The sequence below is a fragment of the Hibiscus syriacus genome, unplaced genomic scaffold (assembly GCF_006381635.1).
Source record: "Hibiscus syriacus cultivar Baekdansim isolate YM2019G1 unplaced genomic scaffold, ASM638163v2 tig00111193_pilon, whole genome shotgun sequence".
Lineage (NCBI taxonomy): Eukaryota > Viridiplantae > Streptophyta > Magnoliopsida > Malvales > Malvaceae > Hibiscus > Hibiscus syriacus.
In genome coordinates this window covers 89,058-161,146 of record NW_024063012.1, presented here as the reverse complement: position 1 = coordinate 161,146, position 72,089 = coordinate 89,058, and the positions used below count along the sequence as shown (strand labels likewise).

At 34.4% G+C, this 72,089-nt stretch overlaps 3 protein-coding genes and 2 pseudogenes across 5 annotated transcripts; 3 read left to right on the top strand and 2 right to left on the bottom strand.

Annotated features, from left to right (window-relative positions):
• Positions 1 to 5,062: 5,062 nt before the first annotated feature.
• On the top strand, positions 5,063 to 6,148 carry LOC120155536 (LOB domain-containing protein 1-like). Its single transcript, XM_039167072.1, has 2 exons — positions 5,063 to 5,385; positions 5,706 to 6,148. The coding sequence occupies exons 1-2, from the start codon at positions 5,122 to 5,124 to the stop codon at positions 6,036 to 6,038; spliced, it is 597 nt and encodes a 198-aa protein (XP_039023003.1). The 5' UTR covers positions 5,063 to 5,121; the 3' UTR covers positions 6,039 to 6,148.
• A 12,445-nt stretch (positions 6,149 to 18,593) lies between these two features.
• LOC120155535 (general transcription factor IIH subunit 2-like) lies at positions 18,594 to 21,766 on the bottom strand. Of its 3 annotated transcripts, none has more exons than XM_039167070.1 (5): positions 21,658 to 21,766; positions 20,828 to 21,107; positions 19,870 to 20,331; positions 19,111 to 19,486; positions 18,594 to 18,913 (listed from the first exon to the last, which is right to left on the bottom strand). In XM_039167070.1, exons 2-5 carry the CDS (start codon positions 21,104 to 21,106, stop codon positions 18,765 to 18,767), a joined length of 1,266 nt encoding a protein of 421 aa, XP_039023001.1. In that variant the 5' UTR covers position 21,107; positions 21,658 to 21,766; the 3' UTR covers positions 18,594 to 18,764. The 3 variants fall into 3 exon arrangements, with proteins under 3 accessions (XP_039023001.1, XP_039023000.1, XP_039023002.1); XM_039167069.1 differs by having other exon boundaries at positions 20,828 to 21,110; positions 21,635 to 21,765; XM_039167071.1 differs by lacking the exon at positions 21,658 to 21,766 and having other exon boundaries at positions 20,828 to 21,123.
• A 25,217-nt stretch (positions 21,767 to 46,983) lies between these two features.
• On the top strand, positions 46,984 to 50,379 carry LOC120155512 (annotated as a pseudogene).
• Positions 50,290 to 51,447, top strand: LOC120155521 (isovaleryl-CoA dehydrogenase, mitochondrial-like). The gene is made up of 5 exons (XM_039167058.1): positions 50,290 to 50,430; positions 50,511 to 50,551; positions 50,918 to 51,030; positions 51,144 to 51,196; positions 51,301 to 51,447. The coding sequence occupies exons 1-5, from the start codon at positions 50,290 to 50,292 to the stop codon at positions 51,445 to 51,447; spliced, it is 495 nt and encodes a 164-aa protein (XP_039022989.1).
• A 1,889-nt stretch (positions 51,448 to 53,336) lies between these two features.
• LOC120155519 lies at positions 53,337 to 57,963 on the bottom strand (annotated as a pseudogene).
• Between the last annotated feature and the right edge of the window lie 14,126 nt (positions 57,964 to 72,089).

Sequence of the window (72,089 nt, the reverse complement as noted above, 5' to 3'; positions counted from 1 at the left end):
TGGATGAAATTCCTATCTGCTCCTATATATAAGCAATCAAAACTGTTCAAACTAAAACACCATAACAGGAAAATGTTTGCTTTCATTCCTGCATCATTTAGTTCAATATTCTAAAAATTAAACCATTACCATAATTGTAAACACTAATGCTATGTTTGGTGACATAAGTAAGAATACAAGGAAAAACTTAACTATTTCATGAGTTGTTAAAATAGTTTGTCATAACATGGAGAAGAATTAGTACAAATCTAAACTCGAAATTGGAAAGATGAGTAAAAGGAAAGATCAAATGTACCTCCATCACACAACGTTGATACCTCAAATTAACAAATCAGACACCTTCAAAAGAAACAATATGTTGTTCTTTATTTGCTACAGCTCTAGAAAACTATAGGAGACCTAATATTCAATACTTGAAAAAGAACATCTCACATTCATTTGAATTCCAGTTTTCAGTAATTACCTCGGAAAGGGCTCATACGGTTCCAAATTCTCAAACAATTTAATAAAGCACGGCAATGAAGAAATCACAAAATAGCATAAAAACCATAAAATATCTTGAATTTAGATTCCAACACACCCTAATAACATTGGGTACGACGGCGGTTGACGAACGGAAGAGTACGACGGCGGCGAGATGCTACGCTAATGGTGGATTTTGGGCTATGGTGGTTGTGCGGGGCTATGGTTTGGAGATTTAGGTAAAATGAGAGCTGAATGAACGAGATGCTATACTGATGGTCGAGGCTTGCGTGTTGCGTTTTGGGTAAAGCAGAAGGTAAGAACAAAAGTTCCCAAAACACAGCGTTTTGAATGGATCAAGACGACCTTTAGCGGCGTTTTTTAAAAATGCCACAAAAGTACGTGTAATTAGTGGCGTTTGTGCTTGCAACACCACTAAAGTACAGTATTTCTCGGCGTTTATATAAAATGCAACTAGAGTACGTGTAATTAGCGGTGTTTGTGTATAAAACGCCACTAAAGAACATGTAATTAGCAGTGTTTGTGCTTAAAACGCCACTAAAGTACGACCTTTAGCGGCGTTTGTATAAAAATGCCACTAAAGTACAGTATTTCTTGGCGTTTATATAAAAACGCCACTATAGTGCGTGTAATTAGCAACGTTTATGCGTAAAAAGCCACTAAAGTACGTTTAATTAGCGGCGTTAGTGCTTAAAATGCCACTAAAGTACATTATTTTCCGGCGTTTTCTCATAAAACGCCGCTAAATATGCCGCTAAAACCCTATTTTTTCTATAGTATGTCATCGAACTCATAGGAGAAGTATTTGGAGACATGGTTTCAGAACCTCGAATCGAATATGAAGTTAGATCAACTATAACGAGCAAGAAGCGAACTAGCAGCGGAAGAAACAACCACCAGGATTGGCTCTGATACCATGTCAAGGTTCATTAACACAACTTAATGAACAAGAGAAGAGATATGAGAGAAGAAGCTCTCAAAACCTTATTGATGAATCAAATTCAAGAAGATGTATATCTAGTTACAACAAAGCTTACTTATAGCTTTATGAGCATACACAACTGAATTGAAAACAGAAGCATAACAACTTCATAACAGAAACTCAACTACCTATCACTAACTAACTCATAACCACTTGAAAACTCATAGAAACCTATTACATTCACCCATCTTCTGCACTTCTATAACGCCAACATTTCTCACCTCTAAATTCGCTCTGCATTGCCATTTTCCTTCAAAAAAAATCATAGTCTTACTATATAACATCCTTAATTCCTCTGAAACCATATATTTTACTTTTGGTGTATCTTTTCTGTCTTTGTTTAAACAAATACTAAAGTATGAGGACTAACTCAAATTTGAATAAAGGGATAAAACCATAATTTGACCCGAAATAGAGAAAAACAGTAGAAGTAGCAGAGAGAAAAGTAGTTTTGGTTATCACCGCATGGTCAAGTGGTGCCAACTTAGTTGTCTAAATGTGACACATCGAATTTCTGTGACTCTGAAATCGAACATAAACGATGGAGTGATTGATTTATTACAAAATGATAATATTGATAACAATTTTAGTATTTTTGAAACTTTATTATTAAAATAAAAAATTTACACATACTTTAGTGACTATTTATGTAGTTTAACACAATATATATATATATACACACAATAAACACGTAGTCATATTTATGTAGGATTTAGGAAGGTGGTACTTTTTCATAGCGAAGCCAGGTAAACACAGACTCAGAGTTCTGCGCTTTGCTCACATTTTCAAAGTCCAAGTTGTTTCACTACACACTTAGCCTACCGTGCCCCGCGAATTCAACGCATTTCATTATCATCACTTAAGATAAATATGACGCTATGGAAAACATATTCATGACCGTAATTTAAATCTCAATACTTTTTCAGACTTGGGGTCTTCAACTGATGTGAATTTTCCCTGCTCTGCAGAAATTACAGTGGTTTGGGTCAGTATTCCGGTGAACAAATACTGCTAGCGGTCTGAATGGAAAATTTGGGTCAATGTAACAAGATACACTTGAAGTGACTATTTTGTAAAAGTAGAAAACATCTCGAAGATGTGTGTACATAGAAAAAATACGTGTGAGAAGGTGAACATTCTCGGTTTGGTTCAACTTCCACTATCATCAAGACCATTTATTTGGTAGCTCAAAACTTAGGTTGATAATCAATGTGTAAAGGGATAGTTGGTCAAGCCTAAAGGAATGGATTGGTTTAGCATTAATAATTACGCAAATTTCGGGGCATCTCTCGGGAGCCACACGTAGCCAAAAAAAATTATGGATAAGGATTTAATAACTTGCGATTCAATTCAAGAGGCTGCTATATTTAACCATGCATCAATGTTGTTTCAGTGAAGCACCAATGCCGTATAACATAAGTACACTACTTAGTCACAACGAATTATTACTTCATTCTTCTCTGACTGCGATGCTTTGTTTTTTCAAATAAGGGATACTATTTAATGTGACTATATTATGGGGCTGTAAAGCTAAGGTGTTAAGGATTACAGATGTGTATAATTTTCGTGGATTTTACATTGTATTTGTTCCAATTGAGATGGAAATGTGTGTAAGTTTAATTGATAATAGGCGGGTGTAGATGTAAAAAGTCATACATGTTGTGAGTAATGGGTAGGTAATGGGTTTGAGATCTTACTCGCCCGGCATCCACCCGCTCACTAACTATCCACCATATAAATTTTGGATTATTATGAATTTATGTATAATTTCAGAGACTATTATGTAAATTTTAAGATTTTATACATGAATTATAATTTAACCAAATGTTAGGTATAAAAATTTTAGAATTGAAGACCGTGTTTATGTAATTTGTGAGATTATTGTCAGCAGGTATGGTCTGGTATAGATGGATACAGGATGATGGTGGGTATCCCATTGGGTAGTGGGTGTGGGTTGTATTTAAGAATGTATATGAATAGATGAGTGTGAATTTAAAATTTTTATCTGTCGTGTGTAATAGGTATGTGATGGATATGAAAATATTAAGTGAGCATGAGGATGAGGTATCCGCACCCGTCCCACCCATTTATCATCCCTATTTGTGAGTGATAAACAAGTGGTGAATACGAAAATATTAAGCATACATAAAGACTAGAGAAAAGATATTCTCACCCGCGCCGTCCATTTTCTATCATGTAGGTATGTCTTATACAATTCATCAATCAAAATTTCAATTATTTGTCCAAATAACTATATATCATTAAAAATGTTTGAGTGAAATCTATTTGATTTTACTTTAATTCTGTGTTGTCATTTTATTCATTAATAATATAAGAAAATTATTTATTATTAATACAGAAAACATAAATACTCTGATTAATAATTTATTTTCGTTCCCTAAGATTTTATAAGTTGGTCGTCTCTTAATATTTTAGGATTTTGTAACGTTAACATAAATCCATGCCTTTGTCACGGGTAAAATGGAACCTTTAACAATATGCAGAAAAATAAATAGAACCTTATGCGTAGGGGTATTTTTATTAATTAGCTTTGAAATTCCACCCTTTTGATAATTTTTTTATCTACTGATAAAAATGATTAAAATTCAAGTTTATTAACACAATTTGACAATTTTGTTCATTCTAAGTATAGTTTTCCTCACGTATGCCAAAGAAGACGAGAAAAGAATTGGCTTACGTTTCTAAAACTTTCCTAGTAAAATAATATAAAAAGTAACTGAATTTTACTTCATAAATTGAGTCTTTATTTCCAAAAATTATAATTAATTAAGATTTTTTAATTATAAAAATTATTTAACCTTTTGACGTCCATTTACATTGATGCGTCGGAACTTGTATACTTGGAAGTTAGAAGATACTAATTTTTTTGGAAAAAAACATATAAAAATATATTTAAAATAATTATTTAAAATTATTTATATATTCTTACATTTTTAAATTTTTTGAATTTTTATTATTTGAAGTAAAAGTAAATCTGAATTATACGTTAATTTCTTTAATAAAAACGGAAATAAAGATTTTCCAGCATATATATGTGATTACGAAATGACCTTTTTTTTTTTCTTTGCGTTTGGTTTGAAATTAACGAATGACTCCAGGAAAATAGGATAGCAACTTAGAAATTTTATTTTCTTTCTAGAAATTTACTCTTGAGTTAGGCGGGTCGGTATAGAATTTTTATACCAACAAAATTTTCATTAATTTTTGTTCTGTGGAAGACAGAAGAAATAAGAAATAATATTTCGTATAAAGTCTAAGGTATTTTTTTAAAGAAATATAATTAGTAAAGCAACGACTACATTTTGTAATTACAAGGAATTATATATATTTAGTTGATAATGTATAAGTATATATTAGTAGAGAAATTAGGAAAGAGACAATAAATTAGTGACTGATGGTGTAATTTACCCAACAAAATATTTTTAATGGGTCTAATTAAAATACGGCAAAGCGAATGTTAAATTACGTCATGTTCCATGTAAAATGACATCATCGATTTGCCTAATTTCCACTATAAATAATACCATACACTTTGTATCGGAGAATAAAGTCATAAACCCTCCAAAAGCTCCCAATAATATTAATTGATATCCCCCAAGTCTCTCTATTCATTACCTAAAAGCCTTAAAACCCTCATGTTTAAGATGGAATATGAAATAACTCCTACATCTTCTCCTGGATCACTGTCTCCGAATTCTTCGATTTCACCGTCATCATCTCCGTCCCCTCCTCCTCTTCCGACGCAGGTTGTTATCAGCCCCTGCGCCGCCTGCAAGATTTTGAGGAGAAGGTGTGCTGATAAATGTGTGTTGGCACCTTATTTTCCTCCCACTGAACCAGCCAAATTCACCATTGCTCATCGTGTGTTCGGCGCTAGCAACATTACCAAGTTATTGCAGGTACTCTTTCTTTCTTTTTCACATAAAAGTGTGAAAAATGCTAAGAGGGTATCTTATGGTTAATGCGTTGACAAATGCGGCAAAAGATATACCAATGAAAAAAGTGACTAATAACATGTTTAAATTTAAATAATTTCTTTCTCGAATTTAAATTTCGATATTTGTAGCTTTTCTTTCCCACCTACAACCTCATTACTTTGGGACAGCAATTTGAAAAGAAAGTTGCATGTGGGGATGACCCTACTCTCGGGGTATAGTCAATATGATCATTCTGCTCAAATATGCTAAACGAACGGTCTTTGTTTGGGAAAATTTTTCAGGAACTTCCCGAGTCTCAGAGAGCCCATGCGGTAAGCAGCATGGTATACGAGGCAAATGCGAGGATCCGAGACCCGGTTTACGGTTGCGCGGGGGCGATTTGCCAACTGCAGAAGCAGATCAATGAGCTCCAAGCACAGCTAGCCAAAGCTCGGGCCGAAGTAACCAATATGCAATTGCAACAAGCAAACCTCGCCGCTGTGCTCTGCATGGAGATGGCGCAATCCACTTCTCCTCAACCAAGTTCCCAGCAATCCATGGACATTTCCCTCAACCCTAGCCTCATGGAAGACAACAACAACTTTGGATCGTTATGGGAACCACTTTGGGCATGAGTTTCTGCTTCAAATTCTAAGGTCCCATGAAAACTCTCCCAAAGAGAAGTTGAAGGATTAATAATTTTAACTTAGTATTAGGGTTAAATGAAGATGTAACTATGGGGAAATTAATGTAAGTTTAGGGATCTAAATACCAAGTAGAGTTAGGAGGTGAAATTATGTACTTCAATTCTATTTCATTCCAAATTCAACATCTTTAATCCACTCAAAAGATCCCTTAGAGGATAACAATTTAAGTAGTTGTGTCTGTAGTATATGGGTACGTTATCAATTAATTAATAAAAACTCTAAATAAATTTTATATTATAATCACTCCAAATTACTAAAAAAATACTACAATTCGTATCTTTATTGATGTTAATTTTTAGTATATGTTTTAAATGACTGAAAACAAGAATAGAAATGTACGAATTAAATCGATTGATTTAACATTTAATTGGGGCAAATATTAATCCATTTCTTTCTTTTGATTAATTTTCAGTATATATTTTGAATGAGTAAAAGCAGGGATAGAAAATGCGCGAATTAAATTGATTGATTAACGTTCAATTAGGAGCAATATTAGTAATATTCTAATATCATCTTGGCCTTTTCGATACTATTTTAAGACTAAAGAAAGGAATTGTCGTGGTCAAGATATCGTATTTCTAAACACCTTTTTCCCCCCAAGTATATGTTTTAAATGACTGAAAACAAGAATAGAAATGTACGAATTAAATCGATTGATTTAACATTTAATTGGGGCAAATATTAATCCATTTCTTTCTTTTGATTAATTTTCAGTATATATTTTGAATGAGTAAAAGCAGGGATAGAAAATGCGCGAATTAAAATTGATTGATTAACGTTCAATTAGGAGCATATTAGTAATATTCTAATATCATCTTGGCCTTTTCGATACTATTTTAAGACTAAAGAAAGGAATTGTCGTGGTCAAGATATCGTATTTCTAAACACCTTTTTCCCCCCAAATATTTTAATTGGAAATCGACCTTGACTGATATTAAATTATTTTATTTAATTGTAGGAATATATGATAAGTGATTATATAAATATAATATTCTCTAGATCCCTATCAATTAGGGGATGTCTCATCCTAATATAAAATTAAGAAAAGATGATACTGAAAATATTAATATTTTTAATATTTTTGGTATAGCGTTACCTAAAATATTATTTTTTTACCGGAAATATTAATATCGGCGCTACCTAAAATGTTATTTTTTCTACTGAAAATGTTAATATCGGAAATATTCATTTTAGGTAACGAAATTAATATTTTCTGTAGAAAAAATAACATTTTAGGTAGCACTCTACTAAAAATATTAAAAAGTATTAACATTTCCGGTAACGCATTTTCTTAGTCTTATATTAGGTTGTCGTACAACAGAACTACCCATTAATTATATTTACAACTTATCATTCTATAAGAAAATGATATAATCTATGTATATCTTAAAAATGAAAAAAAAATATGATTAGACCATTTTAACATGGATCAAGTGGAATGGTTGTTATTGTTATAGATATTCGGTTCTAGCTAGCATGATATTTTTAAGATTGTTTTATCGTTGAATATTAAATGATTGATAACCTTTCGAGCATATACTAATTTGTAATTACTTCAAATTAATAAAAAATATTATAAATGAAAAAATATCTTTTAAAACATAAAAAAAATTAAACAAATTATTGATATAGTACAAGAACTATTAATAGACTTTAATATGAGATTACCCAATTTAAACTCTATTTTTAATAGAACAAGATGATACAATACATTATATGTTTATAATCTTTATTAGCCAATGAAAATATACATGCATCTTATAGACGCAACTACTCAAACTCACGACTAAAAAATAATATTTTTAAATTACGGAATTCTCTTAATAAGTTGTTGTTTAAACTCTCTAAACTATTTACATATGCATCTTCAAAAACCATTACATATAGAAGTCATTAATATTAATAGCGCGTTTTAATCATGATTAGATGTGCATTATGTTTTAAACAATTTTTAACCTTCATAAAGGGAAAATGGACAGAGAGGCACATAACAACTCACGTGCTAATGCTTTTGATTTTGCATTTTTCCCCTATATATGTACAAAGAAGTACATAACGACACACGTGCTAATGTTTTATCTTTGATTCTTTGTTTCAAAATTAATGTTCTTTTTAGATGTATATGTTTTCCAAATAACACTAGAGACCTACACTTATTTTTAAATTTTAACTCGATCAATATGTACGAATAAATTTTCAAAAAAAGTTTATGTTCTAAGTCTCTTCTAGTTTCTATACATCTGGTTTTGGTGAGTGAATCTCCCAACGGAGATTTTCTGCATATATAAAGACCTCGAACCTGAGATGTTAATTAAGCGATATCAAGATGCTTAGCACATGAATCAATCCGTTGATATCAAACTAATATTTTTATTTCAAAATATCACATTAAAGAATTTAATAAAAGAATTCTAACAATACAATTTGGATTGAAATATTTAAATATAAAAAGTAGATAAAAGAATTTAAAACATATTGTATCCTTAATTAATGCACATTTCCTTGTCAATAAAAATAAAATAAAAAACCCAAAATTCCATTTAAAAAGGGGTAGTAATTGACTTCCTAAACGCGTTTTTGGAATGATAATCCAAAACCAAATCATGTGCTTCCCACATGGGGCGATACTGGTCAAGGCTACACCACATTTTGTGTGCAACAAAGGGGAAAATAAAGAGCTTCATTTTTCACCCCCAACATGCCATTATTTCAAGGAAACATAAAGTGTTCCTTTTGACTAAAAATCTCCTCTTTTGTTTCAAAATCTAACACTTTTCTTTTCAAATAAGATGGGAGTTTTATGTCAAAGCATGTACCTACAAATTCCATGAGAACAACTCTTCAACATGACTAGTTGTTTTTGTTCCTATACCAACTAATTCCACAAGATTACATGTAGGAAAATACCAAGGTTTTTGGACCTTTTGTGCTTGTTAGACCCTTTCTACAATAAGCAATTGATGTGCTTCCAATCTTTGTTAAATTGGGGTTTTGATTACGTTACTCAATTTTGGAATATAGTTCATACTTTAATTTGATATAACATGATCTCTTTATTTCTAGGGTAAACTACTTATTTTGTCCACTCACCTATTACTTTGTTTTAGTTTATTTCGATTTTGTTCCTCATTTCCTATGGTTATTTGTACTTTACCTCTCATTTTCTATGGTTAATTATACTTTATCCTCTTGAATTGATATTCTCTGGTTTCGTTACCGTAAAGACCCAATCTCCAATTTGAGTTTAGTGAAGGTACCGAAACCATAAATTAACTAAAGAAGAAGGGGTGGAAAAGTTGGACCTTGTTTTTTCATATATATATTTGCCAACACAAATATAACATGCACGTTTCAAAAGCATGAATGATGCTGCATGTGATGGAATTTAGAGATTAATTATAGGATGAATGGTCTGCCGAATTTAAGGGCACTTGACCAATGCCCATTACATAAAAAAGCACATACACACAAAGTTCCAAAGTGATGGATAGCATATTATTGTGGTTGGTAATGAGTCATTGGGTTAATTCAATGGGATAATGCCATATGTATTTTGACAAGCTTCATGTATAGTTTTCTCCGCTGTTGGTGAACTACCCCCCGGCCGCAGCACCGGCAAGCCAGCATATGTTTCGGCTATATAGCCTTGCCTCGTTATGTAATACGACAAAAAGTAGGTTAGTTATTGGGCGTGCGGCGTGAGCACTGCTGTGCCTACAAAAAGGACCAATTTGAATTTTTATTGGTACTAAAGTTAATCTTTAGGCTACTTCAAAGAACCTTTTTCTTATGATCTTATATATAACTTTTTACTTATAGAGACAACTACCCCTAGATATCAACATAAATGAAATTATCTTAGTATGTTCAAATTGAACTTTAAATTCAAATGAAGAAAAAAACTAAAATTATAATTGATCTTTAGGGTATTGTACACAAATGATCCTCCGATTATATGGTGTTACTTTGTTGAGTCCCCCAATTATTTAAAGTTACAAAATGGTCCCATGATTATAGGACACTACTTGGTTGAGTTCATCAACTATTAAAAGCTACAAAATTGTAACATGATTATTCATATGTTCCAAAAAATCATCTTTTTTTTAAAAAAAAAATGGTAGTAACATGAGCTGGGCTATTTGAGCTGTTTGAGTTGAGATATGATAAAATCTGATCTCATAACTGTTTGACTTGTATTTAATGGATCAACTCTTCGTTTATATTATATCATCGAGTCAGTGCTTGAAAGCAACAATAGTGCCCGTAGACGTCATTAGAATTTGATTTTATCATGTCCTAGTCAACATGTTAACGTTTAGCTCAAACGACCATCATATTTTAACAGAAGATGACGAGTTTAGAACATATGAATAGTCAAGTGATCATTGTGTAACTTTTAATAATCAATGAGTCATTTTATAACTTTTAATAGTTAGGGTACTCAAAAAATTAGTACCCTATAATCGAAAGATCATTTGTATATTTTAGCCTAATCGTTATGATCTATTTGATTTAAATCAATTAATCGTTGCAAATTGGGCTGTTGAATTTGTTTATTGCATGTGAGCCGCAAAGAAGACTCACATTTCTGGTTCTTTCTGGCTCAATAGGACATGCGCCAGAATTAGTTGTTCCTATAAGTTATAATAGAATTTATTTTGTAAACCACGGTAAAAGCTACGGTGCATGGCAAATTCATCTTGTCGACAAGTTTACCCAAAAAGTTAATGAACATAGGTGAGTGAGTTTCATGTGGGTCAATATTATAATATATTTCTAAAGCCTCATCGCGACGAGTCTAGTGAAAAGTAATTTTATTAAATTCAATAATTAATTTAAAAATTAACAAATAAAACTTTATAACTCATCACGTCAAGGTGATGAATTCCTCTAGAATTTAAAATAAACTAGTTGTTGGGCAACGAGCAGCTTTTGAATTTTAAAAAATACAATCGTTGAAACTCGTTACATAGACGTGATGAGTTTCGTCGTATTTATTTTAAAAATATAATTTTAAAAACGATTCAATAAAAATAATTTATTACAAAATAACAATAAAAGTTATTAAAAACTAATACAATCCATAAAAAATTATTTATATTTTTTTTATTTCTTAACGATGTCAAGGAGTGGTTGAATGATAATGGTGTGGGGCTCGTCGATTTCGTCTTGGTCGTCCGCCTTGATCGTTTTCATCTTGGTTTTCTTCTTCAACATGAGGTGTACTGAACATCACTCCACTTTGAGACCGTTTGGAATACGGTGATGGAGTACTTAAGATATTTGACGTCATCATTGACTGGAATTGGCCATCGAATTTAGTACCTTGTTAACCATATATAATATGATCCCATACACCTGCATGTTCTGTCGAAGATGCCTGAGTTCTTTGTATTTCATCCCATAAACCTCCAACCCAATTTGATCGACTCTCCATTGAAGCATGATATGGAGGATAAAAACCAAAACTGATCTGAGATGCAAAATATTCGGCAGACAGAAGCAGAAGCAGAAGACAAATATGTCGATGATGATGATTTCTTCCTTTGTGAATTTGGCCTTCATTTCTTCCCATTGTTCTCTCTCTCCCGGTGTTATTAAATATGTTTCCCATTTATTTCATAATTTCGGAGATAGGAGAAATGTCAAAATCAAGGTCCCACACATATTGATTCTATAAAGCACATCCATATAAAAAATTTACGTAGGAATTGGTTGATGGGACGTAAATGGCGCAACACTCTATCTACATCGTGCATCTCAACAATCACAAAATAAAGAAAAATGCGTAATGGCACACACAACCTCGAGCCTTAAAAAAATCTCGGTGATAGTAACCGTAGATCTCATTGTCATAATACAAAATCCAAGAAAACTGTAAACATTAATTATAAAAGTTATTATATATAATTTTTTAAGTAATTTACTAAAATAATATTTACCACATGTCGGTCAATGATATCGATCCTCATTCGTATATCATTTTCATTTGCACCCGATAACTTGATCTCGGTAATTTTATGTCGTCATCTAAATAATATAATAAATAAAAATTTAAAAATAATGACAAAAATTAAAAAATTACTAAAAATAAAATTATGAAATTACCTTCCAACCAGAGGAGACTCAACCGGGACTACTGCATTACCTTCCTGTTTCTTCATTTTTTTTTGCATTATAATTAGAATAAAATCTTTCAAATGGTTTGTATATTTTTGCTCAGATCGATTTTGCTTGTTTCTATTTTTGTTAAATATATATTTCTGCTCAGATCGATTTTGCTTGTTAAATATATTTTAAATGGCTGGTATATCCAAATGATTTGTGTTAAATTGATCTTTACTTGTCTCATCCCAAAATTTCCCAGAAGACCAACTACATAATGTTCGTTAATAGTTTTCTTTTTTGCCCTTCGTTGTAGCAGGTCTGTTTGTCATGCTACTTTAGATGTTGCAATCTTGAGGTTTATGGTGGAGGTCTGTTGGGGACCCATGCTGGCTGCATTAGTGTCACACATGACCAGAGTGATGATAGACTTACTACCTCTCAGTGTATATTGGGCTTTCGATATGCTGTGCATAAAACTGCAGTAATGGGCATGCAGATACAAAGAGACGCTTTTGTCACATCCGTGGCGAAGTTTACTTTTCTCCATTGTGCTGCAGATATGAAACAAAAGAACGTTGATGCTGTAAAGGTAAATAATATTTTTTTGCACATAATAATAAAGAATGGGACTGTCCCCTTGGCTTTCTCATGTGTTATGTCACAGGAAGAATTAGAATTGTTTCATCTGAATTCTTGCACTTAAATTTTAATGCCTTTTGATTCCTTTTTATTGTAATTTGCTTTGTAATATATAGTAAAGGTTTCTTGCTGTGATGTGCTCTTTATATCTCATTTGTTCAAACATTTACTTTTATACAGGCAATAATATCTATATCCATTGAAGATGGTAACCATCTTCAGGAAGCCTGGGAGGATATATTGACATGCCTGTCCAGAATTGAGCATTTGCAACTGTTGGGAGAAGGTGCAGCGACTGATGCATCCTTTTTATCTGTGCCCAACACTGAAACAGATGAAAAGATGGAATAATCTGTCAGTCTTCAATATCTGATGAAAAAAGGAACTCTCCAGAATCCAATTGTAATAGCAGTCGTCCGAGGGGGTTCATATGATAGCACCACTATCGGAGTTAATAGTTCAGGACTGGTAACTTCAGAACAGATTAACCACTTCATTGCAAACTTGAATTTATTGGACCAGATAGAAAATTTCGAGTTGAACCATGTTTTTGTACATAGCTAAAGGTTAAACAAGGAAGCAATAGAGGCATTTGTCAAGCCCTTTGCAAAGTTTCTATGTCAGAGTTGCAGTTTCCAACAGACCCTCGTGTTTTTAGCCTCATAAAACTAGTTGAAATTGCGTAAGATTCTTATCTTTTTCTTTTAGAAAGTTTCCTGTATTGCGATCTCCAACAGATCCTCAAGTTTTTAGCCTCATAGATCATTGTCGTTGCTCTCTCCAGCGCATCTATCTCCCTGCTTCGTGTTCCTATAGAAAGTACTTATTCGGGAATGTTATATTGCAGGTATTACAATATGAACCGCTAGTTTAGTTACAATATTGATGATCACGAATCATATTGGCTTCCTTTGCTAACAGGTAACCTGCTAGTTTAGTTGCTTACAAATCCTATAGCCATGTTGTCACTGTTTTGCAATATGGATGAATAATTGGCTATTTGTGCGGTCAGTCCTAAGCAATCGAAGCAAGCTGATTATGTTGTGAATATAAAAAAAAAGTGATTGACGAGTGAGAACATGTCACATCATCTTCTTTGTATGATTTCACTTGCTTTCCACCACATTTTTGTGGATCTCTATCAGCTATGTAATGTGAACCAAGGCGTCGTGTGCATTATGGTGACTCCTGATATAAATGTTCTAAATACCAGTTTAGGTTTCGACGCTTATTTTACATGTTTATCGGGGACATGATTTATGCTCAGATCGATTCTGGGAAATAATTTGGAGAATCTATATTTAACAAGGGCAGCATGCTAATTATTTGTCTTTGTATATTTTTCCTTGTTATATTGATGCAGAATCCAACTTTGTGGATTTAACTACACCAGTATCTGGATCTGCTTTTAACCAAGGTGCTAAATATCCTAAACAAATATGTAAATCCAATAACCTTATACCTTCAAGTGCATCATCTTCAGTCACAGTGATGAATGATGATTCTCCAGATAATCGAGGGGTAACTGCTATATGGGAGTGCAAATCAAGTGTTTTATACATCAATATCACTTTGTTCATATATGTTGCTTATAAAGGGATATCATATTGTTTAACATATATGCTCAGCTTGTTTTCTATTGAATTTTATGTGCTGAAACATTTTGGGCATGTCTCGCTTGCTGTATGATCTTTATTCTGTGTGGCATTCGACCCATTTATATTATACTTTTCTCTTTGATTGTTCTTAATAATCATGAATTGAAGCTTGTTGAGCAATCTTAATACCCATAGGCCATGATATACTTAATGTTGGCATGGACCATGTTTTTCAGTGAGATTCATTGTGTTACTTCTTTGCATCTTGAACTGGAGAAATATATGCTTTTTTCTTCCTTTTTTTGGTTTTATTTTCCCTCATAGAAACTTGCTTTGCACATCCTTGATGTTAAAACGTTGCAGACATTAGCCCCAATATGCGAGCTTTGCTTTATTGAAAGGCACAGAGATATCGGCACCAAGTACAAATTTTGGTCTTGCAAGTTTTGCACCTTGGAAAACCCTGTGAAACTGGATAAATGCTCAGCATGTGACCAATGGAGATATTCACATGGCCCTCCTATATCGACTCCAGCTCCCAATCGCGGTACATGAGAATTAACATCCCATGAATGCTAGTTGATGAAAAAATTGCTCAAATGAAAGTCGAAGCTGAAGCGAGAGAAACAGAGAGAGCAGTGAGAGCAGCGAGAGTAGCAACATTTCATAAAAAATATGAAGGTCTTCAAAATCAAATTGAAGCTATGAAGCAGATAATGCAGCAGAAGCAGATAATGCAGCAAAATCAAACGAAGAATTCATCATCCTAGGTGTTTTCTTAGGTTAATGCTTTGTTTATGTTATTGAAAAATGTTGAACTATATTATATTTAACTTGGATGTTTGTAAACTTTGATTTATTTATGTTTTTATGTATTATTATAATTCGAATCATAATTAAATTTAAGACGATTATTAGATATTGTTACAGGTTAAATTTGGATAATACAAAATAAGAAGATATTTGGAAAATCAGTTTCGTTTTTCCTAAAAACGCCGCTAAATGACCAACCTATTGTGGCGTTTGTGCCCGAAACGCCGCTAAATATCAAATATACATTTGTGACTAAAAACACCGCTAAATAGCGAACCTGTTGCAGAAAACACTTATAAATATCAAACCTATTGCGGCGTTTGTGTCCAAAAATGTCGCTATATGGCGAACCTATTGTGACATTTGTATACTAAAACGCCGCTATATAACCTGACCTTTAGCAGCGTTTTAGTATACAAACACCGCTACATAACCTGACTTTTAGCGACGTTTATTACATAACCTGATTTTTGTATTAGCGGCATTTTTTGCGGCGCTTTTTTTTTTTGCGCCATTAGCATTTTTAGCGCAAAATCTGCTATAAGACAAAAAACGCCGCTATAGACCAGTTTTGTTGTAGAGCTTGTTGCATTGCGTTTATCCTAAAGGTCCTAATATGGTATAACTTTGGTATATCACTTGTTACATTGCTTTTATTGTATACGTCCTGATATGGTATATCACTTGTTACATTGCTTTTATCGTATATGTCCTGATATGGTATAGGTTTGGTATATTCACTTGTTCCATTGCTTTTATTGTATGGGTCTTGATACGGTGCAGCTTTGGTATATCACTTGTTGCAATGCTTTTATCGTATGGGTCTTAATACGGTACAGCTTTGGCATATCACTTGTTGCACTGCTTTGATCGTATGGGTCTTAATACGGTATAGCTTTGGTATATCACTTGTTGCACTGCTTTTATCGTATGGGTCTTAATATGGTACAGCATTGGTATATCACTTGTTGAACTGCTTTTATCTTATGGGTCTTAATACGGTATAGCTTTGGTATATCACTTGTTGCATTGCTTTTATCGAATGGGTCCTGATATGGTTTAGCTTTGGTATATCACTTGTTCCATTGCTTTTATAGTATGGATCCTGATACAGTATAGCTTTGACATATCACTTGTTGCATTGCCTTTTATCGTATATATGGGATTGTTTTTTTGATAATGACGTTGCTTCAATTGAGTTTGTTTTCAAACTGTTGCTTGTAGGCTTGTTTGATTCTCCCATTATTTTCTCCGCCTTTCCCTTTGATTATATTGATTTACCTTTTACGGATGCTAAGTAATGGTAACTTATAGTTTGTATTGGCTAGACTAAATTTTAACAATTTCATCACTAGCTTTTCCATTGGGAAATGGTCTTTGCTGATAAGAAGTAGTGTTTGCGAAGTTTTGGGAATTAAGATCCAATGCCATGCATATTGCACTTATATTTTGGATTTTATAAATCTGTAAATAGTGACAGTTTGCGCCATGATTTCCTGAATATAGATTACAGGCACAGTGCAACCAGGACAGAGCAAGATGGGGACAAAAGTCAATGAGGTTTCTCTTCTACAAAAACGATTTACTTATTTCCAACCATCACTTTTGGCACATAACGATATGAATTCTGCGGTCGCACTAGCAAGAGATGCTGTAGTCTCTCAGATTACTTGGCCTGCAGAAAGTAGCAATGGAAAAGGTTTGAAGGAGATTTGTGTGATATGTTTTGAAGATATCAATGCTACTCAGATGTTTTCAGTCGATGGTTGCTTTCACCGATATTGCTTTTCTTGCATGAAGCAGCATGTAGAAGTCAAATTGCTTAATGCAGTGATGGCTAGTTGCCAACATGAAGGCCGTAATTCCGAGGTGACCATTGATAGCTGTGGGAAATTCTTGGATCCTAAATTAGTTGAAATCAAGAGCAACCGCAAGAAGGAAGCTTCCGTTCCTGTTTCAGAGAAAGTTTATTGAGCATTTCCGAGGTGTTCTGCACTAATGTTGAAAAGTGAGGTCTTACACTATACTAGTACTTTAATTCTTGGTGCTGAACAATCTGGGGCCCGAAAATGTGTGAAATGAGATCGCCTTTTCTGCATCAATTGCAAGGTTCCCTGGCATTATAATATGACTTGCTCTGATTACAAAAGACGGAACCCTTATCCTGCAAAAGAAGATGAAATGTTCAGCTCTCTCGCGAATAAGAAACGATGGCGTGAATGTATATAGTGCAAGAATGTGGTTGAACTTGCTGAAGGGTGCTATCACATCACTTGCAGGTATGTAACTTTTCTTTTCCATGGAAAGATTTAGCAACACGAAACTAAACACTATTCAAGGAAGGAAAAAGAGAAACCATTTGTGTCCAAAATAGTATAAACTAGTTATGCCCGATCTCATAAATGTCAGAAAGCAAGGGTTTGACATTTTCTTGATGGAAGCAAGATCATGGTAAATTAAATTTACCATTTCTTTCCATGCAACCAATTTCAAGTATCCTTTTGCAGATGCAGATATGAGTTCTGCTACACTTGTGGAGCTCCGTGGAAAAACAAGAAGCCAACATGTCGGTGTCCGATCTGAGACGAGCGAAACATTATACATGATCAGCGAAGAAGGCATGATCAGAGGCAGTAGATGGAACTGAAGTGCTTATGCAATTTGCTTGCATGAATTCCTGCACTCCCATTTTCTTTATCAGTGCTAAAATTTTTGGGGTCCTGGATTTTGTGTTTCTGTTTGTTCAAGCTACAATGGACAGCTTGATATGAATTTGATGTGGCTGAAGTTTTTGGAATTTTCCCATCCCATGCTTATAGATTTGTATTTATATATATATAATTTAGTTTAGTGATTATGTCTACATTTAGATCATAGATTCAAATCTTAAATTCATTTTTATTTTAAAGAAATATTTTGATTAGAAACGATAAGACTCATAACACCTATAGGAAATTAACTTATAATTTCGATAATAATTAATAATAGGTGACTTAACACCTAATTAACAAACATGTGTACTTGCATGAGAAAACACACACAATAGCTTGATATGAAACAATTATGCTTGGTTGTATGCGTCGGTAATTTCTTGTTCAATAACTTTTTCATGGGCACTTCCATCACAAACCCAAACCCTATTGCCGGAAGAGGAATATTCTGATGGCAGTGATCCAGAAGTTGGTGAAAGCCTTAGTTTCCTGCTTATCAGAGCTGCATTTACTTGGAAGAGTTGGCGACATAGGAGCTGTTTCAAAAAGGGTTCATTTTATAGGAGCAAACTAAATATTAGCATTCTATTAAAGATGAGAAAAATACCGAATTCTCAGCAAATGAAACCATGTACCAAAGTTCTCTATATAATATATGGTGTCACAAAATATTAAAACCAGATCGTCGAAGTTGGAAAATTCCCAGAAAATGTTGTATGAGAAAGTAGCATATGACATGGGAATGGGAGCTACAAAACTATGAATTTCCACAGCAAAAGTAATTGCTAATCTTCATTTGCAGCGGCTGCCTTGGAATGCCTGAAGCTATCACAACCAGGGCAATTGTGCAGACTCTCGTGAATGTAAATGTCACAGTCCAGGCAGAAGTACCGTTTGCACTTCGGGCACACGACGGCAAGCCCGACTTTGTTTCCTGACACAAAAACCAGCATGCGTCAGCCAGGAGAACTATCGAGGAGGAAAGAAGAATGACAGATTATAATGTAACTGCATAATCCGAGTTTAGTGCAGTTGGTTCGTGCAGTCAGCCTTAAAACGTAACATATAGTAATCACAAGCAAAATTCAATCAATATTAGAAACACTTAATACATTCCTTGTCACCACTCACCTGAATTGAGGAGGTTTTGTTGGCACCCGAAACAATTTCTTTGCTGTTTGCGGATTGGATCATTTAAACGAGATGATGGCACCTCGTCCAATGGTGCTATAGGAAAGAGATGATGATATGATCTAGCCAAATGGGGTGAAGACACAAGTGTCAACCCGCAGACGCGGCATTCGGTTGGGAGCTCACATGCACGGGCTTTGCATCTGGGACAAGTGTAACCTGCACCTACCTTAGCTTCTTTATGACATGAACAAATCGATATAGAACCCTCAGCTGCTCTTTGTGGGAATCCCATCTTGATCAAATTAGCAACTGCAAATTCCGCTATGGCTGGTGGAGGCGGTGCATGCTCCAATATTAGCTCTTTAAAATGGGACTGCACAAAAACAACACATAAGAAAAAAAATAATTTTCCCACTTCATCTATGGATATGAAACACATTACATGTCGATTAAAAATGCATAAAAAGAACCAACTCCATTTCCCCAGGTTCCCAAAACAAAACAAAAAACAACAAATGCAAGGGGAAAAAGAAATTCTCGAGAACAGCGTTCAATATATAACATTTAGAGACATAGAGAGTCAGAGATCGATAACTGGCCCATGAAATTCCCTTTGGTTTTTCCAAGACAAAGGTCCATTGGATACTTCAAAAAATAGACTTTATTGTTCCTTTAAAGTTAAACAGTCATTTTCAAATCGACTAGTTTAAGTCAGCTAAGTTTATTATGGTCAATCGTGTGTCCTATTTCTCTTACCTCATCGAGTGCAACAGAGTATGTTCCTCCGGTTTCCTGGCAGAGATGTTTGCATATAAACATTTCTGCAGCGAGGCCAATAACTGAACATCTTATTTTAGATTTCCTGCATTTCTGAATGGTCTCCATTATATCTCCAGGATCACAAGTACTCAGAGCAGAATACAGTAAAAGAACTTCACGATGACCATATGATGGAATTTGATTCAGATAGCCATCCACGAGATCCAATGCATTCTGCAAGGAGGAATCACCTGAACATTCCAACTTCTTCATCAAAGCGTTGATATGAGATTCAGGACTACCACCGAGATCTGTTAAGCAGCTAGCAACCCCATCTTTTATAGTCACAATGCCAACTTGACTAAGAGGATTTTGGTAAAAGAACTCCCGGATGAAAGCCTCAACATGTTTTGCAATGACAGCAATTCGACTTGGTCGAAAATCCATCTCTGAAGCTGCCTAAATATAGTAAAAAAGAATCAGTTGTTTGTATATAGAACCAATAAATTTCAACTATTTTTAACTTCAAAATGATTGAAACAAATAACCAATTTTCAGGCAAATTGCTTAACTCATGCAAGTCTATACACGAGAAACTTCAGTGAAAATTTCACAATAATGCTTCTTGGCCTTTTATCTAGGTGAGCAAAGATGCGTGGACAAGTTATGGGATCCAGGACTCTATTAAACACAAGCTTTTGATTAGCAATATCGTAGTCTAGAGTGAGGTGAGATCACTTAAAACTACAAACTGCTCATCATGATTATGAAACTCAATTCCTAGAAGTAACCAAATCAAAATCTAGATAAGAATGCTTATCAAATTTGATTGTTATGCTACAAAATTTACACACTCTAAAACAAAAATTCGATTCTCTTTATTCGAAAAACAACACATTTAGTCAACACAAGCAAAATCTTAAACTAGAGTGACAATGAGGGTGAAAAATGGTACCCTGGAAAGATCTATAACAATGTAAAGATAACGAATGAGACCCTTTTGTATCCGAGCAGCAGTGGATGAAAGGGAACGAAGGCGCCTACGATACTGTGAATGATAAAGTGCCTGGTTCTCAATGGGGCGAAGCATCCCCGATTCATCCTCTTGCAAAGATTCCCACGATCTCTCATCGGTGTAAGTTCTCTCCCATGCATCAAGACCCCCATTGACATCATCTTCATCATCATCCTCTTCAACTCCACCATTGATCCGTTTTCCCGCTCCGTTGTTCATTCTTACAACTTAGATTAGGTTAGGTTCTACCAATATGCAGCGTCTTAAAAATCAAAAAAATTTAGCATCAAATCTTATGATAAAATGGGTGAATTAAACCAAAAAAAATCTATTTAGCAAACTAAAAACGTCAACACTAATTTTTTAAAACAACTACACATACCATAAAATCAACCCCCTTTGTAATAACAATAGTAATAATGTTTAAATCTTCAAAAATATTAGTTGTTTGCTGATATAATTCCAAAGGCAATATTTTTATTTTCAATTTTGCTCCCAAAAGCAACAAAACGGGAAATTTAAAGTTTCATGAGAGTGCAAGGCAACTGTTCGAGGAAATGAGTGAACTAACAAAAAACAGTTTGCCAGATTTTGATTAAAAACTGGGATTTGAGACGACCCATTACATAGAATAAGCAAAAGATCAAATCAAAGGGAGAAAAAGCTAATACTTATATAAGAACAATATTACAATTAGAAAATAGAAACCAAAACACATAAAAGAAGGTTAAACCTTTTATTTTTTTTCCTTAAAGAGAGTAAATAATCACCTGGAATTTCCAGAAAACTTGAAAATTAGATGCTAAACTGAATCAAAACCGGAATATTGAGTGCCAATGCTTGTGCTTGATTACTTATATCTTGAATATTTGAGCCCCCCCCCCCCCCCCACACACATTCCTACCAAAAACGAAAAGAAAAAAGCTACGCCGATTACAGTGTTCGAACCCGCTACCAAAAGGTTAAGCTTAATGCTCATTCTGGTCCCCAAAGCTATAATTTTTTGCTTATTTCTTCACAAATCCCTTAAACTGTCGTAAATATTTAAATAAACCCTTATAGTTTTTTTAATCTGAATAGCCCCATATCCTTAATTTTTTTTGTATAACCACTTATTTCCGATTTATTAATCGACTAATCCAGATCGGATATTACAGAGGTGAGAGCGGTCCTCCCAACTCAGTTTTACTCTATTTACAAACATCAATATTCGAACTCTTAATTTTTACTTAAGAGACCTAAAGCTTCATACCACTAGACCAACTGATTGTTGATCGTATTTTTAAATGCATACTCATAAAAACCATTAATTTTAATTAGTTGACCTTTATATTTTAAAAAAATATATTACAAATTCATTAGATGTAAAAGATTTATATAAACGTTTAAATTTAACCATACAATTCATAGCCGTATATATAATTTTTAATAAAAATAACTAATTACTTTTTTTAGAAAAGATCTAATTTTATTAGAATAAAAAATATCCAGAATTATAATGGAGATTTACAAGAATAACAGTAAACCTAAAGTAAATTATAATTAGGACATTTTCTTATAATCATTGAGACAAAAACTAGATATCTATATCACACAAAGGTCAAAGATGGAAAGATAAAAAAACCTAACCAAAATGCTCGAACAAAATAAAGATACAAACAAATTTGTCTCTATCAACAAATAAACCACAAAAGGGTATAAAGTTACTGAAAGACCATCTTGAAAATTCGTATCCAAATCAATTCGAGAGTCCAAAACAAAAAATATCATTATGATAACAAATAAGCGACATCTTGATCAATTGTGACAATGTCAAATCCAACCCTAAGAAAAAATATAAACAAAAATAATAGTCAAACGACCGAAAACTACCAAAATACAAAGAAAAACGTGTCACAATAGAAGAGATAAATGTGTCACAATGACAGAGATAAATATGTCACAAAGACATAATTATTCTTATTAAAAAATTAAAAAAAGAAAAAAGACAATTTGCAGTCGACAACCAACATAAAAATCAGTGTTATCGCCGATTAAACAAAATTAAAAAAAGAAAATGTTGATTTGATCTATAGAAAATGGCATAAATTTTAACACCCTAATCTACTTAGACCCAAAGATCCATGGATTACAATGTTACACAGGACTACCAAAATAATTACAAAAAATTTTCTTTTAAAACTACTTGTAAAAATCTCTTAAATTTAGACATTTATAAAATAATATAAAAATATAATAATAATATGGATTTAAAAATAATGAGAAGCTCCCAAAATACATCCACAAAAAATATAAAATACTGAGTTTTAAAAGAGTTACGACTGAATACATAAGGTCCATAACAGTACATGCCTTCTAAAGATGACTTAAGACGTACTCTGAAAGGTCTCTGAAAATATGAATCTGCTGCACTGGAATATTTGATGATGATAGCTCCCCATGACCTGCTCCCTAAGAACCTACGCACGGAAACACATTCCGAACGATGAGCTTACGAGCTCAGTACCTCACTAAAAAATTGTACTATACTATATGCATTCACTAAATGGAATAGCAAGTGAAACAGGTCTGAGTATACAACTACTGGATTGCTAATATGTGGCTAACATTATGGTGTGGCTGAGGGATTCTGCATCTCGGGAGCTAACGTACCCCTCTAGCATTGCCGAAGTACTATCAGGTACTCCTGGGTAAGATCTGAAATTCTGCATCGAAACGTACACCCATCGACTTACTCCGTTGAGTCTTGGGGCATCTGGTGCCCAGTTGGCTGCTGTAGTGATGTGGCACTAACTTGGATCCAATTACTATCATATTTCTGCTAAAAGGAACTCGGGTGTCCTGATTGTTTCCCGAGCGTCAAACAATGCTAGTTTTATGTAAACCTAGATATTTATGTTTCTACTGTTCTGGTATTAATTATTGTTCTCACTTGAAGTCTTAGTTGAGGATATACTAAAGTGTTGGGGTACCTCGAGTCAAATTTCCTTAAAAATTGGACTTTTTGTACAAAACAGACTGAAAGTATCGATACTAGCCCATGAGTATTGATACTCCTACAGAAGTTTTGATATTTTATGTAAGTATCAATTATTTACAAAAGTCTAATATGTCTAGTCTCGATATTTTCTGAGATTTCGAAACTATGACCCAAAAGTATCGATACTCTTGTCCAGAAACTCATGATTTTGCCCAAGAATAATAACAAGTTCGATACTATCCATCTAATATCAAAACTCAAACTATCAAGAGCATAAAATAGGTGAAAAAACTCATATTCTACTATCCTAAAGATCTTAGTGAGGTCCCCAAACATTATTAATATTTTATGAAGATACAAAGAAGCATAAATAGGGCTTTTAACATGTTTATAACTCTAAAACATGAAATCTACCATAGGAATGTTGTTGAAAACATTTTTGTATTTCGATATAACAAATTAGTTTAAATGAATTTTAAGATTTTACAAATGATTTTCTAAATATATTCGATTCAATTAATCGAATATCAAATTATTACTCCAAGTCTTTTAAGATCAATTTCAAACCTTACTAAATGTGTAAAATTGTGTTTTATACTTAATATATTTTTTAAAACAATTTTCACAAAGTATTTTGAATCAAAATCAAGCCTAAAATTAAATTTTCAGAGTGATGCACCGATGCACCAATCCATGCATCGATGCACTAAGGATTTTATGAAAACATCGAATTCATTTGATGCATCGATGCACCAGCCATGCATCGATGCACTCTGGCTATTTTGAAACATCGAATGCACTTGATGCATCGATGCACTCTTAGTGCACAGATGCACTAAGGGTCCAACAGTCAAAATATTTGAATTTTACACTGATGTACCGATGCACCATGGGTATGCATTGATGCACTGACGCTCCCAACTGTTTTAATTAATTGTTTTCACACTTAAACGACTCTATTGACTCCACTAATCATCCCCAACGTTCAGAAGTGATTCAGGGTGTATTTAAACAAGCTTAGAAGCCATTGATCAACAACAAGAAACATCAAACAACTAGAATCAAGAGAGAATCAAAGAGAAAGCATCAAACCTCAAGTTTGAGCATTTCAAGCATATTTTTCATTCAATATTCATTTTGCTTTCAAGAACACTTATTGTGCTCAATCGTATTTATTCTTGAGTGTTCTTTCTTTGTTCTAGAATTGTGCAAACATATTTGCCTTGTGAGGTTTTTCTTGTAAGTTTGCAAATTTGTAATCTTCTCTTTGAGAAAAGAGTGTTCTCAAGAATTGGGGTATATTCTTGAGGGAGTTGTAAGGTTATCTCTTTGGCCTCAAAAGAAATAACAAATTAGTGAATTTGTTGGAAAATCCTTAGTGTGAATAGCTAAGGTAGTGGACGTAGTCTTTGGTTGATAAAGTTGAACCACTCTAAATCGCTGTGCAATTACTTTCAATTTTCTGTAAAAGCTTCCACAAATTTTTAATTACCAATTCACCCCCCCTCTTGGCCGATTCCGTCAATCGATTAACTCAACAAATGCTTCAAGCTTATGCAACCTAATACATTCCATCTAAATGACTTACATATGGTATAGTGGAGTCAATAGTGAGTTACCTTTGATATTAAACTGCTAAAAACACCCAATGCTCAACCAAGGGTGAGTTTCTCATTCCCTTTAGCTTTGGAGCTTTTTCTAATCTCTCTTACTAGACAAACATCAATAGATAGATTACTAGCTGAGAAAAATGGTTAAGAAGGTAATAAGAACACTTCTTAAACCTATAGATTACTGAAAACGGGCTGAAATCTTAAAAACCCTTAAACCGCATAAAACTCATTCTTGGATTCCATGGTGAAATGATGAAGTTGAGGGTTCAAAAGAAAGCTCTAAATATGTTGAATTCACTCCTTACATTGGTTTGTTTTCTCAAGAGAATGATGAAGAAAAGAAAGATAACTTGGGAGAAGAAAAAGAGAAGCTGAAAATCAGATGTGAGATCATCAATTTTAATTAGTTTTCAGCCTTTACTTTGAATAATGGTATATTTGCTTTCTTGGTCCTTTTGATTTTAGTTGTAAGCTAAAAATACCATTTTTTTAATCCACAATTGGACTCAATCCAAGCCCAATTTATAACACCCCAACCCGTATCTGACCCGAATACGAGTCTGAGGTGTCATATCAACTTTCAAAACCTTTACTTGTGCAAAATAATGAAAATTTCCCATTAATATATAAAAAACTTCATATTATTCCAAAACAAAAGGTTACAAAACTTATCTGAGCATATACAATTCAAATCTTTTATATTACATTCCAACTACATTTCATATAACAAATACATAAAAGACTTTTCTGATATGATATCAGGAAGGGAGAAACTGACATGTCTTGCTCCTCTTTGTTCCTTAAACTTATCGGAACCTACGTGTGAAACACTCACATGCTAAGTCGATGACTTAGTGAGACATATAAATGAATGATGAAAACTATAACTTCTTAACAAATGCATGTACATATCATACAACAATAAGTTTATATGCACCCATATATTTATTATCGTTTCATTATTATCCACCTTATCACTAATCCTTATAATTATATACTCTTATACATAATATTAGTAATCATCGTACTATACATTAACCCAACAATACTCACAAATCCTGTAATCCATTTCACATAACATGTCACACATATACATATTACATACAATGTATTTGTTTTATTTCTGTATTAGCTCATGTATACATTTGAGAACTTAAGGTATGTAAGTACATAGAGGTTGTGCACATATGCTGTCACCACAGCTCGTATAAAGATCCACTGAGTGGCATGTGAAATTTGTCCCGAATGACATGTGTATGTCTCGAAGGACCTATGTATATGTCCCGAAGGACTTATGAAACCCTCGACTCTTGGCATGCCAACTATACTTATAGCTCTTATATCACATAACATGGGTATTATCATTTATGTTTGTCTCATATTCACACGTTCATATAATCTCTTACATCACTTTCATGTAATCACATATCTCTGATCTCTTGTGATCATGTAATCTCATAACTTTGTATCACATTTCTCATGTCACTTCTCATGAAATCACTTATATCATGCAATACATATAGCTCATATACTCTCTTATATGTTCACATAGGTCATATCATATGACTTATCCTACTCTCATGTTATCACATAAATAAATACTATTTACATATTTCATTATCATATAGCACACACAATAACATATGACATCTATAACTACATTCATGTAATCATCCATACATATGAATCATATCAAGCACATCCTCATATTCATAGATTCATATACTCTAATATGGAAAATAGACTCATCACAAGTTTTATTTCCATAAAATACCCTCTATAATATAGTATGCAATCACCTGGCCTCACTAATCAATACTGATCTCTTATCTTTTTCTCGATGACTATTACTTGTCGAGTTATCCGGATATTGCTCTCAATCGATATCTACACAGTCATACATATTATATACATATCAGCATTCCAAATATCATAATTTGATCCTTAATTTCTTAGACCAAAAGAAAGACTTAATTTCATTTTCTACTTGGAGTAGTATCGGTACCCCCTATAGGGTATCGATACCAAGCCTGGTATCGATACCCATTTTGCATTCGAAATCCTTATTTAAGAATTTGGTACTGATACTGACCTTATGGTATCGATACTACCCTCTAGGTATCGATATCCCATGAATGCCTTTGTCAAATTTGATGAGTTTATATTGTTAAAAAATTTGATAAAAGTTAAATTTAATCATAATTCTAAGAGGGGTGGAGACTCTAAGAAAAGAAAAGGAAATATTTGAAGTGAGTTTAGAATTCATGATTAAAAAAATAAGACAATAAAAATAACAGTTTGATCAATTAACTAAATATGTTTATTCATATCGTTAAAGTTAAAACAACATAATTAAGATGATACTATTAATGATTTAATACTAATTTAAACTTTAAAATACAACTTAATGTCACAATAAAAGTAAACGTAATTCGTTGTCGTGTGGTGCCTTCCGTCCTATATCGTAATCTATAATATAGAAAGACTAAGACCACAAGAATAAACCTCGTCTTGTCCTACTCAGATAATACTACTCGTACTAATCCACTGAATCAGCCCACGCCTAATTACCTCCTTCCACCAATCAAAACAAACCACTTGTCTGTCACCATATTCAGTCCAACGCACTGCACATTTCCCCATACTATATAACACTTCTGGCTTGCCATCTTCGTCTTCTTGTTGGCTTAATTCAAAATTATAGTTTTCAAATAAAAAAAGATAACAAATATGCAGAGGATAATTGGGTGTTTTTATCAAAAAAAAAAAATCATCCAAACAATCAATAATTTTCTGTCAGTTACTCATTGATTAAATTTTACCGATCTAACATCCATTTGTTGACATAAATCGAATACGCGGATCATCATCCGTGTCTTCCTTAGGTTTTCGTCCGAGCTAGTGCCACACAAGCAAAGCGCGGATCACTATCCGTGCCTTTGTGGAAAAGTTGACACTAAATAACCCTAACCGTCCATTGCTCCCCCTTATTTACCATCTCCTCCTCCTCTATAAATGTCATCTTATACAACTCTCAAACCACACAAAAAAAACTCATTTTTACTTTTATCTTTCTTTATAACAAATTTCAAGTGGGTTCTATCATTATTTTTAGAAGGTAATTTTTTTATTATATTATAATCATTAAATAATATATTATTTTATTATATTTGATAGTGCTATTTTTTATGTTTTGCAGTTATAAAATAAAAGGCGGGTTATTGCATTTAGATATGAATCATAGCTTGAGCTATTTTGCGGATATGATAACAATTTGAAATTGTGTTATGTTAATTATTTTGAATATTTTATTTATTTATTTAGTATTAGTTTATATTTTAATTTGTATACTATTTATTTAATTAGGGTAATGGACGTATATTAAATCCATTTATTCGTAACGCTAAGTTAGAGATATCGAATCGTGTCTAGTTGTATTTAGTCGAAGCTGGATTCAATTACATAGCTAGATATGAAGGGCATTGTAACCTATAATCCAATCTTATTTCTGTACTGGTCTAGAAGTGAAGACTAGAGACACACATTTCATTTACCATGTGGGGAGTGCACTATTACGCTGGAGGATATTTTTTTTATATTTGGGGTTTCGGTAGATGGGGGATATCATTTTAGGTGTGGCGGATGGTGATTGACATTCGTTGTGCGAGGAGTATCTTGGAGGTATATCGCCTATTTTCAACGGTGGTTGAATATCGTTATAATGGTTGGCTACAAATTTTCGACAGTTGAGCGATGACTGTTCTGAGGAAGAGGCTAAAGTATTTTCTCGGGCTTGTATATTACGACTCATAGGAGGGATCTTAATGCCCAGTAAATCTCGTAACCAAATTCATTGTATGTGGTTGCGTCACCTCGTCGATTTTCAAGTTATAGGGTCATTCAGTTGGGGCTACGCAGTTTTGGCATCTCTGTAAAGAGAAATGTGTCGAGCAATTGATTATAAAAAAAATGTTATCGGTTGATGTCTCATATTTCTGCAGTTATAGGTGTGGTATCGCATGCCCTTTTTATATCCGGTGGTGAAGAACTTATTAATCTTTTCGTTATTGCTGAGGTAATTTCAATACTGAGTTCGTATATCAATTTTTTTGAGTGTATAATGACTTTTTTTACACTGAATAGGTGGTCATGTGTAAGGAAAGATCATCGTGAAATACTAGACGAATTATAAAAAAATCGACTACTCATTGAGCAAAAAGTTGGTACACGAGTATGTATTTAAAATTTGTTATTTACCTTTAATTATCGTTATATAATTAAAATATTATTTTGAAAAGAATTATATATATTTTTTTGTAGTTTCAATGGAATCTTTATGCTACCGATGAAATGAGACATTGTATCCCACCTAATATGAGTGGCCCACTAAATATATGGATGGCGGTGGTCCATCTGATATGTTATGCTATTATCGAGTGGCATCCGACTGATCGCGTGCTCCAACAATTTCGTTTCATACAATCTATTCCAGAAGCATATATGAATCTCGACAATTTGCATAACATCGATAGATGGGGAAAAAGAAGTTAATTGGCTGATGAAACACAACGATCGGGTGATAATGTGGGAGGATCAAGGTGGACGCATTTCCCGTAGGGAGACGATTTATATGGATCAGTATTTAGTTGTGGATGACTACTACTAGTGGTTCAACATGAACGATAAGTTGTTCCTACTTTCCGATGAATATGAAACCGGAGCATTCATCAACGTCGAGAAAGATTTTCACCGTCACAACCGTATCATCCTCGACTAGTGGATGAATAACAAGTGCTTTCAGTTCGTCTTTAGTTGTAATATTAGAACCATCACAGTAGCCACTGTCTACATCGGGTTATATTCTGCATCCGTTCTAGATGGGGATGCAATATCTCAGATGGCTCCAAAGTTGTTTTAGACGCCAAACATCCATTTCATATGCCACTACAACATGTTCTGATGCCATCACTGCAGGGTTTTATGACTCCTTCAGGCGGATATTATAGTTCCATGCTTGTAGATCCAATATGGGCTTCATATGCATTATATTTGGCGGGTGATGCGCCACCACAAACCCAAACACCTCCGACCCAATTTTTTGTATTCATCAATGTCTAAGTTTTCATAATTTTCACTGTTTTCTATGAGCGGTGGGATGGTTAGTCATACACCTCCAGGATCTTTATTCTATGAAGGTGGTACATCGTCATCCGTCTCTGATCAACAAAATGTACATGATATTGCTGCTGCTGCTGATGATAATAAGAGTAAGGATGAAGAACAACTTATACGAAGGAACACTCATTGAAATAGACAACCATCATCCTGTGGAACACATTCGAGACACAAACATCGATAGACTTGTTTAGTTTGTAATTTTTTTTTTGTTGAATTAATATTTTGATATAGCATTAAATTGCAAAATTGTTTTTGGACTTAATTAAATTTGTCAAAATTTTATTAAAAATAATTCAAAGTCCAATTTAACTTGAAAAATATGTTTTAAATGTTTTCCAACTTAGTCGAACATTTTCAAAAACAAACTCGATCGTTTTCACGCTTTAAAATTAAGTTTACAAGGATTTTTGTCTCAAAGGATTGATCCCCTAAAAAAGGATTGATCCTTTTGATGAAAGGATTAATCCCCTTTAAAAGGGATCGATCCCTTGGACAGCAGTGTGTTTGGGATCAATCCCTTCAAAAAAATGATCGATCCTTTTTAATAAAGAATTGGTCCCTTGTGCATTAAATGTTTTTTTGGTTGTTGGTAACGACTATAATGATCACCAACGGCTCCAAACGGTTAGAATTAACAGAGAAGGTATAAATTGAAGTTCAAATCTTCTCAAGGTCATCAAGAATCATATTGAACCAATCTACCAACATCAAAGCTTAGTTTTGTGTATAATTTGTAAATTCTTTATTGTAAACACACTTATGAGCTATATTGTTTATTTTGCTCAAGTATAATTTGGGTGAGAGCTTAATTAGTGCAAACTTATTTGTCTTTGTGAAGTTTTTCTTTAGTTTGCTAAATTTGTAATTACTCTTTGAGAGAGAGTGTATTCAAGGTTTTGGGGTATAAACCTTGAAGTGTTTGTGAGCTTAATCTTTATTTGATTAGCCCATTATTTGAATGTAAACGAAAATGAAATAACACAAGCTGATATTTCAGAAAAAAACAATTTCATATGCACAACATCAATTGTTACGTGATTATAAAAAAGATAGACATTTTTCTTATTAGGGCCTAGGTTTCTACAATGCCCACATCTTTTGTTTTCTTTGTACTTCTCTCGAATATTCATACCACGGTGAATTTGAGTGGATTTTGGACGACATGTTTTCCTTAATAAAGACGAATCTAGTATAATCGAAAGCCAATTCTGAACCTCGTTTGGGTCTTTCTCATTACCTATAGGGGAACTCAAATTCTTATACCTTAAATACTTCTGAAATTCGGTATATGAGATCCACAAAACAATTAAAGACTTGATGGGTATAAGAGCAAGTTGCTATGACATGGAAGCATGGATACTTCAAAGCTTGAAAAATCGCCCAGTCACACCACTTGTGTTGTAGATTAACTCTGAACGAGTTAGCTTGAATCCCTTGAAGAGGTCATGTCATTTCTGTGACACGAAATGATTCATGGGTTCGAGAGAAGCTAGTTACAAACATTCCATTTGAAGCAATAATTCTTTTTTGTAGATATGCAACTAATCTTGGGTGATAAACATGACCGTTTTGCATCCAAATTTGAGCTTGTCCACCGATCTTGGAAAAAATATTCCCAAATGAAAATATGTCATTTTAACCAAAGTTTTAACTGGTAAATAGCTCCCCCCTTTAAGGTCGAATTAATAGCCTCAACCAAGTTGATTTTCATGTGTCCATATCGATATCCATTATCATATGCATTTGTCTATATTTCTTTGTTGATAAGGCTGATATAATTGTATCCTTGCTCATTTTTCCCTCGTAATTCTTGAAGCATGGACTCAAACGTCTGAGGTAGTATTTCATAACTTGAGCTATTGATGTAGTACTTACTGTTAAGTTCCTATTAAAAAAAAGAAAATTCTTGAGAAATAAAATTAAGAAATGTGACATACTCATACACATAAGTAATTGGTGTTCATAATTCTTCTTGAACTTTCCATGACAGTTCGTGGCAATATGTCGGACACAGTACCGATGTTGGACATATGGTAGTTGCCATATTAGACCCAAAGAGTCCATTGATGCTTTTATCCCAGCTCTGCGATATGAAATGACACTGATTTTTTCCCTCGTGACAACATGTAAGCGTAAGTGTTTTAGGAAAAAACCTAAGAATGTCATATTGAACAACTGCCATTAGTAGAACTTGCTTGTATTTTCCATATAAGAATGTCCCATCAATCTGTACCAATGGCTTGCAGTATTTCACAACATTAATGCACTGTAGGTAAGTCGAAAACAGTCGGCAGAATTGGCATCGATTGCGAAGCACTCGAACATTGTTGTATGCATGGCAAGTTTCAAAGTCCACTATTATCACAGGATTCAGTCTGCGCACTACCCTAAACCAACTTAGTAGTTCGTTATAGGATGAATCTCACTCACCGTGCAGTTTTTTAATGGCATTCTGCTTTGCCTTCCATGCTTTTCTGTAGGAGACAGTGTACTTATATTAAGATTGTATAGCTGAAATCAGCACAACAATGCTATATGAGAGCTTGCTTTGACCATGGGCATGATGGCTTGGCAGATAATTTCGGAGTCCAAGTTGGGATGGTCATGGTTGATCCCTCTAGCACAATATGTATGAGGACCTTTGTATATTGTTAATTATCATATGCTATTTTTTCTGTTTCTCTTTGATACATGAACCATCTAGTTATATCCGTTATCACGTTAGACACAATAGCAGACATACTTTTCAGTGATGGATCAGTCGACTCTGAAGTGAACAGAATTACGAATGTTATAATTTTTAATTGCAATCATCGCTTCTTCTTTCGATGAAAACTCCATTATGATATATAACTCACCATCATTGACTGATGATTTAAATCCATAGTCACCAACATTAGACATATCCGTAAATTCTGACTTGTACATTGCACCATAATCAGCTTCATACATGTGTGTTGCGGGTTCATGTATATTGTAGTTGTGGGAACTTAATCTACATCATCATCATCGGAGTTCATGTTGAACTGCTGTGATTCTAGCTCAACTAATAGTACATTCTCAGCACCATTTGCACCTAGCTCATGAAGAGGTTCTTATGGTGGAGATAAGAGTTCCTCTGCGTTGCTGATATTTAGGTCGAACAAGATGGTAGTTGAATGTCTTCCCCTTGAACTTGAAGGCATCGTGTCATACGGGTTTTGGGCTGTGTTGTGTAGCAGACATCTCGATATTGAGGTCGAAGAAGCTCGCAGTTAATGCCTCCCCTGGAACTTGAAGGCATCGTGTCAAATGGGTACTGAACATATTATTATGTCGATGGCATCCCCATATTCAAGTAAAAAAAATTGGCAGACGAATGTCTTCCCCTTGAATTGGAAGTGATGTTGCCATATGGATTGTTCGTTGAGCCACCTCGATAGACATCATAACAAGTTGTTGATGAATATCTCCCCATTGAACTTGATGGGATGGTACCTTGATGTGGATTTCCCATTATGACGGTAAAATCATTACACATTACTGTAGTTGGGCTGTAAACTTGATCAGCTTATTGAGGCAACCCATAGTGTGAGCATAATGACATACCAAAAATCGTAGACACTTCAACAAATGTCGTATACATCTGTGTATTGGCGTCTGAATTTTGATTCTGAAAATCAACCATCATAGCAACATCACCATCGTTGGAAAGTTCGAACATTGTATAAGTTAACAAAATTATTGATGTTGGAAATATGTACTGAAGTAAGGATAATCTTCTAGTACTTTCAACATGAACCTTCTTTGAAATTTTGATGATCAGTGTTAACTTCCTAAAAAGGCTACTTTTAAGGCCTTTTTCACTAAATTATTGTTTGTTTAAAAGCTCATTTTAGGCATTTTAGGATCATATAGTTGCATTTGTGGTGGTAGTGCTATTTTATTTCTTAATTATGCTGCTTGAAGGAAATATGCAGTTTGTCTGTGGTGTGTAGGGAATAGCAAGCAAAATGGATTCGTTGGGAAGTAATGTCGCGTCATCACACGTTGCTGAAGCAGATTGAAATGCCTTGGCATTTCTGGCACAAAAAACGACAAAAAGATACAGCTGTACGAGAACAGGTGGCTCTGCACGTGAAATAATTGTTGTAACCGCCTGCCAGAGCTGCTATGGGACCACTGCCACCTAGAGGATAAGATTCATGCACTACATGTGATTCTAGGGGTATGATGGGTATTTTGTACCCAACAACCTCATCATTACCCCTAGATATTTTTATTATATATTACACCTCAAGGGAGACAATACAACAACACGTGAAGAGGCACACACATAGAGCAGAAGAAAATCATATTTTTATTTCCTTTTCCATTTCTTCTTCCTTGGGTTTTCCTCTATTGATTAAGCTCCAAGGAGTGGCGAGCTAGGTGCCGAGAGGAGTTAGCTAGCTAAGGTGATTCTTGGTGGCCGAGGAGACCTCCGGTGGCACATCGAAGGCTACTTCTCACTTCTCTTTTTGCTACTATTTTTCTATTTATTTGTGGGTTGTTGGAACGAATATTTGCATGACTTTGTGTTTGGATATTTCAAACCCCACCATGAACTAACTTATTTGGTGGTGGTTGGTTTAATGGATGTTTAGACTTTATTTTAATGGTATGTTTTAAGTTTATTTTGGTTCTTTATTTTCTTTGCTTATGAATGCTTCACCATTTAGGCTTGTAAGAGGCATGGAAATGTCCATTTCTTAGATGAAGTTTAGGTATTCGGGAGAAACCTAAGCTAAAAATACTTGTAAGTATTCGAGAGAACCGTAATACAAGATCCTCATAAGCAATGGGTTATAGTATTTTCAAGGGGCTTTGAACCGACCTAGGAATATTATAACCTAATCCCTTAGATCTCGGGAGAGACTAGGATAGGATTTCAACGACTAAAAAGGGTGTCTTTATCAATAGGGTAGGCTGGCCAACATAGTTGAGTGAGAGCAGATGCCTTGGCATCCTATTCTGTTAGGTTCCTTTGAGAACATTTTATGAAAGCCTTGTCGAGCAAGTAAAGATTAAATAGCTTAAATATGCTTGAGAGATAAGTTTAGCATCCTTAGATCAATCATTGTCATTCATTCCATTGGAAGCTTGTCACGTGAGGATTATCTTCTTTTCATTTTATTTGTTGTTTATTTACTGTTTATTTGCCATCTTCCATTGCCTCGACATTGCACCATTTTCAACACTAAACATCTTATATTGCCACTGCATTTCCATCTGCTACACCATCAGACCATTCATCTACATCCGCCTTCATACACTTTTCATTTGCCGTGATATTTGTATATATAAAGATTAACTATACATATATAGATTTGTGCTTAGCTTTGGTTAAACTTTTGTAATTTCGCCCAATCCCTGTGGAGACGATACTCACTCATCATTATATTACTTGAACGATTGTGTATACTTGCACATTATCTGCGTATATTTTATAGTACTCACACACGCGGACAAGTTTTGGGCACTGTTGCCGGCGATTGGCAGCCTGAAGTTATTTAGTTTTTCCAGAGCATTTTATTTTGCTTTGCATTTTTATTTTTTTATAGTTTACTTCATATTTTTGTTTTATTTTTCAAGTTTATTTAGCGTATGCCTAGAAGAAATTCTGAAGAGCCTTTGGAACTGATAGAACCTGAGATTGAAAGACTCTTTAGACAAATGAGACGTGCTCAACGCGCTAGAGGAAACATGTATTAGATTGGAAACCAAGGCATTGGTCAGGATGACGAAAATCAGAATGCCGCGACATTAGACAATGATAATCCTGCTGTTAGGCCGCACGTTATTCGTGATCACTTAAATCCGATGCTGGATGATCTGAATCCTGGAATCGTGGCACCCGAAATTCAAGCTGCACATTTCGAGCTGAAACCAGTCATGTTCAACTTGTTGAATTCTATTGGGCAGTTCGGGGGTATGTCAAATGAAGATGCCAGGCAGCACATTTGTAATTTTCTGGAAGTTTATGATTCTTTTCGCCAAGAGGGAGTACATGAGGATTTTCTGAAGTTAAAGTTGTTCCCGTATTCATTGCGTAACCGAGCAAGGGCTTGGTTGAGTGGTGTACCAGTCGGTTCGATGGAATCATGGACTGATCTTTGCAAGAGTTTTTTATTGAGGTATAACCCACCAAATATGAATACGCAGCTAAGGAATGGTATATCATCTTTTTGCCATGGCGACGACGAATCCATGTATGAGTGTTGGGATAGTTATAAGAGTTTGCTTTGAAAGTGTTCAAATCATGGTTTTCACGATTGGACTCAAGTAGTCATGTTCTATAATGGAGTCAATGCACCCACGAGGATGTTACTTGATGCCTCGGCAAATGGGACATTGTTGGATAAATCACCTACTAAGGTGTTTGCTATCTTGGACAGAATTGCTAACAATGATTATCAGTTTTCTTCCTCAAGACTTGGGAGTGGGAGGAGAGCACCTGGAGCATTTGAGTTAGATACCAAGGATTCGGTGTCCACTCAACTCTTAACTATCACCAATATGCTGAAAAACTTACAACGCTCTACTGAGGTGAAGGAAGTGAAAGCAACTAGCTTGGCATGTCTGTTATGCCAAGGTAATCATCATGAGAGCGAATGCCCGAGACATCACAAGTCCATCAACTTTGTAGGCAATTATAATCGAGGCAACAACAATCTTTACTCTAACACTTATAATGCTGGATGGCGTCAACACCCCAATTTCTCATGGGGAAATCAAGGAGCCCACAATGCTAATCACTCTACTCAGCAGCAGAATCACAATAATGAGCCTCAGAGTTACTAGAATGTTATGCCATGGCATAATACTAACAAATGAGCTTCAACTTCAGCAAGCATGATTTCCTTGGAAGCTACGATTCAAGAGTTCATATCTACTACGAAGACAATGCTGCAAGACCATTATACTTCAATTAAGAATCAAGGAGCTTTACTTCATAGTCAAGGCGCCTTACTTCAAAGACATAGCTCGTCTTTGAGAACTTTGAAAGGTCAAGTTGGTCAGATTGCTACGGCATTGCAAGAGCGTCAGCAAAGACGTTTGCCAACTGATACTGAAGTCACTAAAGGGTATGGAAAGGAGCATTGCAATGTGTTAACTCTTAGGAGTGGAACACAAATCAATCAACAAGTTAAAGCTAGTGGGGCACAACATGATGAATCTACTCCCACTACTGAAAGTGGTGAAGCTAAATTACATGATGATAGCATTTCTGAGAAAGACAATGAGGAGGATTCTACTAAGGCACTAGATTCTGATGCCAAGTAAAAAGAAATTCCTACTACTGCAGTCAAGGAATATAGACCTCCACCACCCTTCCCGCAAAGATTGAAGAAGCATAATGATGAAGTTCAGTTCAAAAAGTTCGTGGACATTCTTGATCAGCTTTATATCAATGTACCTCTCTTGGAAGCTATTGAACATATGCCGATGTATGCCAAATTTCTGAAGGAAATCTGTACCAAGAAGAGGAAAGTAGAGACTGTTGTCACGACAACAGAATTTTGTTCTTCATTGAGTAAGTTGCCGCCAAAGCGAAATGATTCGGGCAGCTTCATAATTCCTTGTTCGATTGGAGCTAATTTCGTTGGAAAGGCACTATGTGATCTTGGCTCAAGTTTCAACTTAATGTCAAAGTTAATATTCCTGAAGCTTGGCATAGGAGATGCAAGACCCATCTCGGTTATTTTACAACTTGCCGACAGATCTCATGTTAAACCTAAAGGGAGAGTCAAGGATGTCATAGTAAGGGTGGATAAGTTTGTGTTTCCAGTCGACTTCTTAATTCTGGATTGCGAAGTTGATGCCAAGGCACCGATTATTCTGGGAAGACCTTTCCTAGCCACTGGACATATATTGATAGACTGTGAAAAAATTGAACTCACCATGAGAGTGGCTGATCAGTGTGTGACTGTCAATGTGTTTCGAATGCTCAAATATGTTGATGACACTAAAGAATGCCAAGGCATTTCTGAAATGAACTCAGTAATTGAAGAAGAGACTAAACATCTTTGCCAGAACAATTTCATTCAGCTAGCAGAAAAGGAATATTTAGTGGATGATGAAAGCTTAGAGGAGTCTGACGACTTTCCAATTTTGGAGGAGCAATCTAGCTTACTACAAGCTAAATCAGGAATGAATTTTAAACCTCTGAATTTTGATGAATTTATTCCTCCTAAGCCTTCATTATTGCATGCACCAACTTTAGAGCTTATGTCTTTGCCAGGGCATATTAAATATGTTTACTTAGGTAGAAATGAGACTTTACCGGTGATTATTTCTGCTAACCTTACAGCTAATCAAGAGCAAAGTTTGTTAAGTGTTTTGATGCAATATAAGAAAGCAATTGGTTGAACTATGGCCGACTTGAAAGGCATTAGTCCCACGATCTGCATGCATAAGATTCTGCTTGAAGATTGCCACAGTAATTCAATCGAACCACAAAAAAGACTCAACCCTGTTATAAAGCAAGTGGTGATGAAAGAAATTCTGAAATGGCTTGATGCTGGAGTGATTTACCCTATCTCCAATAGCTCATGGGTGAGCCCTGTCCAGTGTGTTCCGAAGAAAGGAGGAACGACTGTGGTTACTAATGAGGATAATAAGCTATTACCCACTCGTACTATTACCGGATGGAGGATATGCATGGACTATAGAAAACTCAACAAAGCTACGAAGAAGGATCATTTTCCTCTACCTTTTATCGACCAAATGTTGGATTGATTGGTCGGCAAAGCATTCTATTACTTTTTGGATAGGTACTCGGGGTACAATGAAATTTCCATCGCACCAGAAGACCAAGAAAAGACTACATTCACTTATCCCTATGGCACTTTTGCCTTTAGGAGGATGCCTTTTGGACTCTACAATGCCCCGATAACATTTCAGCGTTGTATGCAAGCTATATTTTCAGACATGGTTGAGGATTTTCTGGAGATCTTCATGGATGACTTTTCTGTTTGTGGGGAAGATTTTGAACGATACCTCGATAATCTAGCAAAAGTTCTCAAAAGATGCGAAGAGGCTAAGTTGGTCTTAAATTGGGAAAAATGTCACTTCATGGTGACTGAAGGCATTATATTAGGCCACAAAATTTCACACAAGGGTATTGAGATGGACAAGGCGAAGATTGAAGTAATTGAAAAGTTGCCACCACCAACTTCGGTCAAGGGGATAAGAAGTTTTCTTGGATATGCTGGGTTCTATAGAAGGTTTATCAAAGACTTCTTCAAGATTTCTAAGCCCTTGTGCATATTGTTTCAGCAAAATCAACCCTTTGTGTTTGACGAGTTATGCCTCGGTGCATTTACTGAGCTGAAAAGACAACTGATCTCGGCACCCATTGTAGTTCCTCCCGATTGGACATTATTATTTGAGTTGATGTGTGATGCAAGCGATTATGCCGTAGGAGCTGTTTTGGGGCAACGCCGAGGTAAAATTTTTCATGTTATTTATTACTCTAGCCACACTTTAAATGAAGCACAATTGAACTACACCACCACCGAGAAAGAATTACTTGTCGTGGTATTTGCTTTTGATAAATTTAGACCTTACCTAATAGGCACAAAGGTTATCGTTCACACTGATCATTCGGCTATAAAATACTTAGTGAACAAAAAGGATGCCAAACCTAGACTTATTAGGTGGATCTTACTTTTGCAAGAATTCGACTTAGAGGTGGTAGATAGAAAATGAACTGAAAATCAAGTTATTGATCACTTATCTAGGCTAGAGAACAATTCTGAATGCCATGACGCTGTAGATATCCAAGAGGAATTTCTTGATGAGAAACTTTTATAAGCCGCGATAATTCCGTGGTACGCTGACCTTGTTAATTTTCTTGTTAATGGAATTCTGCCTTTTGATTTAGATAGTTAGGCTAAAAAGAAAATCAAGCATGATGCAAGGCACTATTTTTGGGATGAGCCATATTTATTCAAGCATTGTGCCGATCAACTTATTAGACGATGTGTACCTGAAGAAGAACATCACGAAATTTTGTACCATTGTCATTCAGCCCCATAAGGAGGCCATTTTGGTGGAGCAAGGACTATTGCTAAGGTCCTGGAATCAGACTTTTACTGGCCAACTCTGTTTAAAGATGCCCAAGCATTTTACAAAGCTTGTGATCGATGCCAACGGACTGGAAACATCTCTAGACGTCATGAAATGCCAATGCAAAATATCTTAGAGATAGAACTGTTTGATGTGTGGGGCATCGATTTCATGGGACCATTCCCATCTTCTGAAGGAAATTATATATCTTGCTTGCTGTGGATTATGTATCAAAGTGGGTGGAAGCAATAGCGACATCAAGGAATGACTCCAAGACCGTACTCAAGTTTTTGTAAAAGTATATTTTCACTCGGTTTGGAGTACCTCGTGCTATTATTAGTGACGAAAGAACCCACTTTGACAACAAGTTGATTGCCAAGGCATTGAAGAGATATGGAGTTCAACACAAGATTGCCACGACATATCATCTGCAGACAAATGGCCAAGTAGAGATATCCAATCGAGAGATCAAGTAGATTTTAGAGAAAGTGGTGAACCCAAGGCGTAAGTTTTGGTCGCCAAAGTTGGATGAAGAACTTTGGATGTATAGAACAACGTTCAAAACTCCTTTGGGAATATCACCATTCAAGCTAGTGTATGGTAAAGCTTGTCATCTCCTGGTTGAACTTGAACATAAGGCGTATTGGGCCATCAAGCGATTGAATTTTGATGCTCAACTAGCTGGGGAACAAAGATTACTGGAACTTAATGAAATTGAAGAGTTTAGAGCACAAGCATATGAGAATGCTCGGATATACAAGGAGAAAACCAAGAAGTGGCACGATCAAAAACTGATGCCACGACATTTTCATGTGGGGCAACAAGTTTATCTTTACAACTCCAGACTTAAACTCTTTCCTGGAAAGCTCAAATCTCGATGGTCTGGACCATTTGAGGTACATTATGTCTACCCCCATGGAGCTGTTGACATCAAGAGAATAGACAATGAGACGATCTTCAAGGTCAATGGCCAGCATCTAAAAGCCTATAATGGAGTTCCACCACCGCACAACAAGTAAGTGTTACGTCTGCACGATGCTGAAGCGTGCTAAGAGGAGAACCAAAATTCGATGTCACGACATTGAATTTGTGTCTGTGCATAAATAAAAATTAAAATTTAGGATTTTCTTTATTTTTATTTTATTTTGTAATTAATTTTTGATATGATTTGTAGGGACCACATTACTGCAAACCGTGCAGGGAGCGGTCACCCAAATGGAGAAAAAGACAGCGCATTAATGGGAGAGATATTCTTTGATTTTGTTTATTTTTAATTTATTTTATTTCTGACATTTCTTTTCTCTCTCCAACAGTTTTGTCCCATCATCATCATTTCTTTTGGCAGTTTGTCCTTCCTCATAACACATAACCCCTCCCCACCCACTAATTTCTCTCTTAACCGTCCTATCACCCCTTTTCCCTCTTAAACTTTTAACTTTTTTTTCTCTTTCTTTCTTCCTTAACTTTTCTATTTCATTTTTAACTTTTACTTTTTATCTCTCATATTCTTCATCTTCTTCATTCTTCTCTCCATAGTCGAAACTTCACAAAGCTTTTGAAAGCTACTTCATTTTCCATTTTTCTTACTTCACAACTGTTGAAAATGGTGTGCACAAGACCGGCTGCACCCAATGGTTCCAAGTTCCTACAGTTTGAGAATGAGGAGGCCAAGGCTCGGTTCCAAAACTTCAAGAACCGCAAACTCTTCTTCGAGTTGGGTTTCATTTTTATCGAGGAGACCGATGGCGGCTTTGGACCCGACGTAATGAACATTGTTACGCCACTCAAGTGGAAGACGTTCGCGCACCATCCGAGTTTCATGAATGCCTCGTTGGTTAAGGAGTTTTACATAAATATTTCCAAACCCAACCAACACTCCATTTTCGTCCAAGGTAAGCAGATATGTTTTACACCCACTGCGATTAATCGATATTATCATTTACAGGATATGGTGGACCGACATGCCCAGTTCGAGGATGAAGCCGATAGCACCACATATGATGACATTCTTGAGGATTTATGCTTTGCAAACACTGAGTGGAATGGACGCAAACAAGTAGATACTCGGTCAACCGAGAACGCCTTCAGCCGCGTGCTAAGTTATGGAATCACTTCCTTAAGCATAAACTCATGCCTACTTCTCACAATACGACGGTATCACTTTCACGCTTACTGCTTTTACATTCGATAATTGTCTCCCGTCATATTGATGTTGGTCGTATTATTGTTAAGCAAGTTCATGACTGCTTGAGTAAAAAGGCAAGTGCTTTAGTGTATCCTAACTTAATTACTGCTTTGTGTCGTAAGAAAAAGGTCGAGGAAAATGCTTTTGATGAAATTTTACCTGGATTATCGGGTATTACTAGGGCTAGACTTCCACTGCTATTAGGAATTGAAAATCCCAAGTCTAAAGGCCCTGTTCATGAGCAATTTGCAGGAACTACACAATCCAATGCCGAAGCAAGATTGTTTGCTCTCGAGGAAGCTGTGATGCAGACTCAAACTCATCTGCATGCTTTACACGGTGACATCTGCAATTTCTTTGGATATGTGAATCATAGAGATACTGTGGTGGAATCGATGTTTCAGGAAATTATTCCCTACGGTCAACGAAATTTCCTTGGCTTCCCAGAAGAAATTCTACCGGCATTCAATGCAGAGGCATCTCCAGAGCCCGAAAAAGATGAAGAATATCCTCCAGTTGATGACCCGACTCTTGATCAGCACCATTCTGACACCCCTGAATATCCGCCCACTGTCTCTGTCGAAGAAACACCCAGTCCCATTCCTGGACCACGTCGTGGTCGACGCACCAAGACCACAGCTGGACGTAAGAATATTGCGCATTATTACTCTACTTCTTCAGAATCCAACCCAACACCCCTTCGCAAGCGCACTAAGCGAGTAGCTACTAGTACCTCCAAGGCAACACCACCACGTAAACATTGAGATACCTCACTTGCATTCATTTTCATTTAGTTTGCATTTCATTGCATGTCATTTAGTTTATATTTAGTTTAGTTCTCTTTAAGCATTGAGGACAATGCTTTCCTTAAGTTTGGGGGAGGTAGTGTTCTTAGTAGGACATATGCATGATAGCATTAGCGTAGTATTATGACATGGCATCAGTAAATGGTAGGATAGTTAGATAGAATGTTTTGAGGATACCCGATGATGATGATCTTGTTAGGCTAGAATCTGAATGTAAATGACTATTGAGAATGATAGAACTCACCCTAGAGTTTGATGCTTTGTGAAAAAAAAAATTTACACGATTTGTATGTTCTCTATACTTAGAAAATTTGGAAAAAAATTTTATGAAGGAACTCTAGTTAGTTTTGGCATTGAAATATGGTATAATGCTTAAAAGAAAAATAAAAAACAACCCCCTTATATATGAAACTGTGAATAAATGCTTAGGCATAGCTGTAGAGGGACACTCCTCTTTGTCGTGGCATTGCCTGGAACTCTCTTTAATAAATGGCAGCCATGTGCATATGAGTGAATAAAAGTAGTCACGGGATGACTCTACTTAACTAGCTCGGGGTGGAAGGTATGCTCCCTTTCACCTATAGTGTGAGAGAGTAGGTGTGATGTGTTGACTCCCTTCGTAACATCATTTAAAAAAAAAGCCTAGAAAAGAAAAAGGGAGTAAAGAAAATGTGCTTAATGAATAAGTAAATGCCTTGACAAAAACTATAGGACTTGAGTAGAAATTGTCTAAGTTTGCTAAGTATAGATTGGATACAATCACGTACACACATTACCACAAAAGGATCTTGACCTAGGGAAAAGTACTTGAATTCTTAATAAGTCTAGCATGTTGAAGCCTATTTTTCTGAGGGTTGAAATCCAATTTTGTCCTACTGTCTTATTATTGAACATTGCCATGACATTTTGCTTATGTAACTATTATCCATTGCTTGAGGACAAGCAATAGCTTAAGTTTGGGGTGCGTTAACTTCCTAAAAAAGCTACTTTTAAGGCCTTTTTCACTTAAGTTATTGTTTGTTTAAAAGCTCATTATAGGCATTTTAGGATCATGTAGTTGCATATAGTTGCATTTGTGGTGGTAGTGCTATTTTATTTCTTAATGATGATGCTTGAAGGAAAGGTGCAGTTTGTCTATGGTGTGCAGGGAATAGCAAGCAAAAAGGATTCGTTGGGAAGTAATGTCGCGACATCACACGTTGCTGAAGCAGATTGAAATGCCTAGGCATTTCTGGCGTAGAAAACGACAAAAAGATACAGCTGTACAAGGACAGTTTGCTCTGTACGTGAAATGATTGTTGTAACTGCCTGCCAGAGCTGTTATGGGACAACTGCCACCTGGAGGATAAGAGTCACGCGCTACATGTGATTCTAGGGGTATGATGGGTATTTTGCACCCAACAACCTCATCATTACCCCTAGATATTTTTATTATATATTACACCTTAAGGGAGACAATACAACAACACGTGAAGAGGCACACACATAGAGTAGAAGAAAATCAGATTTTTATTTCCTTTTCCTTTTCTTCTTCATTGGGTTTTCTTCCATTGATTAAGCTCCAAGGAGTGGCGAGCTAGGTGCCGAGAGGAGCTAGCAAGCTAAGGTGATTCGTGGTGGCCGAGGAGACCTCCGGTGGCGCGTCGAAGACTACTTCTCACTTTCCTTTTTGCTACTATTTTTCTATTTATTTATGGGTTGTTGAAATGAATATTTGCATGACTTTGTGTTTGGATATTTCAAACCCCACTATGAACTAACTTATTTGGTGGTGGTTGGTTTAATGGATGTTTAGACTTTATTTTAATGGTATGTTTAAGTTTATTTTGGTTCTTTATTTGCTTTGCTTATGAATACTTCACCATCTAGGCTTGTAAGAGACATGGAAATGTCCATTTCTTATATGAAGTTTAGGTATTCGGGAGAAACCTAAGCTAAAAATACTTGTAAGTATTCGAGAGAACCGCAAGACAAGATCCTCATAAGCAATGGGTTATAGTATTTTCAAGGGGCTTTGAACCGGCCTAGGAATATTATAACCTAATCCCTTAGATCTCGGGAGAGACTAAGATAGGATTTCAATGACTAAAAAGGGTGTCTTTATCAATAGGGTAGGCTGACCAACATCGTTGAGTGAGAGCAGATGCCTTGGCATCCTATTCTGTTAGGTTCATTTGAGAACAGTTTAGGAAAGCCTTACCGAGTAAGTAAAGATTAGATACCTTAAATATGCCTGAGAGATAAGTTTAGCATCCTTAGATCAATCCCTATCATTCATTCCATTGGAAGCTTGTCACGTGAGGATTATATTCTTTTCATTTTATTTTTTGTTTATTTACTGTTTATTTATCATCTTCCATTGCCTCGACATTGCACCATTTTCAACACTAAACATCTTATCTTGCCACTGCATTTCCATCTGCTACACCATCAGACCATTCATCTATATCCGCCTTCATACACTTTTCATTTGCCGTGACATTTGTATATATAAAGACTAACTATACATAGATAGATTTGTGCTTAGCTTTGGTTAGACTTTTGTAATTTCGCCCAATCCCTGTGGAGACGATACTCACTCATCATTATATTACTTGAACGATTGTGTATACTTGCACATTATCTGCGTATATTTTATAGTACTCACACACGCGGACAATCAGCTCCACAAGAGTGATGGTTCTCTTGAATGATATTCTGACAGAATGATTTGATACGAAGATAATACCTGTTTCATTTTCCCTAATTTCTCCATCATAATAAATAATAGCTGAAATACGCATCAATTTTAGAGTTTGGAAGTTTGAAAGATTAAGAGTCTTATATCTACAAAAATAATAAATAAATATGCCTAATTAAATAAATAATATACGAATTTAAAAATAAACTAATGCTAAAACATTTAAAAAATTCACAGTAAATTTAATAACACAATTTAACATTGTTACTGTCTCAGGAAAATGTCTCGAGATTTGATCCTCTTTCATTTTATATCAATACAAAATAAAACAAAATCATTAATACAAAATATTTTGATCAAATAATTAAATATAATATAATAATAAATAATTTTATATTCTAATAACTATAATAAAATTTATTTAGCTTAAAAGAATGTAAAAATAATTTTGATGTAATTTGCCATTTGCATATGAAGATATTTATAGAGGATGAGGCGTCGAACTTAAGTGTGAGGTAATAGGAAATAACAAATAATTCAAGTTGAATAATGAAATAAGTAGATGGTGATCCGCGTTTTACCCTAATTAGATTGAAAACTCAAGATTCGCATCTTTTGTCTATGTTAGTAAATATGTGTTAAATCGATAAAATTTGGTGTACTGACACATAATTATTGATTGATTGTTAGGGTGCTTTTAGGTAAAAACGCCGGATAATTGCAGCAAGTTCTTTTTGCGGCAAATTTATGAGAAAAGAAAGGCAACGTGTTTTCTTCTCTTCATCATCCTTACTCTTCGATGAGACTCAATTACAGGTTATTATCTTTTTCTACTAAAAAGAGTGAATTTTTACTTTTAAAAGATTACTAGGTTTCATTAGTTTTTTTTCTTCTAGTTTCTTTGACTTTTTTATTGTTTGATGATGACAGTTTAAAGAGAGTGCTAGGCAATTTGCACATGAAAATATTGCGCCTCATGCTTCCAAAATTGATCAATCTAATTCTTTTCCCAAGGTCCGAATTAAGTTTATCTCTCTCTCTTTATATAATTAGAAAAAAATCATTTCTTTGAATATTGTTTGCTGCTTCATTCATTCATTTATGCAGGAAGTTAATTTATGGAAGCTCATGGGGGATTTTAATCTCCATGGAATAACTGCGCCAGGTAAATATTATGTTCTATTATTGTCAATTCAACCTCATGTTCACCCTTTTACTCTAAGTGTGAGATTCAAATGGATTCCATAGAATTTTTGCCGAGAACTTTCTGTTCATTTTATCAGTACTTCATTGATGAAGAAAAGCACTTTTTTGTTCCCTTTCTTTCTTATTCCCTTGTAGAGGAGTATGGAGGATTTGGTCTTGGTTACTTGTATCACTACATAGCAATGGAAGAAATCAGCCATGCTTCTTGGTCGGTCGGTCTTTGGTATGGTGCTCATTCTAATCTGTGCATCAACCAGTTGGTAAACCAAGTTGCTGACTCTATGTTAGAGTTCAATTACAATTTGATTCTTCTAGCATGCTTAAGGTGATTTTCTTTTTTTAAGGTTTTGTAGGTGAGGAATGGAAGTCCTGCCCAGAAAGAGAAATACTTGCCAAAGGTTCTATTTTGATCATCCCACTTTCATTAATTCCCTATACATTGTCTTATTTCTAATATATTTTATCAAATGACTAGTTTTTTTCCTTCTGTTTTCGACACTGTTGTTTATTCATAATCATGTGATGTTATTGTACAATTTATAAATAAATGAAAAAAAATTGACACACTGCTAACTTTTATTATTTGTTCTTTTGGATTCTCTCACTTTTTGTAGCTCATCAGTGGAGAGCATGTAGGAGCCCTTTCTATGAGTGAACCCAATGGTAACTTACAGAAACTTTTTCTGAGCTAATGTCTAACATTTATTAACATTTCTCAGGCTGAACAATTTTTAATTATATGAAGTGGCTAATCCGATTTTGCAATTTCTGCAGCTGGATCAGATGTTTTAGCATGAAGTGCAAAGCTGATCGGGTTGATGGGGGTTATCTTCTCAATGGGAACAAGATGTGGTGCACTAATGGTCCAGTTGCCCAAACATTGGTATACCTTGAGAATGCCTTTACATTGTTAGGCATGGCTATGGTTAACTTTATGTTTCTTAGTTTTACTTGATCATTTTTTCTAAGTATTTATTCCTTGAGAAATGTGTCTTTATCGGTTTTACTTTTATCTTCCTTTAAGCTAAATTAAAAGACTCTAATTGTATTCTATAGATGCAACAAAGGCTGCCGAAGTTGACTTTGTAGTAGAAACTGTTCTTTCAATGGATGTTTTGTCTGTCTGTTCTTGTTTCCTCCGAGCACCAAACATACCATTGTGCTAAAGCTAAGAATTTATTTTTCCTCCTGTTAAAACTTTCAAACATTTGGAAAGGTTTCAAGCACCAAACATACCAGTGTAGGATTCAAGCAAAAGCTAAAGCATCAGACATGTTGTTTGAATTTCTTCGAACTAACTTTTTCATGATATATTTAATACAAGGTTTTATGGTCTAATATTTTTGTTTAAAATGTCGTTTTACTTATATGTGGTTACCTGTGAAGCAAGTGCTTTCTGCTTGCTTTAAGCTGCATGAATTAGCATTCAGCAGATAAACCGTTAGATTGAGTAGAAAACAGTTTCTACAGTCCTTCGGTGGAAATTTTCTTTTCCAGAGTATCTGGTCGTAAAATCCATGCCCGATATGGATAAAGTTATCCACTCTGCTTCATTATACAACTTTTCTTCTGCAATAATTTATTGTTTTATACTTATTCATCTATTCTTTTAGGTTGTTTATGCAAAGACAGATGTCACAGCTGGCTCAAAAGGAATCACAGCATTTATTATTAAGAAGGGGATGCCTGGGTTGTGCATCACATATATCTAATTATTTTATATTCTAAAAGACGGGAAAGTTGAACATTCCGTATGCTGATAAAAAATATCGGGTGATAGTAGAGACATGTACTCTTTACTAGGGTCCTGTATGATAGAAATAAACAATTCTGATTATGATAACATGTATCAGCCAAGGCACAATACCTTTTGCGGTGCTTGAATTCCAATGCAACTTATTTTTTTCTGATATAAATATTTCTAGGATCTAGACATAAGGACCTATGTCACCCCTTTCTAAATGGTCAATAGCTTGCAGGTATTAATGAACTTCAAGTATATAGTAAAATCTTTCTCTCGCGCTCATCCTGTCTTTGTTTAGATATACCTTTCCTCAAGTATCTTCTTTTAGGTAAAATAAGACCTATATATATATAACTGTAATTTGATTAAAAAATGAGATACTGAATTTTTTTCATTAATCATTTGATTTTGTCACTATGCAGATACTCCAATGCTCAGAAATTGGACAAACTTGGGATGTGAAGAAGTGATACGTATGCTCAGAAATTCTGCCCCTATCTTTCTTACTAACAATGGTGATGGTCTGAGCAGATGTGAGCTTGTCTTTGAGAATTGCTTTGTTCCAGAAGAAAATGTTCTTGGCAAAGAAGGAAAAGATTTTGCATCTCTGGAAGTTTTTCCCTTTTCTTCGGGAAATAGGAAGGAGATATTGACCAATAGTAGATAGTTTATGATGGTGACAATATGCTGCATGCCTAATCAGATGACATCAAGGACTTTTTATATTATCCATCTGCTTTAGAATCTAATAATATTTATTAAAAAACTGCAAGAGGAGTCTTAGTCTGTATTCTTAATTATGCCAGTACCATGTGAAGTTGTTGCTCATGTTTCTGCTACAGTTGTGAGGAGATATTATGTTTTCTTGTATTATATTTTAATCGAGGGTTTTTGCTTGTTTCAGGGGTTTATGTATTAATGTCAGGACTATATTTGGAGATACTTGTTTTGTCTGCTGGGCCGGTCGGTATAATGCAGGCATGTCTCGATGTTGTCCTTCCTTACATACGAGAGCGATCACAGTTTGGCCGTCCGATAGGGGAATTTCAGTTTATACAGGTTTTAATAGAAGCTATCCTGATCATGTTTCGTGGATGCTTGTCTTAGAATATTGGATTAAATTCTTGTTGCAATTACAGGGGAAAGTTGCAGACATGTATACTTCTCTGCAATCATCACGGTATAGTTTCGTGATATAAAATTTCGAGTCTTTCAAAATATGACTCGCGCATGGAAGAAGTTGACAACGTTCATTTTGCAGGTCCTACGGCTATTCCGTTGCAAGGGACTGCGACAACGGGAGAGTTGACCCGAAGATTCCTTTTATTTTCCCTCCTGTTCCTGACCTGAAAAGATTTCTTGATATTTTTTCTTTCTTTTTTCATAAAAAAAAACAGATGTTTTGCTTATTCTTGTATGAACATTTCCCGTTGCAAGGGACTGCGACAACGGGAGAGTTGACCCGAAGATTCCTTTTATTTTCCCTCCTGTTCCTGACCTGAAAAGATTTCTTGATATTTTTTCTTTCTTTTTTCATAAAAAACAGAAGTTTTGCTTCTTGTATGAACATTTCTCAACCTGGTCAGTATCATCATTATATATTGGACGGGGAAAAAGGGTGTGAAAGCTATGGTTTCCTTGGTCTTTCAAATAGACACAGTTCTATGAATTCTTATGACTTTCATATGGCCTGTGTTTTTATTTTCTTTTTAAGTACATGTTTACATGAACATGAATACGTAACTTTTGTGAATGCAACATTTCACTTTCAGGAGCTGGAGCTATACTTTCTGCTGCCGAACGAGACACTCAAGTTGCTTTGCAGGTGAAAGATTTGTGATTCATTCACACATGGATATCATTCAAGTATATTCTGTAACTTGTGAATGTAAATCATGTGTATTTGTGTTTGTATTCAGGTTTTTGCAGGCTATACAATGTTTAGGAGGTAATGGATATGTAAACGAATACACAAGCGGCCGTCTGCTTCGAGATGCCAAGCTCTACGAAATCGGAGCAGGGACTAGTGAGATCAGAAGAATGGTTAATGGTCGTGAGCTTTTTAAGGAACAATAAGAGAGGTTTGGACAGTGTTGTTTACAAAACTTAAGATTTACATGCTTGTAGTCTGTACATACCATACTAGAAATAAATCATCTGTTTCTCAGAAGCAACATGATATAGTTTTGAAAACAACCCATTTTAGTAATTCATTATGGTTAAAAATCACTTAAAAACTTGATATGCAGCGAGTCATTTCAACATTTATCTGGGCTTTGAAATGACCCATAGTTGTAAAAAGCGCGCCTGAGGCGCAAAAGCGTAGAGGCTCACTGAAAGGGGCTTTTTCAACACTGAAGCGAGGCACATAGCCTAGGTGCACCTAGGCTCAGTGAGGCACAGCAAGGCTCTGAGGCGCAATGTGGGCTTAAAACCTTGTGTTCCTTCATCGGAATCCCCACAGGGGTTTACAAATCGGGCCTCGACTCAAAGAACTCGATGATTTTCTCGTGTTTCCCTGTTTTTCCCTATCATGTAGCTCTTCAGGGAGGCTTTGTCAACCTTTAGTTTATTGGTCGACTTGGCGTACGTTACCATGTTGAGTTGGTGTGAAGGTTGGAGCGGTAGAAGTGGGGTCAGGTGAAGGGATAGCCACTGGATACGGCGGTTCACGACAGCGATGGATAGGTGTTGTTCATCCTCCGCTGTCTTATTTGGATTCATTTTCTACAAAGAACAAAAAGGTCGGTGGGAGGATTTTGAACGGTGGTTTGTCTTCGTGCGAATAAGAAGGTGAAGAAAAGGAGAAAGTGACTAGTGAGTAATTTTAAACACAAAAGCTATGGTAATGTGTCGTATTTTGATTGGCGGGAAGAAAAAACTTTAGTTGTCGCGGGTACTTGTGGGGAATGAATAAAGTCATGACGTGGAACGTTTTGTGACCGGTTGATGTGGATATTTGTTTATATTAATTTAATCGTAATTAAAAATTTACGTTATTTTACCTTTTCTAAATAATGATTAATATAAAATTAAGAGAAAATAACCTCAGTGACCAAAAATCTTAGATAATATACGATTTTGACCAATTTTTTTTGGATTTACGAAAATGACCAACAAAATCGCAATGCGATCTCTAATTCGCATTGCGATCTCCACTATCGCAAATTCGCGTTGCATTTCGCGTTGCGATACGCGATTTTTCATTTCGCGTTGCGATAGTTGAAAATCGCACGCGATTTTCTATTTCGCGTTGCGATAGTCTACAGTTGTCGTTGCGATTTTTCAAATTCGTTGCAATAGTCTACAGTTGTCGTTACGATTTTCCAAATTCGTTGTGATAGTTAAAAAAAAAGATTGTGTTTCTTAAGAATTTTCTCTAAAAAGATAGTATTCGCGCGGACGTGTCGAAGACACGTATTACCACGACCACGACCACGAGGTTAAAATCGTATATTATCTGGGATTTTTGGTCACTGAGGTTATTTTCTCTAAAATTAAATGTCTAAATCATATTTAAAATTAATTTTTGATGTTTAAATTTTTTTATTAAAAATAAATGTATAATATTTCTTCCGTTACACTTTTAGGTTTCTACTGTTAATAAAAACGTGAGTGACATGTGTCACATTTGATGTTTGATGATGATTATCAGTGACTTTATTTGATGTTTTGTTTATACATATTAGATGCTTTTATTAAACTTAGTACTTGATTATGCTTGTTGATAGTTTTTATGACATTAGGTTGGTATTTGAGTTTGAGAATGAACTCTATTGAAGCCTAATATTGGGTATCTATGATATTTGAGTTTGATTGCATTAATATATACATGTATTATAATTTTTTTGATATTATGCGCCTCGCCTTTGTGAATCCCGCGCCTTTCATGCGCTTCGCGCCTCAAGGCTCTACGATACTTTGCGCCTCGATGCGCTTTGAGCCTTTGATAACTTTGGACCCTATTAACACAAAATGCATGTACCATTTGCAAAACACCAAAAGCTTGAATCACCTTCAATCCACTTTATTTGTCCAAATACCATAATAATTATGCCACAAACCCACATTTAGCTGTATGTTCCAAATTTGACAAATGACAAGTACTTGGTAGATAAAAATCTTATTCAGCGTATTTAACAACTTGTAGCACACATAGCAAACACATCGACGACAACGGTTACAACAACATTAATACAAACAAACAACAAGCATCATACCCTTGTTACTGTTGGAGAGGATGAATCCGGCTGCCCCACCGAGGAAGACTTTGATGCTTCCATTATCACTGGTGCTTGTTCCAAACAGCTTTGTGTATCGTCACTACCCGTTCCTATTGTCATCTTCTCCACTTCTTCGGTATATATATGGATCTTTGACACCACATCACAGAATTCAATGCAAAACAAATGGGGGGGGGGAGGAACAAAATCCGAAACACTCAATCATAGGCAAGTTACTTGCATGAAGCGGAAAGAGAAACTAGAAAGCAAAAACGAACATAGTGGAAAGAGATTGATAATTGCTATCGTGCAAGGATAGTGGACAACAAGAAAAGTGACACTTACCGCCAAGGGTCATCTCCAACCACCATTACATCATTCTCACTATCAGTGTACAAAACCCGCCATCCTTTATCTGGATCACTTAAAAAGCCTTCCATACCGAATAGACGTTCTAGTTCAGTCATCAAGTCATCATATCCGTACAGTTTCGAGAGATCAATAGCTCTTCCAACCAAGCTGCCTTGCTTGTGAACCTTTCAGCCAGTGGAATGGAAGTCAGTCGGAGAGGAACAGGAAGTAAAATTAATTCAACTACGACCCGAATATAAACTTACCTTTGCACAACTCCTCTTACCAGAATTTTGGGAGCTCGGAGTAGGCGACTCAACATTCAAAGAGAACCCAAAAAGTTTACATCCAGCAACTTTTCTTTTGGAGGAGTCCTCCTGTTGGTTCCTTGAATTGTTTTCAGGAGCAGGACTGGGAATATTCTCTAACATATCATGCTCTTTCAGCAAATTTGGTTTCCTGACCCCGTCCATGAGAACCCCTACCCGTCTTTGATTGAGGAAGCATTGAACGATACATTACCTCTCAGAAGTGGAGATGGAAAAGAGCTCACCATTGGTTCCTGGCCGTTTTTGTAAAATTCACTATAAGGAAAATACATATTTTGTAGGCCTTCCGATGCTAGTGGATAGCAATTGGTTTTCGGTGATTGATGCATGTTGTAAATTTTGCAACCAAGATTGGTTTTCATCCAAGCACCAAGGTTGAGATCAACCCTTTGTGTCAGGGATCTCAACTGGAAAATTTCTTGACCTTGTAAGACCTTCGGAAACCTATTAGATTCCGCAAAGCCTGCGTAAGCAGTGGGGCAAACCCTCATATACTCGCTAATATTACTCTTTCCAATCCCTGTTGATGCCAGACTTTGATGATGTGCAGGAGACTGCATCTCAAAATCTAGCGGGCGGTTTAAAGTACCACGTCTGTGTAAGTGTGATACGAAACCTACATTTTCTTGACCTTGCAAGACCTTAGAGGGTCTTAAAGATTCCTCAAAGTCCAAAAACCGACTCCCTCCTGAAGAAAGGAACATATGGAGCATACATTAATCGAGTATAAATTTGCAACAACATTACCACCTTACAGAGACTTTTACCTGTGATGGGGGTGTCAGGTGCAGCAGCCTGCGGACCTGTTCGCATTTTCTTCAACCTTGGTGAAGGCTGAATGCCCAAAGGTGGGAGAGAAACAGAAGGATCGATTTCCCAAGGTGAGACTCTCTGGAAACCGATCACATTTTCTTCATCCCACCTAACCTGTTGAATTTCATAACAAGGGTTTTATACTTAAGAGTAGAAAAAGATTCATTTAATAGCTTTGAATTAAGGCATTTCCTAGTTTTGTTTAATCAATTACTTTCCATTCGAAGAACAGTTCATCAGCCTTCTTCAATTTTCGGCATAAAGCATGTATATGTACAAACGTAATGTATTCTGATAAAGACCATGTAGATTCACTTGCCCGGGAGTTGCGATAAAGACTACATGAGTAAAAGCTTGAATACACAAACCAAGATTTGGAGCTCACTCTTAAGCATCTCCACTTCGAATTGGGCCATTTGAAAGGATCCATGTCCCCCATTCCCGTCACTAAACCACTAAACTTACATGAAAGTAGCACCGTTATTATAATCTTGAAATAAAAACTATTAGCATGTAAAACCAAAGGAATAAATTAATACTTGTCATAATCTTCTATTTATCAAATGGTACCTTCTCTCGGGAGAATCATCGATTCCAAATCTCATTTTGAATCTTGTTCCGATGCACACTGAATTTGTTATGCTTTTGATATACTTCTTAAAGGGTACAACAAACTCTGCATGACTGGCCCTGCATTACAGCAACATGAACTGGCTTACCACTCCATTCCACAATAACCAAATCACATTCCAAATGAAAAAGTGAAAATCGAACTTTCAGAATCACTCGGTAGGCATTTAAAATAGGTTTAAGAGACATTTATAAAATCTTGCTTTATTTTTTATATCACAACCCAACTTATTCCTTTATTTTCTTTGTCGAATACCAGTCAGTTTAATGAAGTAAGCTGTAAGAAGCTTACCTTGGACTGTAGAAGACATGAACCATGCTTTTAGTGGATAATGCATTAGCCACCGGAGAAAGAACATTTAGATACGAATTCTGTTTCGTGATAACTGATTCGGGGAGGTAATTTCTTGGTCGTACAGCTCTCCTAATGCCCAACCTAAGCTCGCCGTCTTCACCCCTACGATGTTGAAGAAAAGATAAATAAGAGAGAACTTAAAACAACCTAGGCCATGGGAACACAAGGCAGCCTCGGAACTCTAAAAACTTCCATTATATTTATGATTCTTAATTAATAAAAAAGCATTTCAAGTTATCATGATTCATGGCAGTCCTATTAGAATGATGATTCTATTATTCTTTTATACAGTTTCCTCTTTTGACCAATTCCAAAGTATCAATGCGGAATTGAGCAATCTGCTCGCAGAAAATATAACAGATCGATCAGTCACTGTCAGAAGTACATACCTCAGAAAGAGTACTGCATCCCCAGCAACAAGACTCTTTTGACTCATGAAAAAAACTCCAGCCAGTAGTAAGGAGATGTCGCCTCGGTTGACCTAAATATTAATAAGCATCAAGCTATGTCGATGTTTCTTTCAATAGAAAATACACTCTAAACACTACTATCCAAAACATTGAATCCGTTATGCTAATTACCCCTATATATATGTCGGAACCTCCACTCAACTCCATGCAGGTCCTTGGCAACAAGTTCTTGTGACGGTCTCGTCTGTTTATAATCCTGAAATCAAGGCAAACACCATTGCATATGCAAGAAATTTCTAGGATCAATAGGCACCCAGGTAAATGGTACATAAGTATTAAGAACATGAAATCATACCAGCGGCGGAAAGCAGACTTCCGCAGCTCTACGAGGAACAGAGAACCCTCCGTGAGTGCTGGTGTCCGACGCGGTTAGCGTCTTGCAGAACATGTGAGGGGTTGATCTTTTAGGAGATCCATCATCTGCCTCATCCGCAGCTAGTTCATCCAGCTGCTTGCTCTCCAAATCATGCCCTGCCAACTGCAAAAAAAAAAAAAAATCACCAAAAACAATGGAATTTGGACTGCCTCATATAATGGAAGTGTATGCAGATGCAGATAATTCATTCAAGTCACCAAAACCCTAACAAGGATTGTAAAACTCCCTATGAAAAGTAATACCAGGAAAAAAAAAACCCTCACAATTTCGCTTAGAACCATGCAACATTCTAAAATTGTAAACCAGTATAAAAATTACACATACCCCTGATTGAGGAAGTAAAGTGACTTGTGTATAGACCTCATCGTTCTCCTTATTTGCCTGGGGAAAAAAGGAAATTACTATTTAAGCACCCATTTTTTAGAAAAGGTAAAGTTTTAACCTTTGGTTGGGGGGGGGGGGGCTAATGGCTAATGCAAAGACAATTTAGTGCTTACGAGAAGCTGGATGTTCACCACTTTGCAGAAGATTTGAGGGGGAAGATCAAAGGTGGAGATTTCCAAAGGAGAAACAGAAGCCACTTGTTCCAAGTGACCTTGAAGGAAGTAAACAACAAGATTTCTGATTTTGGGGAGTGAAGTGAGGGGGCCAGCACAAGCATGCCAAAGCTCCAAGTAAATGGAAGAGGATGAACATGGACATGGTGGTGATGCTAAGTTTGAAGAACTTGAAGAAGATGATGAAAAGGAAAAACAGTTCACTTTGTCACACTCCCCATCGAAAACTGCAGTCGTCTTCACCACCTCATTCACTGCATGGTTCAGATCAATTTCCATGAACACCCCAAGTTCTTTTCTTTTTAAGCTAAAAACCAGAGAAAAATGGAAATTTAAGTGAAATTAGTGCCAAGAAAATCCCTTTCTAAACAAAGGAAGAAGAAAAAAGGCATGTTGAATGAAAGAGGGGGGAAAAGGGTGGTCAAATAATAACAAGGAACTCGAAGTAGGATTCCTCCCCCATTTGCAGGTACTGAGAAGAGGGAGCAGCAGAGGAAAAACAAAAGGTTAAGAAAAGGCAAACCTTTGATGTGCGGTGGGCATGGTTTTAGAACCGGATCGGTTAGCGAACGGTCATGTTATCGATTTATTAGTTTAATTGATTGAATCAGTTTGATTAGTCGAAATAATCGAACGACGTCATAATTATTTAAAAAATTAAATAAAAATATTAAAAATATTTAATAAAAAATAATTTTTTATATCACAAATCATATTCAAAGCAAGTCATAACATATATAAATTAAAAACCATAAAATCAAGTGAAACAAAATGATTCAAATTAACTACAACATAATATTTAAGGTAAAATACATTAAATAATAAATATAATTATATAACTATAATTAAAAAAATAAATTTGAGGCTAAAAAAATCATAACAAAATGATATTGTTTGGTTTAATTTTTTTTTTAAAACAATCACACATGGCTAAGAAATATAGAAGAGCATCCCAAAAGTCTAAAGAGAAAATATGAGAACAAAACAATCTTACATTGCTAAGAAACATAGAAGAACATCACAACTAACTTCTATAAATAATATAGGTAATTTGGCATTCAAAATCATGGAGTCTTTTGGTGAGCATTGAGTGAACTATTCTTTCACTTCAATCAAGCTCGAATTTTTTGCTTCAATTGAGCTTCTAAATTTTTTTTAGTTCAAACGTTTTTGAGTTCAAGTTTCAATATTATATTTCGAGTTCGAGTTGAACTTGATAATTTTTAACTTGTGAGTTTGAGTAGTTGAGCTTACTTTTAAAGTTTTCAAGTTCGAGTCAAGCTCAGCAATACTCGAGTTCGACTTGGCTCGTTTAACAAACGACGTTTGGTTTAATTTTTTTTTTAAAAAAAATAAAATTTTCGATTTTCAATCGGTCCGGTTCGAACGGTTCAACGGTTCTGACCGATTCACTAGTAACGGTTCTGACCGATTCACTAGTAACGGTTCTGACCGATTCACTAGTAACGGTTCTACCGATTTAAATTGAACCAGACTAGACAATAATTCTTAATTGAACCGATCGATCCGATCCGATTTTCAAACCAATGGTGGTGAGCTTTTTCGGCTTTTGGACTTCAAAGAGAAAGTGAATGGCAAATGTGTTGGGGGGGAGGGGGGACAATGCTATCACAGTACCATCACCCTCCACTCTTTTTTCTCTCTCTTAGATTATCACTAACACTATCTCTACATTACAACTAATTCTATTTTATTCACAATATTTAACAATTATAATATTAATTTTACAAATATAAAATAAAACATATACATTTCTAATAAATATCAAAATAAAAAACATAAATAAAATATTCATAAATAACATTACGAAAATACAAATAAATAAGAAAATTATAATTCATAATAATAATACAAAAATGTTAGACGTCTCCAATACATTAATATCGTATATATATTAACATGTGATACACAAATGTGACTGAAATACAAAAAATAAAAACAAAACATCTTAAACTGAAATACAAATATATTAACATCTCAAACATTAATACCGTATAAATAAGCTCTAAACCTAGGAGGATCTAAGGCTAATTTACCCATAAGGTTACAATGATTAGACCCTAATTAACCCAACCAATTTTAATATATAACCTAACTAAAAAAATCCTAAGTTAATTTACTAAAACTAAACACCTCAGCCGCTCGAGCTCTCCACTTCTCTCCCTTTCTTCTCGATAGAAACCAGAGGTCAAAATTCATGGCCACCAAAATTCAGTCGAAACTCATAAAAAAATATAACACAACTACAGTGCAACGTCATTTGTAGCGTGCAGTGTAATTATCGCCACAATGCAGCTACAAAATGACGATGGGCTAGAGCACTAGATCATTTCCAAAGTGGAGATCTTCGCCACTCCAACGATGCGTTTGAGATAACCTTAAATCTTTTGCCTTTAATTTTCAAATCTTCTTATTTACTTGCTCACTCTCTAAGATTAATGATGGCAGATAACTTTTATATTTTTTATTTAATTAAATTTTAATTTGTAGATGTAAAAGTTACTATTCGGGATCTAAAAAGATAATGTATGGTCTAGGGAGAGAGATTAAATAAGAGAAAGAGAACTTTTAGTATTCATATATTAATAAATTAAATAGATAAGATTATTAAATTATAAATTTAATTGTAACAAATCACATGAATCTATAAAATATCATACCAAAATCTTATAACTATTGGAAAGATAAAAAAAATTTATAAATTATAGTTATAAAAGTAACGCGATTTGTAAAGAAAAATTAGAATGGATACAATAATAAAAATATATTTATAAAATTATGTTATAATTATATTATTTTTAATTTTATTAGATAAAAAATTATAAGACGCGTGGAAGAGTCGAGTGAGGGAGTACGATAGCCGTGATTCCATCGGATAGCCTGCGCCTTTGGCGCTGCTTCATATCCCCCACCATATACATTCCTTACCCAAATTAACCCTCCGTTCGCACTTTATTTACTATTTTAGGCCATAAACTAGCTACCACGAGTTGTTGGGATAATGGCATAACCAGCCCTTGAATTATAGTAAGTCTTCTAATGAGATCCCATAAACTAATTACTTAAAAAAATACTTAATATATTTGGCCCTTAATCTATAACCAAATTCTCACTTTGATTGGGTTTCTGGGTCAAGCATGGGTCACAAAATGTTGGTTAACCGAGTACCCTTCGACCCGGTACCCTATTTATTATACATTTTTTTTTATTTTATATTAAATTTTTATTCATAATCCTCAAATTATTTCACTCTAACATCCTAAATTCTTAAATTTTGATACCATAACGTTCTAAATTCTTTTTTTAAAATTATTTCACATTAATGTTCTAAATTATTTTTTTAAAATATATATTTTAACTTCAAAACATTTGAAATTTAATTATATTTCTTTTAATTTAAATTTCAATAAATTTTATTTTAATTATGTAATTTGAATTTTTAAACTTTGTGTGGATTATATATATTATAGACTTTTAAATTTTGAATTTTTTTATATACCTTTTTTTAATAATATAATTTAAAGAAAAAATAAAAAATTATAAATTGGTTACCCTTGACCCGAATTATATATAATATAATTATATATTAGCTTAAAATATTTTTATATTAACTTATTAAATATATTTTACTATTAACTTAATTCAAAAATATTTTATTTTTATTTTCATTTAAAAATATATAATTTATTTTGATTTATTAAAAGTATGACTAAGTTGAGAGAATATGTAAATATCAGGGACCAAATGTGTGAATATATCAAAATATTTAACTGATGTTAACTACAGTTAACTTGGGTTACCAAATCTTGTTTAAATAAAAATGTAAGTGATCATATATTATGTATTTTGAAATCAGTGATCAAAATTGGACAAAACTCAAAGATTAGTGATCAACCATGTAGTTAACCATATAAAAAATAGAATAGATCTATTAAAGAAAAGAAAAAAAGGATAAAAATAGTTATTGTTTTATGAATTAATGAGTACATCTAGGGATGGCAAAAAAACCCGAACCCGACGGGGAAAACCGAAAACCGAATTAAACGGGTCGGGTTCGGGGATGATAAACGGGGACGGGGACGGGGAAAACCTATTTATTTTAAACGGGGACGGGGACGGGGACGGGTTTGGTAATCCCCGCCCCGATTACCCGATTACCAGCCCCGATTACCCGCCCCGATACCCGACCCGATAAATATTAAAAATAATTATTTATATATATATATATAATATTAATAAATTTAATTTAAATAAAAAATATATATTTATATATTTAATTTAAATATATATATATATATACCCGACCCGATTCTCGGCCCAATACCCGACCCAATACCCGACCCAATACCCGTTTAAATAACCGTTTATGCTAAACGGGGATACCCGTTTCCCTGCGGTTTTCCCCGATTACCCGACGGGGATCCCCGTTTAAATCCTCGCGGTTTTTTAAACGGGAACGGGTACCGGTTTTTTAAACGGAGACGGGGACGGGGGGATCAATACCCGGCCCGAACCCGGCCCGTTGCCATCCCTAAGTACATCCACAAATTATTCATTAAATGATAAAAATGTTAAATGTTCATGTAATATTTTTCATTGAATTGAATCAAATTACATGAATTGAGTGACTTTAGTGATAAAGAAATTGTTGATATTCTTTGAAGTCTCGTGTTCAAACATTAGGAATATCATGAGTGTTAACATTCTATGTCAAATGAGAGTTATCTTTAAACAAATATTATTTAGTACTACAGGTTAATAAAAAATCAAATTATATTTACTAATTTCACTATTAATTTTGGCATAGACTTTTATTATATATATATAACAAATGTAATGAACTTAAATCAGATTACATAACATGAATCATCTCGAAAATATTATGAAAAGATACCAGAATTTTATCTTTGAATATATAAAGGACAATTATATTATTATATCATAATGAATTTAAACTTTTTTATCTTAAATCTGAATCTAACTCAACATGATTTAACGTGATTCGAAATTAATTTTTTTTAAAAAAATAATCTTATAAAATTCAGCCGGTCCAAACTCATCAAATCTGAATATCATAATCTCCTTATTCTTATTGTTAATATTTACATCTTTTAAAAATTTAGTCTTTAATCTTTTTGAGCTCAAATTAACCGTCAATATTGCAAAAGGAGTCCAAGTGTCCAACCAACATTAAAATTTTAACAGTGTTAATATGAATGGCTTGAGCCCAAGATCCCTTAGAAATATGACCCATGACCCAATGTCTATCCATTAAATTAAATCAAAGAATTAGTAAAATAATAAATTTGTAACGGTTCTTAAGTTTTTTAGTTTACGATCCAACTTAATTTTAAAATTATAGTTTGAAAAAATAAATTTAAAGTAACCATCGATCTTTCAGTCAAGTAAATCGAATACTTAAAAAATCATCATTTAAAGTTTTTTAAAAAATTAATTTAAAAGATAAAAAATAGTCTATGTTAAATCAAAAATTGTTTTAAAAAAGGTACGATAGTCGATAATGCGAGGGGAAGGGTGAACACCCCAGAACACTCAAAATCGGTACCTAAGTAATTATACGTCATCTAAATATTGAAATTAACAAATTTAAACAAGTATTTAAGTTACAAACCTTTTAGAAAAAATAAAAAATAAAAAGGTATTATTTTATATGAATAATCATCGAAAATACACTCTTTCTCAATTGAGGCACGTTTCCATGGATTGACCATATAAAATATCATTCATCAATTTTTAATAAATTATATATATTTAATAATGCTTGAAAAAATTCATTCAAATACAAAAAGATATTATTTTGTACGAATAATCCTCGAAAATAAATTCCTTATTAATCAAGGCACGTTTCCATAGATTCATAATAAAAAATAACAATGCCTCATTTTAAATAAAAAATATATATTTAATTATGTTTAATATATTCGAATGCGAAAAATAATATCATTGTGTACGAAATGAATGAATGAATGAATGAATGAATGAATGAATGAATGAATGAATGAATGAATGAATGAATGAATGAATGAATGAATGAATGAATGAATGAATGAATGAATGAATGAATGAATGAATGAATGAATGAATGAATGAATGAATGAATGAATGAATGAATGAATGAATGAATGAATGAATGAATGAATGAATGAATGAATGAATGAATGAATGAATGAATGAATGAATGAATGAATGAATGAATGAATGAATGAATGAATGAATGAATGAATGAATGAATGAATGAATGAATGAATGAATGAATGAATGAATGAATGAATGAATGAATGAATGAATGAATGAATGAATGAATGAATGAATGAATGAATGAATGAATGAATGAATGAATGAATGAATGAATGAATGAATGAATGAATGAATGAATGAATGAATGAATGAATGAATGAATGAATGAATGAATGAATGAATGAATGAATGAATGAATGAATGAATGAATGAATGAATGAATGAATGAATGAATGAATGAATGATGAATGAATGAATGAATGAATGAATGAATGAATGAATGAATGAATGAATGAATGAATGAATGAATGAATGAATGAATGAATGAATGAATGAATGAATGAATGAATGAATGAATGAATGAATGAATGAATGAATGAATGAATGAATGAATGAATGAATGAATGAATGAATGAATGAATGAATGAATGAATGAATGAATGAATGAATGAATGAATGAATGAATGAATGAATGAATGAATGAATGAATGAATGAATGAATGAATGAATGAATGAATGAATGAATGAGTAAAAAAACACAAATAAAGAAACAAAACATATATTACCTATAATATATGTATAGATATAAAAGTATATAAACAAAGTTATACAACCAACAAGTGTTGGTACAAGTGGTTGGGATTCAAGAATTTGAGCTTGTAAGACCAAATTTGAATCCCACCACCGTCACTCTTGGTGGGCAATTTGTAGAGTCCTATGTAAATCTTAATTGAGTCTTAGATATGCCCTGATCCTGGACTGTGAGAGCCACCCTTGACCTAAAATTTTGTGTACAAAAAATAATAATAAACAAAGTTATACAACGTGATGTATAAACAAAAATATATACTAAGTATATAGTATTTTAGCCAATGAGTGTTAGCACAAAAGGTTGAGATTCATGAATTTGAGCTTGTAAGGCTAAGTTCGAATCTCACCATTGTTACTCTTGGTGGGCAATCTGTAAAGTCCTATGTAAATCTCAATTAGGTCTAGGTATACCCTGACCCTATATTAGTAGAGTCACCCCTGACCTAAACTTTTATGTACAAAAAAAAGTATATAGTATTTTAACAAAAACAGCAGTACATATATAAATATACATGATGTGACGCACATATATCACATAACTAGTTAGTGGACTTAAATACAAAACATGCAAACATGGAAGGGTCAAAAATGAAAAAAAAATAGAAATTAAACAAAACATGAAAATAAGTGACCAAAAAAATGACAACCTTATAAACAAAACAACGAAACCAACAAGAATCATGGCAACAAACGTGAATATTATAAAATTTAAGTACTGAAGTTTAAATAAATCTCTAAGCATCATACTAGGCTAAGATGAATGATTTCAAAAAGAAAGTGTTAAATGTAAAATAAGCATAAAATATAACAAACACAACAAGGGACTAAAATGTAACATAAATAAAAAAAGAGGTCGAAATCAAAAATGTAAAACCTAGAAATTAGGACTCAATTGCATTAACTCAAAAACTGGAAGCCATTACATAAATAGACCATACACACGCGAATTGCCCTAGATCACTAAACGACACCTTTCGGGAGCCATATATAAGGGGTGATTCTGTTGTGCGGCGCCTAAAAAATGGCTAAAAAACGGCGTGACCTGTTAAATAAGTAACCGGTTAAAATTTAGACCGATTATGTTATATCATTTAACCGGAAATATTATCAAGTACAATAATATATTAGGTAGCGCTTATATAATGTAATAGGTAGCGCTTATATTGACATATTTTCTAACTAAACATGTATATTTAAACCGGTAACATTGTAAATTTACCTATTACATTATAATTATCGGTTTTGATGTTTTTGGGATTGATACAATTTTAAATGTATCGACACTTTATGCGTGCACCTCGTTGTGCTTTCATTTTGAGAAAAACATATTGACACATATTTAAATAGTGTCGATACATAATAACCTATTTGCTAATTAACCAGTATATATTTACCGGTTACATTGAATTAAAATATCCAATGTTATTCTTTTGTTACTGAAAAGTTTTTGTTCTTTTCTTACTGAGTTTTGCTTAAAATATCAAACTTTTCATATTAAAAAATGAAAATTCTGAAATAAAAATGACCACACAAACACACTTTTTTACTACCGGTTTTGTAATTTCGAGATCGATTTTTTCATATTTTTACATGTTATATTGTTATGCATCGATACATTTTTATAAAGTATCGACACTTTATTGGCGCTATAACTTCTATTCTTTTAAATTCCAAAATTGTCGATACTTATAATAAAGTATCGACACTATCAACATATTCGGTAGCTCTTTATTGGTTTTGTCATTTTGAGACCGATTTTATCATATTTTTACCTGTTATATTGTTATGGATCGATATATTTTTATAAAGTATCGACACTTTATTAGCGCTATAACTTCTTCTCTTTTAAATTCCAAAAGTGTCGATACTTATAATAAAGTATCGACACTATCAACATATCCGGTAGCTCTTTACCGGTTTTGTCATTTTGAGACCGGTTTTATCATATTTTACCTGTTATATTGTTATGGATCGATACATTTTTATAAAGTATCGACACTTTATTAGCGCTATAACTTCTTCTCTTTTAAATTCCAAAAGTGTCGATACTTATAATAAAGTATCGACACTATCAACATATCTGGTAGCTCTTTACTGGTTTTGTCATTTCGAGATCGGTTTTATCATATATTTACCTGTTATATTGTTATGGATCGATACATTTTTATAAAGTATCGACACTTTATTAGCGCTATAACTTCTTCTCTTTTAAATTCCAAAAGTGTCGATACTTATAATAAAGTATCGACACTTTCAACATATCCGGTAGCGCTTTACCGGTTTTGTCATTTCGAGACCGGTTTTATCATATTTTTATCTGTTATATTATTATGGATCGATACAATTTTATAAAGTGTCGACACTTTCAATATATCTGGTAGCGCTTTACCTGTTTTGTCATTTATAGACCGGTTTTGTCATTTTTTTACTTGTTATATTGTTATGGATCGATACATTTTTATAAAGTATCGACACTTTCAATATATCCGGTAGCGCTTTACCTGTTTGTCATTTATAGATCGGTTTTGTCATATTTTTACCTGTTATATTGTTATGGATAGATACATTTTTATAAAGTATCGACACTTTCAATATATCCAGTAGCGCTTTACCTGTTTTGTCATTTATAAACAGGTTTTGTCATTTTTTTACTTGTTATATTATTATGGATCAATATATTTTTATAAAGTATCGACACAAACCGACAAGTTAAGTTTGCCGATTGTCAAATATTTTAATATTTCTTCATGATTTCCACCTATTACATTATTATTACTCGATATTTTCGGTAGCGCTAAACCGAATTAATTGAATATATTTTAATGTATCCAGTAACGTCGTATATTAGCCGTATATTAGTCCGTCTTTTCGGAGACCATCCCAAATATAAGCTTAATCAAAGACCCAAAATTTAACCCTAACCTATTTGTACTATGCTTAGTCATTTTCTGCTCTTACCCATCCACTCTCCCCTCTTCTCACCTCTCAACGAAGCCCACCAAGGCCACCACCTCTCAACGGCTCTGACTAGGGACCAACAACCCTTAGACAATCTCCTCAACATCGAAACGAAACCCCTTAACACTTAAACTCCTAAATTGAACCAAAACTAAACTCTCAAACACATCCCTTCGAATCCCCAAAGCAAACGAAAAATAGAGGGATTTTCAACCGTTACCTTCGATCACCAAAGGTTTTCCTTGCTTTTGGCGAAAAAATGACGAACCGTCTTCCATGAAGTAAGAGTTTTTCTCAATAGTTCTTTTTTCTCTTTGGGTTTTCTGTTTAAAAAAACTTTTTTTTTTGGTTGTTTCGAAAAAGTCCCTATATCTTTCTTTTTTTTATTTTATATCCCCATCAGAAAATAAAAAAAAAAACTTATTTTAATTTTCCTTTGCTTTTTTAGGCTTTGTATGTGAGACTTGGAGGAAAAGGGCCCTCCTTTCACCGTTGATTCTGATTTGTGGCTCAATCTAATGGTTGAGGGATGTTTTCATCACAAATATGCATCATTTCGTTTTGTTTCCTCCTTATACGAGATGTCAGAAAGGACTCTGCCAAGAGCCTTTCATTCTTTGCATTCTTAGGCCGTTTGAGGAGTGTTGGTAATGAGCACGAGCAGTCGAGGGACCACTGATCACTGTAGAAGTGGAAGCATCACGACCTTGATATGATTCTAACATGATAAACAAATGATTGACAATGATTGATGACCCTTCGTGACCCATACGCTAAAATTCAGGTCTGTAGAATAAACCTTAGTCATAAGATCTTGAAACAAGATCTAATGGTTGAGAATCGGCTGTGCAGATTCATTAGGGTTAAAAACCCTAGTTTTAACACTGCGTAATCTAGTTCGCCGATCGCTTCTCAAATCCAACGGTTGATGATCTTAGCGGCACATGGATGGCTTATGCTCGTAGGGTTTCTATTGTTTCCATTTAACTTGGGCCACTTGAGCCATTTTGTATATTGTGTCATTTCCATTGTTTGGGTTCGTATTGGGCCCTCGATCATCGAAGGTTCTTCTAGATTTTGACAAAGAAAATGACGAACAATCTTTCATGAGTTATTTCCTTTTTTTTTCTATGGGCTTTCTGTTTCTAAAAAGGTTTTTTTTGTTGCTTTTTTGGTTTATTCGGAAAAGTCCCTCTCTCCCTATTTTTGTTTTCATTTTATATAATATAAAACAATTAACTGATTTTTATTCTCATATGTAATGGGGTAAGGGAGGTAGGATAGTAGGTTACCCTCTTTTTTGGCTTCACATGTAAGATTGTGTGATAAAGGACAATTATTTTACCATTAATTCTAATTTGTGGCTCGATTTGATGGCCAAGAGAGGTTTTTCATTAGAAAGATGTCTCTTTTAGTTTTGTATCTTCCCCATACAAGATGTTAGAAATGACTCTACCAAGAGCCTTTTATTATCTGAATTCTTAGGCCATTTTGGGAGTCTTGGCAGAGAGCCCAGAAGGTCGAGAGACCACTGATCGCTGTAAATGTGGAAGTATCATGACCTTGAGATAATTCTAATTTGTGAAACAAATGATTGACAACGATTGGTGACCATTTATAACCTATACGTGTGGATTTTGGGCTATAGAAAAAACCTGGGTCATTAGATCTTGAAACAATATTTAATAGTTAAGAACCGAATGTGCATATCCATTATTGTTAAAACCTTAGTTTTAACACTAGTGCAATTTGGTACGTTGAACGCTTCTCAAATTCAACAGTGGATAACCTTGGCCCGTGGCAGTGCATGGAGGGCTTATACTCCCAGGTTTTATGTTGTTTCCCTTTAACTTGGGCCACTTGATCCATTTTGTGTATTGGGTCATTTCTAATTTGGGGTTTGTACTGGGTATTTGATCACCAAAGGATCTCCTAGCTTTTGGTGAAGAAAACGACAAATTGCCTTCCACGAGGTAAGAGTTTTTCTCCTTATTTCTTTATCTTTGTAGGTTTTCTGTTAAAAAAACTATTTTTTTGTTGTTTTTTTGGTTGATTTGGAAAATTCCTCCTCCCTTTATGTTTTTATTTTATATCCCTCATCAAAAAATAAAAAAACACTCATTTTAATTTTTCTTTGCCTTTTTGGCTTTGAATGTGAGACTTTGAGGGAAATGGCCCTTTTTTAATTGTTCATTTTGATTTGTGGCTTAATCTGATGGTTGAGGGAGGTTTTCATCACAAAGATGCCTCATTTAGTTTTGTTTCCTCCTCGTACGAGATGTCAGGAAAAACTCTACCAAGAGCCTTTCATTCTCTACATTCTTAGGTCATTTTGTGAGTGTTAACAGAGAGCACGAGAGGTCGAGGGACTACTGATCGCTGGGGACATGGAAGCATCATGACCTTGAAACAATTCTAATTTGTGAAATAAACGATCGATAACGGTTGATGGTCCTTTGTGACCCATACATGTAAATTTGGGGTTGTAAAAAAACATGGGTTGTTAGATCTAGAAACAAGATTTAACGGATGAGAATCAGCTATGTAGATCCATTAAGGTTAAAAACCCTAGTTTTAACACTAGTGCAATCTGGTTCATTGATCGCTTCTCAAATCCAATGGTGGATGATCTTAGCGACACATGGATGACTTATACTCCAAGGGTTTGTGTTGTTTCCCTTTAACTTGGGCACTTGAACCATTTCATGTATTGGGTCACTTGCACTGTGTTGTGATTTATGAAGCTCAAGTTGACAATAGAAAATATTGTCAAGAAGGGGTGAATTGCTTTTTGAGAATTTTAGGGAGTAAGGAGATTTAAATGGATAGAAAATTATTGCACAAGGATTTATAGTGGTTCGACTTTCTCAACCAAAGTCTACATCCACTACCTTAACTCCTCAATAAGGATTTTCTAACAAATCAACTAATTCGTTCTTTCTTTTTCAAGGATAAAGAGATCACCTTTACAAACTCCCTAGCTTTTCAAAGGCTTAGCTGGAACCAAAACCCCTTTTCAAAAGGATAAAAAAAGTAAACTATAAACCTCTACAAGGTAGGGTGTTTACAAATTAAAGCTCACTAAACACTAATATTTACAAGAGAAAGTAAAATTGGAATGAAAAACTCTTTTCTTGTGTTTGATTTCTTGGATAGGTGTTCTAACACTTCTTCAAGTGTCTTCAACTTGTATTTATATGTTGGAATAAGATTGTGGACGTTTCTACCGTTGGGGATGATTTGGAACCGTTGGAGATGAAATTTTGTGCAAAATAAAGTTGCCCAGTACAGGGAGTATCGATACTCCTTTAATGAGTATCGATACTTCCTTTAATATATTTAAATAAAACTAGTCGTTACTAGCCGTTGGGCTTGACGGTATCGATACTGTGGCCATGGTAGTGGTACTACTATGTAAAGTAGTATTGGTACCCCTTTGGGTATCGGTACCTATTTTGCATTCTGGAATTTGAGCAAGCTAGTAGTATCGGTACTACCTTGAGAGCATTGATACTTCTCTTACCTTGGGTATCGATACTACATGAACAATATCAATATTGTTCATATAATATTGATACTATAAGAACAGTATCGATACTACATATGTAAAAATCAGTTTTGTGCTCAAATTCACTTTTAATAGACTTTGATTTTTTTTTAAAAAACTTAGAATAAATTCAATTCAAGTCAAAAAATATTTTCCCTTAATTTGTTATATCAAAACATTATAAAACATGGTTCAACAATCTCCCATTTTTTTATATAACAAAACATTTGAAAAATTGTTTTTGACAAAACTCTCCTTTAATAAAACATTTAATGAAAAAGAGACATATTTTTGGAAAATGTTAAAGCTCACCTTTTTCATTCTTGAAATTGAATTTTCCAAATCATACTTATCCCCCTTTTTGTTATATTAAAAATAATTCAACTTTAAATTTAAAAATAATAATAATGGGGAGTAAGCGGTAATTTTAACATTAAAATCATTTGAAAAATCAAAGCTCCCCTCAATAAAAGCATTCCAACCAAACATTTGACTTTAAAAGCTTGAAACTTAAAAGAAATTGAATTTCAAAAAAGATGAAAAAACATATTAGTAGCATATGAAATTCAATATATCGAAGTCTAATAAACTTTATGCAATACCAATTGTTGAAATTAAGTGCATGTGCATAAAATTATCCAAAAATGTTATGCATTTGAAAAATTGATATCAATTGTTAGAGATATATCATTTGCAATAACTTACATGCATTAACATTTAAATTTAGGTCAAAAATTAAAATTTGTGAAACACAAAGCATTTCAAAAGTTGATTTCAATTGTTAGAGAGATATCATTTGCATTCAAAACCAATTTTGACCAAAATTTATTATGATGAACAAACTTTTATGAAAAATCATTAAACTTTAGAAATTTTTTATCACAATTTCTTTTAACATACATGAGATAGAAAATCAACACAAAATCATTTAAGTTAAAAACTCATGCATGCATAAACTAAATGAGCAACCAATTAATCAAAATAAAAGCATTAAGCTTAGAGGGTACCCATTAATTTTCAAGTGTGGCTAGAGCATTTGAATATCTTCACTTTCATCACCATTGCTCCCACACACCTACAAGAGACATTTAATTGGATTTTGGTAACCAAATTACTTTGGATCCTTGGACGTTAGTTTCAATACCCCTTGTTCCGTTAAGAACCCATACTTGTCTAATTTTAAAAGATTTTCTTTTCTTTATAGGACAAGTATGTTCCAAATGACCATGAAAATGGCAA

What these genes read in the sequence shown, in the direction of transcription:
- LOC120155536 (XM_039167072.1), top strand. Translation starts at nt 5,122, where the DNA reads ATGTTTAAGATGGAATATGAAATAACTCCTACATCTTCTCCTGGATCA. An exon ending in ACATTACCAAGTTATTGCAG is followed by an intron (nt 5,386 to 5,705) that starts GTACTCTTTCTT and finishes AAAATTTTTCAG; the next exon opens with GAACTTCCCGAGTCTCAGAG.
- LOC120155521 (XM_039167058.1), top strand. Translation starts at nt 50,290, where the DNA reads ATGTCAGGACTATATTTGGAGATACTTGTTTTGTCTGCTGGGCCGGTC. An exon ending in GGGAATTTCAGTTTATACAG is followed by an intron (nt 50,431 to 50,510) that starts GTTTTAATAGAA and finishes TTGCAATTACAG; the next exon opens with GGGAAAGTTGCAGACATGTA. An exon ending in TGGTCTTTCAAATAGACACA is followed by an intron (nt 51,031 to 51,143) that starts GTTCTATGAATT and finishes TTTCACTTTCAG; the next exon opens with GAGCTGGAGCTATACTTTCT.
- LOC120155535 (XM_039167070.1), bottom strand. Translation starts at nt 21,106, where the DNA reads ATGAACAACGGAGCGGGAAAACGGATCAATGGTGGAGTTGAAGAGGAT. An exon ending in ACTCTGTTGCACTCGATGAG is followed by an intron (nt 19,487 to 19,869) that starts GTAAGAGAAATA and finishes GTTTTTGTGCAG; the next exon opens with TCCCATTTTAAAGAGCTAAT. An exon ending in ACAAAACCTCCTCAATTCAG is followed by an intron (nt 18,914 to 19,110) that starts GTGAGTGGTGAC and finishes TTTTTGTGTCAG; the next exon opens with GAAACAAAGTCGGGCTTGCC.